The 70,462-nt window shown below is 44.5% G+C and overlaps 4 protein-coding genes and 2 non-coding genes across 7 annotated transcripts; 2 read left to right on the forward strand and 4 right to left on the reverse strand.

Moving 5' to 3' along the window:
* Positions 1-5,932: 5,932 nt before the first annotated feature.
* Positions 5,933-10,537, reverse strand: RPSA (ribosomal protein SA). The gene is made up of 7 exons (XM_050333662.1): positions 10,488-10,537; positions 10,076-10,243; positions 8,982-9,100; positions 7,585-7,830; positions 6,568-6,696; positions 6,168-6,336; positions 5,933-6,074 (listed from the first exon to the last, which is right to left on the reverse strand). Exons 2-7 carry the CDS (start codon positions 10,206-10,208, stop codon positions 5,980-5,982), a joined length of 891 nt encoding a protein of 296 aa, XP_050189619.1. The 5' UTR covers positions 10,209-10,243; positions 10,488-10,537; the 3' UTR covers positions 5,933-5,979.
* Positions 7,250-7,408, reverse strand: LOC126649611 (small nucleolar RNA SNORA62/SNORA6 family). The gene has a single exon (XR_007631088.1). It is a non-coding gene; the product is annotated as a small nucleolar RNA SNORA62/SNORA6 family (small nucleolar RNA).
* LOC126649608 (small nucleolar RNA SNORA62/SNORA6 family) lies at positions 8,236-8,393 on the reverse strand. The gene has a single exon (XR_007631087.1). It is a non-coding gene; the product is annotated as a small nucleolar RNA SNORA62/SNORA6 family (small nucleolar RNA).
* A 10,932-nt stretch (positions 10,538-21,469) lies between the features above and the next one.
* Positions 21,470-31,138, reverse strand: SLC25A38 (solute carrier family 25 member 38). Of its 2 annotated transcripts, none has more exons than XM_050333670.1 (7): positions 31,002-31,138; positions 28,831-28,952; positions 28,091-28,175; positions 27,393-27,572; positions 26,772-26,940; positions 26,025-26,191; positions 21,470-25,163 (listed from the first exon to the last, which is right to left on the reverse strand). In XM_050333670.1, exons 1-7 carry the CDS (start codon positions 31,074-31,076, stop codon positions 25,041-25,043), a joined length of 921 nt encoding a protein of 306 aa, XP_050189627.1. In that variant the 5' UTR covers positions 31,077-31,138; the 3' UTR covers positions 21,470-25,040. The 2 variants fall into 2 exon arrangements, with proteins under 2 accessions (XP_050189627.1, XP_050189637.1); XM_050333680.1 differs by lacking the exon at positions 31,002-31,138 and adding an exon at positions 29,988-30,062.
* A 4,656-nt stretch (positions 31,139-35,794) lies between these two features.
* LOC126640945 (C-C chemokine receptor type 8-like) lies at positions 35,795-37,940 on the forward strand. The gene is made up of 2 exons (XM_050317186.1): positions 35,795-35,848; positions 36,864-37,940. The coding sequence occupies exons 1-2, from the start codon at positions 35,795-35,797 to the stop codon at positions 37,938-37,940; spliced, it is 1,131 nt and encodes a 376-aa protein (XP_050173143.1).
* A 9,987-nt stretch (positions 37,941-47,927) lies between these two features.
* On the forward strand, positions 47,928-58,859 carry CX3CR1 (C-X3-C motif chemokine receptor 1). The gene is made up of 3 exons (XM_050316088.1): positions 47,928-48,061; positions 49,313-49,394; positions 57,265-58,859. The coding sequence occupies exon 3, from the start codon at positions 57,279-57,281 to the stop codon at positions 58,338-58,340; it is 1,062 nt and encodes a 353-aa protein (XP_050172045.1). The 5' UTR covers positions 47,928-48,061; positions 49,313-49,394; positions 57,265-57,278; the 3' UTR covers positions 58,341-58,859.
* Positions 58,860-70,462: the final 11,603 nt, after the last annotated feature.

Below are 70,462 nucleotides of genomic sequence, written 5' to 3' on the forward strand. Positions count from 1 at the left end.
ACTATTCTCATAATGGTAGAAGATTTAAAATAAAAATTAAATAAATGCAGAGGCTTGACACTTACCTGAACAGAGCAACCTCCATCTCTCAGATCCCAGGGGAGTAGAGCCAGCACAGACCACAACAGAATGGCTCCAAAGAGAGCTTGTCCCACCTGGGCACCACACAGCATTAATAACTTGCAGTATTTTAAATCACAAGTCTCAGATTTGACATCTTCATGAAGTTCCTCTTTCAAGGTACGATTCAAGAAATCCCAGTTCTCATTTTGAAACAATAAACACAAACACATAGCTTTCACAGAATGAAAATAAAATTTAAAACAGGGAGCAGGAGCAGCATACAAATCAAAGAGAAATCCAAGACATGCTTAGGCAAACAAAATTAAAACTTAGTTTATCTCAAAAGTTTTCAAAGGATTGAACCCTTGAAATCAGAAAAACTAGTTGTTAGACTTCTCAGCCCTCCTGAAAGAGCTGATGGAGAACCACTGGCTGCTTACAGCACTCGGACAAAATCGGTTTGCTTCACAAAACCAAGAGAAAAGCCAACAGCACACTCACTCCTACTCCACACCAGTTCTTGTGAGCAAAGGGTAGGAGACACTTCAGCCCCTGGCAACTGGGGCTGGTAAAACCTTACCCAGCTGGGAGCAGGAATGTGGCTTAAAGGAGCCTCTAACAGCAAAATAAAAAACCCCACACCCTGATTCACTCTCTACATGTGCTACTTAATTTTTTTATATATAAGCAAATCCAACAGGTGTACTAAAATGTGTATACCTGTGAACTTTGGGAGTACCAGGGAGATGAGTCACGCTAGAAAATGCTGGAAGCAATAAGCCAAAAAGGACAGATGAGCTAGAAAGCTTCCAACATATCTTTGACTAGGAGCACTTGCAGTCAGCAGCATCCCACACTTGCTCCCTTAGGGAAATTAAAAGCAGTATCAAGGTTTGCAGCTGAGCACAGAGGCAACAAGTTTAACATTGAAACACATATAGAAAAACAACAGGGTATTAAAAAAATGTATTATGGTGTCTTATGGTCCCTGTGAGAGGGCATCATTCTGCTGTAGGGAAGTCAAAAAGCCAGGCCAGTACCTTCCCTTCCCCGGTGCCCGCTCTGTCCAGCTCTCCTCCGTCCGTGCCAGCAGCAGCCGAAACGCGGACAAACCAGGAATAACAGCCCCACCTACTGGAGACTGGGAAACGATCCACACCCTCCTACTTCGCAGCTGGGCAACCCACCACCATCATCCTCCTGACACCTTGACAGGTGGAAGCAATGACACCTTGCCAGGTGGAAGCAATGACACCTTGCCAGGTGGAAGCAATGCTTGCGCGATTGCCTGCTACCTGAAAGCCACTTCCCTTAACGTGCCCGTGCATGAGAGTGGCAAAAGGCTGGTACTGTCATCCCGATCTAGCTCTGACCCAAAGAGCAAATATCCAGACCATCTCCTTCACTCTCAGCATCCCGATGGCTCTCCAGAGGTGAGGGGGCAAACAGCCTCTGGAACCAGTTTCTTGGGCAATGCCAACTAACTCAGCATTCCAGGTGAGAACTAAGGCTTCACAGCAGCTTTCCAGGCTGTACGGCTGCACCCTGACATTTCCAGCCACAGCACAGGAACAAGCAGGGCTGAGATGCCATGTTACGGCAAAACCTTGTCCATCTTTGGCACAACTTGTCCTCATGGCAGATCAGCTCGGAGTTCTGCCACACTTCTCACACTGAGCTCCTTGATTTGCATAACCCTAAACCCAACCCAAACCCACATATACAGTGGGTAGGCGTGTAGCCCCTTTCGAGCACCTGAAATGTTGTTTCAGTCCGCAACACCCAACTCTGGCCCATACACCATGCCCTGCTCTCCTCTTCTGAGCTGCCTGCTGTAAAAACTCAAGCCTCACACTAAGAGCACTGGGCACACTGGAAGGTGGTCTGTGCCAGAGGCACACGTGCACTGTGTGCACTCTTTTCCTGCACAAGAGTGACCATCGAGACTCTGTACTAAAACAGAGTTAGATGTGTGAGTCAACCCAAGGAACGCTTCTGGGTGTAGCACAATGCCACTTAAGCATAAAGACAAAGATTTTCCACAAAAGCAGGTTTCTCTGGCCTTCAGAGCAGGGTCAGGGAGCCAATCATTTTGAATGATGCATCCCATGGCCTTTAAGGATTTATTTTATTCATGCTTGAACAATACTAGTAAAAACAATCTTGTACCCAGTGAAACAAACACTGACAGAAATATTTAGGACTCTGTCACATGAGAAGACACACGCTACTTAAACTCAGGCTTTTTTAACACTTTATAAACTGACGTTTTAAGCAGCATCCTAGAACAGAGATGTTATTCCAGCTATTGAGATAAGAATCAAAAAGGTATCTTCATTGTGTAGTTCTGTTCATCAGTGACTACTGAATGCGTAAGTAAAAATTACGTGCTTTCCAAGTTGGACAGTAGAAAATGGCAGTGAGCATTCCTAAAAACACAAGCATTAAAAGGGCAAATAAAAACAGGTTCAGAAATCAGCATCCCACAAAGCAAGGAATTCAGAAAATCAGTGTTGTGACATAGTGAGACTGTGCCCATGCCCAAGGTTATCACTGTCTGCCTCTTTGCAGGGCTGATAATCAACAGTATTCTTCATTCCCAGTGCTACATAGAGCTGTAACACACTGTTCTACCTTTATCAGACTTGGTGGAGATGAGGTTTTCACAAACTCAGAGGTTTTGTGGTTTTCACAAGCTCTAGGCTGCAAGGGCTGGGCCCTGATAGTGCCAAGCACTGGCTAGAGGAAAGAAACTTGGCCTGAAATGCTGACTGATATCTCTTTGTAAGCTGCAAGGCAGTGGGGAAATGCTCCAGAAACACCTTGGTCCTACAGCAATGAGGTAAATCTGAAATATTTTTCCTTTTTTCTTTCTCTGCCAGGACACGCACGTGTTCATGACAGGCTTCATCTGTCCTGAGAAGGTTCAAGATACACAGGTTCAGAGAGCGCTGCATTCATGGCAGCTCGGACTTACTATGTGCTTTACTCCATGCAGAGTCTATTTGCATCATCAAATTAAGCCAAGGAAGAAAAAAAATCTAAATTACAAGATCCACCCCAACTGCATGCTCATAGTCCTGGGAGCAGAGGAAGCCTCTAAGAGAAGCAGTGAGGTGAATTCATCAATCACACACACCTCAGTTTTCTTTGCATACTTACTTATATGCTGCACTGACTTTAGTAAACAGGCGTATAATATCAGTATACCATACTCCTAAAATTCAGCATCAAACATCCTGTAGCCATTTTCACAGTTTCATAAAGCAAGACAGACTACAGATGGAAAGAGTGGAACATTCTTGCAGACCGGATTTAAGTAAATAGAGATGAGTCTCTTCAACTGTGCATAAAACCCTTTGCCTCCTGCAAAAGAAAAGCCTTGGTGTAATCCTACATTACTTGGATACTAAAAATATCATGATTATTTGGGCAAAGAAATGACTGGAGAGGAAAAGGAACATCTGTGAATGGTGGCATATAAATTAAGGAGGGAATTAGAAAGCAGATGTGTATGACAGATTCCTGGATCCCATAGTAGCATTATTGGCAGGGACTCTTCAACAGTTCACTTCTCCAGGGAGGTTCTGTAATGCTCAGCAATACCAGTTGGCTCCTGCTGAGACCAAATGTGAAAGAAGGGTATCCTAAGAAGTATATCTAGCCCAACTCAGCCCACTTCAAACAACCCAAATCAAATACAGAGAGATGGTGACAGAGAAGGGAAACACTACCATGACCCTCAAGGGAAAAAAAATTGTTTTCACTACATGGAGACCTCTGCCTAAACCATTTTGAGTCAAATCGGATCAGTCCAGGACAACAGAGTTTTAAGTTCTCTGCTGTCCTTTTTCAACATCAACACCACAAACTGCTGGAAAAAAACTGCACTAACGAACAAAACAATGTCTCTAGGATTGCTCCTACTTCCTCTTCCTGTTCCTCTACACTGCCTCAATAGATCACATCTGCCAGGTGTTTGCCACAGGGGAAGCTCTGGCAGATGTACTCTTTTGCTACACCTCTGCTGCTGCCTATAACTCCTGTGCCAAGCCTTCTCCTTCCCTGTGCCTCCAGCATGCTGAGGAACACAGCCTTCCCGCAATGTGCCCTCTGCTGCTTCAACCAAGGCTGCCTTTTTTAATAGAAGGCTGCTATTCATCCCCTCTGCAGAGCTCCAGGCAAATGAGCTCTTCCACTGCAGAGGTCTCCTGACCCTCTTTTCCCTTGATGTGTAGATCCACCTCACTGTGACAGTCCTTGGTATTAAGAAGAATCAGAGAGTCATAAAAGCCAAGGGGATATAACAGACAATCTTTAAATGAAAACAACCACATTCCAGTAACAAACCAGAAATATTTCAGCAACAAGTACTCAGATGCAGCTCTCACTTATTTAAAACAGCACCTTCACCCACACAGGAGCTGTCTGATGATTGCTACATATTCATTAACTTGAACATTTACTCTTATGAAGGAGGTTACAACACAGATAAAGAAAATGGACAACAGTGAAACAGTAATAGCAATGATTCACTGTACAGAGGGGTAAGACTATGCTCTGAGTTTCAAAATGTTAATGTGGAAGAGCGAAGAGTCAAGAGCAAAAAGTTACTTGGGGCAATCTGAGATCTGGGGAAAAAATCAGCAGGTGCTGTACAGGCTGTCCCTGATCCAGGTACAACACCCACCCAGAGTCCCAAAGCGACCAGGTCTCAACCCACCCCAACACAACACTGACAGATCTCAGGTGACAGGAAGGAGCCTCTCACTGCTGGGTGCTGGAAAGGGAAGTACCTGAGGATGTGGAACAAACACACATCTCAAGAACATAGTGCACAAACAGGCCCCTTTCAGGGCCCAGTGGTGAAGTGCTCATATGCCTCTCAGATATAATATTAAATATTAACTTAATGTTTAGTCATCTTGCATGTAATAGGTAAAGAAATCAGGAAAAAAACCAGCCTCCTCTGGACACCCACTGTGCAATAATATAACTTGCTTTAGGGTTTTTTACTGCTAATATGCACTGTTTCAGTAAAATCAAATGAGCACACGTGCTAAGAGAAAATATTCTTTACAAGTTAATTGGCAGTGCTGAAGGTGCAAAAAAAAAGAGAATCTGAGACCACAGCAAAATGGAAAAAAGGATCCAATTTAAACTCTCTCCAACAAACCCCCTCATTTCTCTTGGGGAAAGGTCTAACTTCCACTATTGCTAATAATCACAGCAATATAATCCTCAAAAGAGTTAAAGCCGACAAAATAACGTGTTTTTCCTGAAGATTACTGCAGTATTTTTGAGAAAGGAACTGGCAATACTCACGCTAGAAGCTGTGGTTTCAGCAAGGGAGCAGCTCCCAGTTAAGGGCTCTCCTCTCCACACTGGGCAGTCGGGCCACCTCCCACACCCAGTCACCAGAACCTTCTTTGCCCTGCGAACTTGTGAAACCCCAGGCAGAACAATGAAAACATCCCGCTTGGATGGACCTCAGCTTCACCCACCCAGGGGTTAGGGAGTGGTGGAAGAACCAGCTCCACCCCTCATCACCTCCCCTCCGGTCCCACATGCAAAGACACATAGTTGGACTCCCTCTTGCCAACAGGGAGCTGCCACATCACTGGGGGCGTGGATCCAGGCAAGGCGGGAAATGTGAAACCTGCCCCTGAGCCCTGGTGCTGTGTTTTGTCAGGCAAGCAGAGAGGAGGGACAGCCCAGCCCACTGCTGCAGGCGGGGACAGAACCCACAACCCCCAGCTCCACTGAACAGGGCACAACAGACACCACACCCTTGGCTGAGAACTGTGCCCCACAATACCCACACACATCACCAGACAACAAGTTTACAAAAGCAGTACCAGGCACAGTGTATAGTAAACCAGGCTTTATTTCTCTCACGGTACAGTGGGACTGAAGTTAAGACCACTCTGTGGCAGTGCCAACCCACTCAGTAGCCTGAGCTGTGGGAGCTGCTGACCAGTCCTCAGTGGCAGGCTGGGCGCTCCAGTCCTCTGCAACCACAAAGACAACAACACTTTAATGCAACCCAGCTCTTCCCACCCACAAACCATGCCCCCCTTCCCACAGACACCCCTCAAACTGACCTGTGGGGAACTGCTGGATGGGCACAGATGGGACCTGCACTCCCTCAGACCAGTCTGCAACCTCAGGCTGAGGAGGAGCAGTGAATTCAGGTGCTGGGGCTGTCCATTCGGTCTGGAACTCCTCCTTCGTGACTGCTTTCTCGGCAGCAGCCTGCTCCTCCTTTTCAATCTGCAATGGAAGAGCCCAGCCTGAGCTTCCCAGGAACATATCACCGGACTTGTTATCACGCACCAGACAGCAGGCACTAACAGGCAATACAATTAACCAACCATCACATTTAAGTGAGAAGTGCAATTATTATTTTGGCAAAAGCCATCCTCACAGCAGGCACACAGGACAATGGGGTCAGAGCACAAGCAAAACATCTCAGAGACACACTTCCTGCCATGGGGCTCTTACCTCCTCAGGATCTCTGTAGAAGTACAAATCAGGCATGACTTCCCACGGGTGCTCACGGGAGATGGTGCCACGCATGCGCAGGACCTCCCGAGCCAGCATCCACCACATCAGACCCACTGAGTGGGCTCCCTGCAACAGAAGTAAGTAGGTTTGAGTTTCTGCAAAGCTAAGCCTTAGAAGAAAGAGCAAAAGACTTATTTGTACCCAATCCAAGATTCTTGTGTGGGGAGAGAAAGACATTACTTGCCAATACCTAAGACTTGTATACTTAGATACAAAAAAAGGGCAACTTTTCACATTCCCAGTGACACTTTCAGGTCTCAGCAGGAACTGCAGTGCACATCAGTCACCAACATCTGAGTTTTTTGTATGCAACATAGCCCAAGGTAAATCTCTTGCTGTGGAGTTTCATACTGGTCACTACCCCATGAGAATCTCCTACAAAAGACATGGATTATGCTCACCACATATGCTAGAATGAAGAAACTGAAAACGTGACGAAGTAAGCAAAGCATACCCACATGCTCAGATGTGGCTTACATTAGTTTTGGTGATGACATCTAGACAGAGTTTAAAGAAGCTTCTCATTTTTCTAGACTTTACCTTTCAAGTGATTTCTGGCAAGGTAAGGTTTCAGAGCAGTTCCTTCATCAGTTCACTTTATCTTTCATTCATATTCATAATCTGTGGCAAGAATAACTATCAAACTCCACTCATTGGGCCACAAAGACCCTCATGGCGTCAGCGAAATATCTTGCCAGGTTACTATAGCACACGTCCTACACTTGAGAGTTCCTTGGCCAGAAACCAGCCTCAGCTCCAAGCTCCAACTGTGTGCAGTTTATCTCCTCTTCCTCCTCCCCACCCACCTGCCAGTTTGCAAGAGGCAATTATTAGCTTGTTCCCCTGGGAGACACACAAGGTACAAGCCAAGTGTCCCTTGCAGAAAGCCTCCATCTTGCAAACACAGGGCATGCTCTGAAGAAGCTGCCTGGAATGCTACAACAAAGCCATTACCTTGTTATTGCAGGGAATAGCAATATCCACATAGCGCAGCGGGGAGTCGGTGTTGCACAGCGCGATGGTGGGGATGTTGACGTAAGATGCCTCCGTCAGGGGCTGATGGTCAGCACGGGGGTCCGTGACAACCAGGAGTCGTGGCTCACGGAAAGCTGCCTGGATCTGATTGGTGAAGGTACCGGGGGTGAAACGTCCGGCAATAGGAGTAGCCCCAGTGGCAGCAGCAAATTTCAGAACAGCACGCTGCAAAATGGACCATAAAAATGGTGAAGCTGAAAACTGCATTTCAACCAACTCACCCAGGCACTGCCAGTGAACATGCACAGGATTTAACTGAACTGCTTGTTTCGATTCCTGTGAAATCAGAGCTCACATCTCAGGAGACAAAAATGTTTGTGAGAATAGCTACACCATGAGTTTAAAACATCATATCCACCAGCAAAGCAAGAAGTCAGGATACAGAAAACACCTTTCTCTTCCCCTAAAGTTGTTTGCAAGCCCTATTCCAAATTCTCATGATGAAATCATGAAAGGGGGATAAAACAAACAGCTTATTACAAAAGCAAGCCAATTTTCTTCTGCTACTTCTACATCCTCTCATTATCTAGTAGCGAACTTCAGTTCTTACAACAGTTTTAAACTTCTCAGGCATGTGGCAGGGCCTACTATCAAACTCCAATCCTAGAGGGAGACCCTCTCCTGGCGTTAGCGAAAACCCTGCCACCCATTGCTGTCGCACACCTCCGACACTTGAGAGCTCATCGGCCAGAAACTGACCTCAGCATCAAGCTTTAACAGTGTGCATGTCAACCCCCAGGAACCCAGGCTTCTCCTTCATTACTCCACTCTGTGCCACTCACAATCTCCTGAGTGTTTGAGGCCCCAACTCCATTAGTCCAAAGAAACTAATCTCACAAACTCCAGTGATTAGTAAGTTTTATTTAAAGGCTGTTATTATCTTCTGCAAGAAAATCTTTTTGCTGTAACTCTGGAGACAAAAATTACCAATATACTAGTTATTATATCTTGCTCAGTAACAGAGAAAATTATTTCTTTGAAAACTCTTCTATCACATCCTTACTATCCCCAAAAAACCAGAGACAATGACTCACAGTGGGAAGGGGACACCAGGGGACTGGCAACTAATACACCAGAAAATCCAAAAGGAAGACACAGAAGACAAACAAGTCATCAAACACTCTGAAACTACAGAAATGGGGAGTGGTTTTCAACCGATCTGTTTTAAGCTACAAATGCAACACAAGAAACATGTTTTAAAGTGTTCCTAAAGTTAAAGGTGGTGTTACTGCCTTTTATTACCAAGTTGCAACTGGCAGGCAATGACAGTCCTGGCTCCTGAGACTGCAGGCCTCATGATTAAGAAATGCCCGTACCTGTCCAGTATTCCTAGAAGAAATGACGCTCACATCAGCTGGGTTCTCAATGGCAACAATGGCACGAGCTGCCAGGAGGAGCTTTTCCCAGGTTCTCTTCAGATTGATGATGTAAATACCTATTGGTGCGAGAACGCTTTAGAGCAACTAGCAAACACAAGATCCTAAACCAGGACAGCACTCTTCTGCCAATAAACCTGTCACATGCCTACGGTTATTCCAAAATTCATGGAAATATAGAATCATCAAGGCTGGAAGATACCTTTAGGATCATCCAGTCCAACCATCAACTCAGCACCAGATCCAGACACCTTTAACCCCTCCAGGATGGTGATACCGCCACCTATTCCAATGCCTGACCACCCTAATTTTCACCCTAGTGAAATATAAATCTCCCCCATCTCCGTTTAAAGTAAATTTCCCCAGTCCTCTCACTGCTGGCACGATAGAAGAGATTGGCTCCTACCTGCCTACAACCTCCTTTCAGGTAGTTATAGAGTGCAATGAGGTTACCCCTGAGCCTCCTCTTTTTGAGACCAGCTCCCTCAGCCATTTCTCTTCAAACATGCTCTCTAGTCCTTTCACGAAGTTGCCCTTTACTGGACATGCTCCAGCACCTTAATGTTCTCTTTAAAGTGAAAGCATTCTAGTCTAATTCTAATTAAAGCTATTCCAAGGAATAGCTCTCCTATGGGTTTAGTGTAGCACACTTCCAGCACCTAGCACCTATCAGCAAGAACCCAAGCCTAGTATGAGCTTCAGCCTTTTCACAGAGGGCAGCTCTCATTGAAGAACAATGCAAACAAGTAGAAATCACTACTGAGACACTAAAACCATTTTGTTAATATAGTCAAGAACTAGCAGAACTGCTCCAACCCAGCTGCGATTGATTTACCAAGTTCCAATATGAAGGTAAGCAAAAACTAGTAGCTCAAAAATCCGTATTTCATTCTACTTCTCTGAGTTAGTATGGTTTCATCAGCAAAGACGTCTGTTCCTTTCAGATCACGAAGAAACCACGCTAGAGCGCTCAAACACTAGCACTTTCCTGTGTCATGCCCACAAGATACCAGCTGCCCATCCCGTGGGTTTACCATCGCTCTTCCTTTTGTAGATGTATTGCTCCATCTGGAAGTCGAGGTTGGTGCCTCCCAGGTGAGTCCCGGCAGCGAGGAATTTGAGGACATCCTCCTCCTTCATCTGCAGGACATCGAGGCCTCCGGACATTGTGGGGTTTCCCTTTGGAAGCAACGACAGGGAACCTGCGGGCAGAGGGACCGGGCTCAGCGCGGCGGGGACGCGCCACGAGGACCGGCCGCCCGCGCCGCCATCTTGGGCCGCCTTCCCCCCGCCCTGCACCCAGCAGGCCTCGGCCTTCCGCGCGGCTCCAGGCCAGGCCCGGCCCGGCCCGGCCGCCGGCACCGCGGAGGGGCGCGAAGAGACCCCCGGTGTTACCACCCCGCGGGGAGGATGCGCCCCGCGCCCCGCGCGGCGGCCCCGACTCACGCTGACAACGCCGTGTGGAGGCCCGGGTGGCGCGGAGCCGAAAGGAAGGGGCGGTCGTCCCCGACGTCTATATATAGCCTCGCCAGCCAATGGGGAGCGTGATGGGCGGGGCTCCGCGGGGAGGGGGCGTGTCCAGCGAGGCACGGGCTCCATGGGCCCTGTACGGGGAAGCGGATGGAGTCACTGCCCCTGGAGGTGTCTGAGGAAAGACTGGATGTGGCACTTCATGCGTGGTTTAAGTTGACGTGGTGCTCAGTCAAAGGTTGGACTCGATGGGAGGTCTTCTGCCACCCAATTGATTCCGTGATCCCTTGATTCTGGACAGGGACATCCTGTTCTGCAGTGGACATTCATGCGGTACTTACCCTCATGGGGTTTTTTGTTGTGTTTTGGGATTTTGTTTGTTTGCTTTTAAGAAGCAACAGAAAGGGATGAGATTTAAAGATCTTCATCATCTTTCTCGTCTTCTTTGTCTTATTCTGGAAGCAGGCTAAGGCCTGAGAGTGGAAAAAAGTAGTGATATTTGCTGTTATGCTTCCTATTGTCCAGATCTGGATACATTTCTGGACAAATTTCTGGACCGTGCAAACACTATTGCCAGTGCCTTCTGCTAGTAATAACTCACCTTCACATCTCTTTAGTAACAGTTTTCTCTCCCCTGTTTTAACCTAGTTTAAGCACAGCAGTGTGACTGGACATGGATGCTTTTGAGAGCCCATTTGTAACGCCTCCACACTGAGTTGCTCTGGAGAAAAATTTTTAAGTAGCAGGTTACAATGCCATCTGGCGTATGTTCTTCACCTCCTGCAAAATGGGACCTTCTCGTCTCTTGGTGAGGGGCCACTGCCAGACACTTTCCAACATTTCCACGAAACTTCACCTTGCAGGGCAGGAGTTGGTTCTCTGTTCTTCTTTTCTGCACGCTTGTTAGATGATGTTAATTAGCAAGATTACCAGATCAGGTTTAGGATATTTTTTAAAAGAGTAATTCAGGCATTTGTCACATGGTGGTGAGAAAGTAGGTAAAATGAAACTCAGCAACTCGCTAGTGAGCTCTCATCAGGAGCATGAACTATTATTGACAGTTTATAGACATCTGTGGCACTTTGACAAGTGCAGTGAGGACAGTGACAGCTGACCTGATAGGGCTGTGTACAACGTGTGTCTCTCCTAACAAGAGCACGGTGTGAATATTAATTAGCTCAGGGGGGAAGAGGAGACGTGGTGGTGATGTTACCATGGTTTGTGCAGTGAATTTAGTCTGGAGAGTTCTTCTGCACAATCGAAATCCAACTGTATTAAAAGTGTATTTCAACATAATGATTAGAAGTTAAGTAATAAATATTGCAGTAAATACAGTGTTATCAAAAGAGTGCCACTGGTAAGCATTCTAGACTCCTCTGGCATCTCTAATACTTAATTTATTTCTTCCTGTTACACTTTGGGGACTGTCTGGTAGACCATGAGCCCCACAGCCCATGAGACAGCTTGGAAGAGTCATGATAAAGCTTGACAGTAAAGTATTTCTAATTATTTCCTTAAGTAACCTGAAAACTTGCTTTATTTTTCCACTGTATGCTGAGACTTCTTAAAATAAATCTCTGTTACAAACGGACATACCCCTCAGGTAGAAGTGTATCTATCTTACCGTGTGTTTTAGATCTGGTATCTCTGGTCTAAAGTTCACATTGAAATCTATTACACAATTACACACAGTTTGGCAGACATTGCTTTTTATAAACTGAGTTAGATTCAAGATACTCCTTATCTGAGAGAAACTCCTTACAGTTTAATCACCTTATCTGATCACAAAGATATTGAAACTGATATTAAATATGAGCACCTTGAATGTGAAGGACAGATATCTTTCTGCTTCTTTTGTGCAATCTGTGGCCATGGCCATGGCTGGGGCTGTTCCTGTTTGGCTGGTTTTGGCTCTACAGTTGACCCCAACGTGGTGGAACTCCGTTCCTCTTGATATCTACAGATACAGGAGATAAAATCCTCCCTCTGCCTCTCCAAGATTTCGACAGCCTGTCTCATAGGGTACAAAGTGTGGTCAGGCCATGTGATACAGCTTTCATTCCCCAGGCCGAGCCCTGCTGGGTGCAGGGCGGGGGGAGGTGGCCCAAGATGGTGGTGCTGGGAAGCTGGAAGCAGAATGGAAATCCTAAACTGGAAATCCTAAACTGAATGACCTCCTAAGCAATTCAATATGCAGCTTACAGCATGCTAATTTCAAAATTAGGTCAGGTTGCACAGGCCCTGCTGAGTCAGATAATGAAAATTCCTAAGGGTGACAATACCACAGATTTTCTAGGCAGTCTGTTGCAGTGCATAGCCATTCTCATTCTTCATATCTAATCAGAAATCCTCTTATTGGGTTGTGTTCTTTCACTGCGTACCTCAGACGAAGAATCTGGCTCCATCTTCCCTGTGACTGCTGTTTAGGGAGCAGAAGACTTTGGGCTCCCCACCATTCTGCCTTTCCTTGTCCAAGCTAGACATATGGAGTTCCTTTAGCATCTCCTCATTTGTCAGGTGCTCCATTTCCCTAAATGTGTCTCAGTGGTCCTACAATGATCTCCCCATTTTATCAGTGTCTCAACTTCCTTCACCTACAGTCTCAAAGCACAGCCCTGTTACCAGGATGGCTTGAACAGCATTCAGAGGACAAAATGAGACAGGATGTCTGGGCATTTACAGAGACGTGTATTTTGACTTCATAATCAAAAGCACTGAATGGGTGATCTTCTGTTACCTGGAAAGACCATGACTGCTTTGAAACATACTGTGAACTTCATATTTAATATGTACAGTAAATAGTTGGAAATAGAATACCACATTAATTATTTCCCAGTTCCATACTCTGATCTAGTGCTGTCAAATACAATGAACTTTCTAATAACCAGTGACCACTCATTTTTTCCATTTAAGAGCTACCAATGCTGTATTTTGCCTTCAAACATTTCTGCTTTCACAAACACAATAATAAAAATGAAGTTAGGGGGTTTTGTTTTATCCTCTTCATTACTTAAATAGGAAGAAAATAAATATTCCTTAAAAAAAATTTTGGGTTGGAGTGAATGATACACAAATGTATAATTATTTGTAATTTATCATGAAATTAAATTATAATTTCTAATAATTAACTCATCTTTTAAACATCTCTCTAATTATTGTTCTAATGATTAATTATATTAATCGTCTTCCAGTGCTAAAAAGGAAACAATTGCTATTCTACTCTGGAATGTTTAATTCCAGCTTTTACTCCCTATGAATATGTTACAGTTCTTCTGTTGGCAGTTGCAAAACTCTCAATAAAGGCAGCATTTACTTCAGTTTCTCTTAGAGCCAAGGAATACAAATGGAGCTTGACATTTTTGAGTTTTCAAGCATTGATCTACAGTAGTTATTAGAACTATTGCTCTTACTATTTTACACTGTCTTAAAAGCACAGCCTATGGCAATTTTTATGTGTTCACAATAAAGGAAAAAAAATGGCATTGCATAAAAATGAATGTTGAAATGGACAGGAATTCTACACACAGTCACTGTGGGTCTCTAGGATCACTACTTTTTTGGTTACTGGGAAAACAACACTAAGAGAAATAAAACCAATCTCTTAAAACCACTGGAGAGCCTTCTCAACTGACTTATGTACCAACTGCAGATAAAGGAAACCTTATATTTTAAAAAGAGGCAATTCTATTCATTCCTGAGGAATCAGTGTCCATTTTCTCTTTCATCACCTGTGCCTTTGAATAGTAACAGCTAGACAATTAAAAATCCTATTTTTGCACTCTGATTTCCTGCTGTAAAGGAGGGTCAACTTTCTAATTGAAACACTTTTTGAATCATAGTTAAGACAAAAACGAAACTTAAGTTCTCACTGAAGTTCTCACAATCTGCCTTAACATTCATCTTTTACAGGAGTCAGGATCAAGTCTTCCTGGCACCCATCCCCTCCCCAGGCATTTCTAACAAGATGAAAAGGTAAGAAAAACACAACTGTGGAAGAAAACTAACAAAGAACAGTATCTAGAGAAGCTCTGTGCAGTTAGTTACTTTCTGCTCCATATGACTAAAGCATTTCTAGAAACAGTATTTACAAAGTATTTATGGTTTTCACTGCATGCAGGTGACCTCACGCATCAGGTATGTCATCAACCAGTTCCAGTCTGCTCAAAAATATTTGTGGTCCTCTGTTCAACTAATCACAAAGGTTTTTAGATGACAAGCCAAGAAAGTAAAAACCAGTATTCTTTTCCTCCATGTTGCTATTACCATAGGAATGAAGAAAAGACTCTAGAAAATTTTCAAGAATATTTTTAATTTCCACATCACCCATGGTAATATTTTTCCCAATGTTTTTCAAGAAATGCACAAGATGACCCATGGCTAATGTCAGATGATGATGGTAATGAGCGGATTGGTCTTCAGGAACTGCTTCAGGCTCTGTTTGTGATCAATCAATCTCCTTAGAACACCCAATGGCTGTTGTTTTACTATTTTGGCACCCATTCTGACACATGCCAACGTGCTCTTCATGTGATTCTGCACCACCACTATTACTTTCTTTCTGGAGTCAGAGAAGGCACCGGTCTGAATACAGACCCGACTGAAAATCTAATAGCCAGAAATCATTCATGTCAGAGAAATAAAGTGTTCTTCACTTGTATCAATCAGCTGACTGCCATGAGGATCAGAAACTGTATATACCTCATATGACTTTTCTTGCGGAGCTCTCCATCTGGAGGTAATGGAATAAAAAACATTCAGTGCAACCAAGTTGGAGGAAAAAGAAAAATGTACTGAGGCTTAATTTTTTCACATTAGCTACAGATTAAAATGAGAAAAACCCCTAACCAAAACAGGAACAGGCAAACAATTATCTTTTTAAAAAATGGCTAAAAATTATCCTACAAGTTAGTAGTAATTCAAACTGTTAAACTGTTGATTTGTAATTTTGAATTTTGAAAGGCCAGAGACTGTAAACCTGTGTTTCTAGCCAAACCTGCTTATATTATAAACCTTCACATCTGCTTATATTATCTAGGGCATTGACAACATTTAGATGCTGTATTAGTGTTGTGGTTTTACTCTGGGTTAATTTGCTTTCACACTTCCTAGACAATTACTATTAGTTGAGAGAAGGTTTATGCAGATAAAAGAGACTGGATTTGGGGAAAATAATATGAGTATTTATTATTAGTGAAATCAAAATAAAAGCTACTAAAGAACTACATCTACAATAATTTTACTTAAGTAAAAGTGCTATGTATTTACAGAAATACTCTTCCCTCTTTTATATATCAGTCCAAGGAGGAGAAGTAGTCCTTTTCTCTATTTTCGGAGTTCCAGCTCTCTTTCTTCAGTAACTCTGCAGCACTCTCATCGCAGCTGGAACTTTTTCTCTTTCTCTGTGTCGGTCTCCAGGGCTGGGTCTACCCTCCTCCTGGGCTAAGACCAGAGGCTAGGGGGTTACCCAGGTCCTGAAGGTTTTTTCTTCCATAGGCTTGCAAGGGGACACTTGCTTACTATGGATTTTTTTCCACAGGGTTACAGGGGATAATGGTTTTTGAGTTTACTCTTGTTTCCCTATGGACGTCCTTCTCCATGGGAGAACAGTTCTTGATAGACTTCTTCAACATGGTCTAGCACGGATTCCACATTTTACCCGGGCCGTCCTTGCTCCGGTGTAAGTTTCTTTCTCAAGGTTACAAATCTTTAGTAGCAGCATGGATCTTTCACTCGGATTCCAAGCTTACCCAAGTCGTCTGCTCCGGCGTAAGCCTCATCCCTTCAGGGTTATAAATTTTCAAGAGTAGTATGGATTTTATACACAGATTCCAGTATCTCACCTGAGTCGTCATCACTTTAGCGTGGGTTTCCCTAAGGGTCACAGAGTCTTCAGCAGGACTTTGCTTTATCTCAGTTTTTTTCATGAAGTCTCAATTTTCTGGTACATTCACAAGTTCTTCTGTGAGCCGCAGGGGGCTCTTCTTATTCCAACAATCTTTTACAGATGGCAGGGATTGCTTTTCAGTCTTTTCCCTGCTGAAGAAAGAGAGCGAAAGGGGGAAGAAGTGGCTCTCCACCCTTTGAACTTTTCTTCTCTTTTTTCTGGCTGCTAGCCAGACCTTGGAAGTCCTTTATCTTTTCGCTGGAATTTCTCTGCAGCGGCTTCTGTTCAAGCAGTTCGTTTTCTAAATTTTTTTTTTCTTCACTTTTTTACAGAAGAGAAGGGGGGCTTCAGTGTTATACCTACCTCTCCTGGCCCAGGGCTGGGGGAGGAGGAGGCCTTTGACCACTTCAGGGCCTACCACTGCCTTTCCTACATGACTGCTTAATTTCAACTGCGCAACAAGTCTTCTCTTCCGTTTTCTTAAAGATGTAATTAGCAAAGGCGTTACTGAGAGTTTTGATTGGTTTTTTGTCTGGAAACCCACTTGGACAAAACCATCTACAGCCCCAGGGATGGGCTGCTGGGCAAAACCATGACAATTAGCAACAAATCTAATCATATAATCCACATAATCAGTGTCACATTTCTTGTGCCTGGCTGACAGTCTTCTCTCTACCACTCTGCTACACATACATATTAGAAGGTACCTATCCATTAGCAGGAAGACAACTCCTTTACCATATTATGTTGACCAAATACAGACATTCAAAATTTAAATTTAAAATTAAAAAACATGAAGTGGTGTGGTCATTGTATTGATGATAGGAAAACACCCTACTGGTGTCAGATAATATTTTGTTCTTACAAGATGGATCAGGGAGTCTTACATGGTCCACACAGGAGTCTTCCATTCTAATATGAATTTTTTTGAAGAAAAATAAGAGTTGGATAGTCTTGTTATAAAGTGGTACTTCTGAAGCTGTGACACCTGACAACACACAGTATCTGAGCAGTTTAGATGTTGGAAGAGGTTGTATCATCAGTTTAGCCCTGTGATATTTTGTAATTTTTGCATGCTATTTATACATGTAATTTACCAGTAGAATGTTATGGTCTGACAGCCCTCTGATTCTGGCTTCAGTGGACTATGACAGAATTTGAGTTTCCTAGCTAGAACTTTATGACTATCATGTGTGGTCTTGAGGCTTCAACTTTTGGCTTCACAGTCCGTGAAAGGGCCACAATGAGAGTCATCAGACATATCTTCACTGAACAGCGAATAAAGGAAACAGAAGAGGTAGCAACAATGTGGAGTCTCATTAGAGAAAATGCTGTAGATAATGAGTCCTTTGTCCTTCTTCAGACAAACACAACTAAAAATCAAGACTGATACTCGAAACAGTGTCATTTTGTATGAACATTTTCATTAATCAATTTATTTCTATATAAAAATAAGCATGTAAAAATAACACCAGTTGTTGCTATTTTGAAGAATGTCTGATCTGTATTTCTTACCTTATTATCTGGCTCACTTCACATGTACTGTTGAAAGCAGTTTACACATGTTTAACTTATGTGAATTCAATGAGTGTTAGAGAATGAATCAATGTTTAATGCAGTTATTAGCCTGACTCTTGGACATTATCTTACATTCTTAGGCAAGTGAATATTTTCAGTCAACTCTGAGAATTAAGCAAACAAGATTAATGCCTTTCTGTAACTGAAAGTTGAATTGGCTAGCTAAGTTGTGAATTCCAGTCAGTCTGCCCTGCATGAATGATAAAATAGGAATTAAAATAGCTGAAGTAGAAAACCACACTGTACAGATATTTTTTCTTCCTAACAGAGAAAGACCTGATTTTCTAATGCTGAGAGAATATGGAAATATTATTCCCTGGGATATTTTATCTCTTAGTAATTTCCACAGTACTCTATTACAGTTTGTCAGTCTGGTTTTCATGACTTTCATAGTCATGAATTAGGTGTTAAATTAAAATCCTTTAGAATTATGTGGATATGTCTGTAAGTAAGAGGAAAACTAGGCCCATCATTTCTTAACTCAAGAACCCATTTATTTATAGGTTTTGGGAAGTTTGTAATAATCTTCTAAATGGGATATTTACTGATAAAGAAATTACTATCAAAGTGTCATGTGTGTGAAATTTTACTGACACCTGATAGCTAGCTCTGCAACAGTGGCCTCTAACAGCCAAGAAGAATGTCATTGACACAGAAAAGGTGATTTATTTTTCCCTCAGGGGTCTCTAGGCCTTTGTAGTGGCTGGGAAAAACTTCTATGTGTAAAAGCTTTGTGTGAGTTACTTTATTTTACTGACTTTAGAATGTATTTCTAAGGAACGAACTCAATTATGTATTTCGATAAAATATTTCCTCTTTAATTAATTCATCTCATCTTCATTTGCTTCTTTTCTATGTAACATGATTTTCATCCAGTGAAATGGCAAAGTCTGAGAACTTCAACTGAACCATATGCTTACTTCAAATATGAAATAACATATAATGCAGACGTTTGTCATTCCCTATGATGGATGGTGTTTTCTTTTGACATAAATGGTATTCATTAGAGGACATTGTTTTGTAAGCACAGGAATGCACATTACCTGTACCAATCAACAAATGATTTCAGACTTTTCCATGAAATGTAATTTGGTTTAGGAGGAATGGAAATATCCTTTAAAATGTCAGATTGTAGCTTTAGTTTACTTTGGCAGTAATATGGGTGTGGAATTCTGCTGCTAGGACACCTAATATTTTTTTTTTTGCCGTGTTCCTGGTCAGTAATACTGTGCAAATAATGTTTTCTTTTCTTTTTTTTTTTTTTTTTATGTTTTGGGCATGTCTGGTCTTTACTGGAAAATTCAAGCAAGAAAAGAATGTATGCTAAATGAACTGTGTTCAAAAAATCAGCAAGGCTGAGATCTATGTTAATTTAGAAAGATTTTGGATTTTGCATTTAATAAAGCAGAGTGATTCCAAATGCAGAATAAGGAATCTGTTCACAATGCAGGTGGTACACGTTCCTGCCGAGTCTTTTTCTTCCTTTGTGTGTATTGTTTGCCTGTACAATCCATCACACCATCACAGTCGGAACAGACTTCAGGAATAACTGAAAGAAAAAGCACAATAGGACCACGTGATATAAATTGCTATTAGTCTTGCAAGGCACACATTCAGCAGACTATTAAATAATCCCAGAATACTGCTTTGTATTTGGTGGGGTATAGAAGTTGTATTAGCATTTAATTGCCACGTGCCATATTCCCCATTGTGATTTTAACACACTTCTCACAGCCCCTCTGGCACGAGGAGAGCATGCCAAGTCATTTAAACGGGGGCTACACATCCTTTGTTGTCAGTCTTACACAGACTGCGGCACACGCTCGGGGAGCTTTGTTGCCGTATTGCCAAGCTTTAGATCGAGCTTTGGGAGCCCTGCAATGTAGTGAGACGCGCGCAGGAGACGGAAAATCAGAACTGTCAGAATCAGCCTTGTAGCTGGATTCGCGGGGCAGCAGAACTCGGGCACTGCCTGTTCATAGCTCCGTACGGCAGCCACAGGCAGCGAGAAGAGCCCCGCGGGTGCGGTTCTTTTGTGGGCAGCGGGACCCCCCGCCCCTCTGTCCGCCGGGCGCGGAGGGGCATGCAGGGGGCGTGGAGGAGGTTGTGCCCTGTCCCCCGGGTCATTATTTGCACAATATTACTGACCAGGAACAAGGCAAAAAAAAAAAAAAAAAAAAAAATTAGGTGTCCTAGCAGCAGAATTCCACACCCATATTACTGCCAAAGTAAACTAAAGCTACAATCTGACATTTTAAAGGATTTACATAATAAAAATATTTACATGTGTATGTGTGTGTCTGTGTGAGATGAGGAATGCCTTCTGCTTAGTTCTGGTGTCAGTGGTTATGCAGGGGACATAATACATTAAAAATTTAAAAAGCAAGCAAAGTGTTCACCTGTTTTATATGTGAAAGGGAGATCCATAACTCAATGTTTTGCTGCAATGACAGTGCCTTTAAACATGCAGTCTTTCCCACCCTCTACCGTCCCAAGAGGGCTAGGGAGCTTGTCTGATATCTCTTCTCACAGCTGGGGCAGCTGTCAGCAGCACAAACAGGTGGTTCTCCAAGACAGCGGGAGAGCTCTGGGGAGCCCTGTGTTTAAAGCAGGCACTGTCCCAGCCCATACCTCAATTGCTATCAGGTACCTGCACAAGTAGTTCAGATCCAGCTGACACAAGGCTGCACGTCAGGACTGTCTCACAAGTCTGTTACACACAGATAACTCTCCACAAAAGTTGTTCCACGTGAGAATGTATCACCTAACCAACACCTGAAAAGAGGTTTGGGATCTTCACGTGCAGAAGATGTACATCTCAGTATCAACAACATCAATGTTTTGCTGAGCACAACATGCCTGCTACTGAATCCCAGGACCATAATGTGACAGCAAAAGGAGGTCCCAGCAGTCCATCATCGCCATGCATTATGCCTTGCAGGAGACAATTTCTGGTCCCCTGTTGAGATCAGACTGTCTCAGTAGCAAAGACCTGGTTAGTTGGAGGTTGAAAACAGTCTCTCCCCAGAAGGATTAAAACCCCACCATCCTAAAGGCAGGTATTTCACCAGCTAGTATGGAGATTCAACTCCCATCCATCTTTACACACAGCAGGCAGGCAAAGGAAGCTGTGCAAAAGACAAGATTCCCCATTGCTGTGTGTTTTTTCCATTTAAAAAGCAATTTAGGTTGTACTAGCACAGCCTGTGCATATTATATATCACAGAAGAAGAGAATATTCATTGCCTTCTATGGGCTCTGAAGACATGCAACAGATCTGTTCTCTTGGGAAGCTCCTTTTGCCGTCTTAAGCCTCTCTTCCATTCCATTCCTTGTGCGATTGATTGGTTTGGGGCTTGGTTTTTTTGTTGTTGTTGTTTTGTTGGTTTTCCCATGTTTGTTTGTTTGTTTGTTTTGGGTTTTTTGGGTTTTTTTTTTGTTTTGGTTTGGTTTGGTTTGGTTTTTTTTTAAAAGAAACACTGAAGAGAAGACATCATTCATTTTGGCAACCAGTTTTTAATAAAACATATAATACGCCTTCTCATATAAATATTTTATATTGACACATAAGCACTCACAATACTTAAAGCCATGCCATGTTCCAAGGTTCCAGTTCTGTTTAAAACAGTGCAAGGGGAAAAAAAAAATCATCACACAGGAAGAATGGAAACATGACGTTTTTAAAGCATAATCAGACTATTTCTCGTGTCCTTACAACTCACTTAAATACAGCCTGCCTCAACTTGTTAGCCAGTTATGCTCTTATGCCACAGCTGCAGTGGCAAGCAGAGACAATCACATTCATTAAAGAGTGTATTGTCAGCATCAGAGGTGATCCAAGAGGGATTCAACTGGGATCCTGCCATACATAGAAGGGATCACACCACTGTCTCTGGAATCCAACCTAAGATGGCTTTGGAAGTGATTATCTGATAGGATTGTTAGTGCTGAATTGCTGGCACCATGCATATAGGTGATTAAACACCTGTGCCCAGATCTTTTATTTAATTTACTTTGCATTTAGCTTGTACAGTGACTATTTGCTGTTAAGTAGAAGCACTGAACTCCAAGGGCAATATATCTAAACTTCGAGTCTGCACTCTTTTTTTGCCTTGACTTGCTATAGCTATCAAAAAGTAACTTCAATAAATCACTTTAGAAACAGAAAGTGAAGAGGGGAAAAGGGTGAAGGATAGTAAGGATCAGAGCTGAGAAATAGTCTTGTGCTTGCCTATGTGATAAAGCTTTCAAAAAAGAGTGAAGCAGAACTTCAGGCTCTCCCTTTCCCCATAAGAGACCTGACAAAAAAATAATAAAGAAAAACAAACAACAAACTTGCATTGCAGAATTCATTCTCCCCAGCTCACAGGTAGGTAAGGTTTTGGATTTGCAGCACCAATGGTAGACGAAACACAGTGCAGTTTAGATTCACTGTTTCTTATACTCAAAGGAGCTCAGGCTAATTCACAAGTCTAAAGCACATAGTTTTTCACTCTACTCCAACATCAAAGCATCACCTCATTTCTCTACAAAGGGGAATGGAAGAACTTTCCCAAAGAAAAAGCAAACACTGCTTTAGGCCTGAATCCAGGTCTAAGACAAACAGTAGACTTTAAAACACTGCGTGTGGGAGTAAATTCTCTAGTTCTTTGTTATTTGACCAGGCAGGAGTACGGTGCATAAAAGCCAAAAAAATGTTCCAATTTCAGGTTTCTAATGAGGATGTTACTTAATTCCAGATTTATCATCTGGCATTCCGTGGATCACTTGACTCATTTTTAAGAGCTTAAGTTTCTGTCTGCACAAGCTGCATACTGCTTTGCCATGGCTAAATCAGGAACTGAAATACGTGCAAAGCACCTTGAAGGCAACCCCCTCTCCCGCCCTTGACTACCACTGCCCAGGAGATCAACAGATCCAACTCACACACCAGATTTAGAAAGCCCCAGCTACATTCAGGCTTCCAGCACAATGTTGTTTTGATCCCATGCATAGGGGAATAAAAGACAAATGAGTAATCTCGTGTAATTGCCACCTTATTCCGCCAGGTCAGCAATCCTAGCCTTGGCTCTCCAGCACTTTGTGCCAGTAGTGCCCAGGATAACAAACAAGCAGGATGAGCAGTTACCATGGTTTCACGCAGTCTCACAAGTTCAGGTCACTAAGAGTAGGAGGGACAGCAAAAGAAAGGATTTGATAAATAATGTGCCACATGAGGGAATCTGACAGCTTGTCAATCACAACGTGGAATGACTTGACGCAGTGCTCTATTATCAACACATAGACATATGCACACAGGACCTGCCACCACCCTTCTTGGAGACTCCTGCACTGTGTAGTGTCCCCTCCCAAATGGGCTCAGAATGAAAACAGGCAACACCTTGCAAGCCTCCAGCCTGTCCCCTTACACTTTACTCAACTTTCACACCAGTTATCAAACCTTTTTGGAGTTGAAATCTGGTAAACAACACCTCTAACAATCTGCATCCCCTCTACTCTTGTGCTGGTTGCCAGGGCAGGCAGTGATTGTCCAAATGACACTCTAAAATTTATGAACAACAGGTAGCTAGCACTGATTGTTCATACAGCTACGGTGCCATGTCTTTGTATTTAGAGACAAATGCTGTGGTTTTTAAGTGAATTGTAATATCCCTAAACATTTAAGAAAAACCAAAGCTAAATTTTCTACAAGGTACACTACAGAACAGGATGCACACTTCCATGCCAGCTTCATGGCTATGCTACCAAAGGTACAAGAGATCCAACCCACCACAGAGGCACAAGTGAAGCAGGTTGTACCCAACTTTGGACAGCACACACTGTTGAGGTCTGTGTAACACAGCAGGAAAGAGTAAGAAGGCACAGTGGACGGAAAATGTGTATTTATCTCTAAGCCTGAACTCAGGGATACTCAAATATGGACTACCCAAAAAGAGAAAATGATCAGCAGGGAAAATGTGAGGGGTGTCTGTGGAGCCCAAGGAGAAGCAAAGTTCTCTACCAAGCACTCACAGGGCTCAAACTTTGGAGAAATCTTACAGAAAGAGCAGCCTTTTCTTTGCAAACCCAAACATACTCCACATGCAATCAGCAGCTGCTTTTAAGGGAACTTTGAAGTGCCAGTATCTATATCTGCTTCCATCATACCTTTATGCATTATGAGCCATGACCCTCAAAGCTACATCAGAGGACCAGTTCGCACTGAGGGTGCTGATCAGGGATTAACAAATGAGTAGTGGGAAGCAAGTAAGTCTCTATGACAACTGGATAAAAAAGAAATGCACAACAAAACCCACTTGAGCATTCCTGCTATTGTTAAACCAGCTGGAATTTTTTTTTTTCAGAGAACAAGTAGAACTTTGGTAGCAATCAATTCTAAAGTGCCTTATGCTTCTTAATTCCAGTGCAAACACTGCTGTAGAGGCAGAAACACATTTCAAGAGTGTGAAGATGCTCAATCACATAATAACACAAAACACAGCAAGGAGGTTCCAGTTACTCTCTCTGCTATCACGCACAGTACAGAAGTGATGTCAGAGACCATGTTTCTAGCTTTCCTTCAGCACTTCATTTCTCTTCCACCCACTCTTGCAATATAAGCATTAAGAGACACATCCAGTCCCCCACTGGGGCCTGCAATGTTCCCCTGTGAGATCAAAGCATATGAGGAAGGAGGTTCTATATCAGAAGTGGCTCACTGTGGCCTTACAGGCCACACTAGCAAGGAACAGACTGGCAGGTTTTCTCCTCAAACACTTCCATTCTAGGAATGTCTCACTGCATAAAGGTGGCGAGCACAGAGCTATTTTTAAAAATAGCTGAAACCCTGCCATTTCCCATGGCACTCTGCATGTGCAGTCCTTCTGGAACACATTGATCAAACAATGCAAAGGTTCAATCTTTCCTTTCCTCTTCTTGCCAAAAGGCCTAATCCCCTGTCTCAGCAGGGCTTTCTTCCTCCTGGCTGAGCAAGGCTTATTCCTCTGTGGAACTGGGAACTTCCTAGTGCCAGTTGATCACAGCAAGCGGGAGAAGGAGTGAAGCTGGTCATTTCTCGTGCAACTCAGTCAAGACTTCAAGCCCATTTTTTCCATCATCTGTTCATACACCGTCCATGCCATTGCTGCCATCAGAGTGCGCCTGAGGGCACGGGGCACACCACCTCGGAAAAAGCCAACCAACCCAAAGTCCTGCAACAGGAGATACACAAAAAGCAAGTCATCACAGTCTGCCTCTAGTGCTTCAGTTTCTCATCATTTATTATATGGAAGAGCACAGGATGTATTTCAGCTCAGACCCAGATCAGTTTCTGCAAGACCCAGGCTTAACTAGCATTTAATGTTTAGAATGAACCTGTAGCACTGCACAATTGCTCTTTCCTGCAAGAAAGCAGGAAGAGCAGTGAGAGGAGAATGGAAAGACAGGATGGAGATAATAGCTGGGGAAAGTCCAACATAGAGAAGGCATGGTAATGGTTTCAAGACACTTCAGGAAAATTGTCTTTGTTTTAGAGCTTCATATTCACAAAAATCATTTAGCTGTTCTGTAAAAACTGAGATTTATAAGTACTGAAGTAGAAAAACCTTCTGATATGAGAAAAGAGTTACATAAAAATACATACACAAATAAATAGATTCCTGTTTAGGAATAGAGTTCAATATGGAAACAAAGCAAACCTGTCAAGATCTGCCCTTCTGAGGGCAGGAAGGTAAAGGTGGGCTTTGAGTACATCTCCATCCTATTCTTGGGATACAGATCTGGGCATTTATTTCTCTTCTAGCATCTAAAGGGCAAAGAATTATTTTGTATCTGGTTTGTATCCGAAACCATAATTTCAGACTACATACTATAGTCTTGGTTTCCCACAGCATGACCCCCTCTTCAGGATCTGAAAATGCTGACACTGATTAGCCTGACTGCAAGAGCATATCAAGCAGTGACACTTGTTCACAGCCTTTAAAAGGCACAAACGTCCCCAGAATACCTGTGCTTTGAGCAAGGGGATCAGAAATGAGGCTACGATTGCATGTATTAGAAGGGATTCACCTCACCTTGTAGATGAAGGCAATGGCCTGGCTTGTCCTGTGGTACTTTTGAGGGGTCAGCTGCATGTGTGTTTTGATGACATCAGCAGGCTGCGTTGCCAGCGAGGCCAAGATTCCCGCAAAGATCCCACAGCCAAAATTCAGCAAGGGCATGAGCACTGGATCCAACTGGTCTGCAACAAGAACAAAGGGAATGCACTCAGACAGAAAACAGGCCAGGAACATTCATGCTGTGTGACGAAGAGAAAGCTACTGAATGATTAAATCAACATAGTAAAATCCTTTCAGGGGGAAAAGCAGCTACTAGTCAAAAGTTTGCACTATGAAAAAGCCTCATTTGCTGGGGAACTGAATTTGACAGAAACTTAGAAAAGACAAGACTGTACAGATGTTGCCCCAGTCAGTTCTAACATCAGAGAAGCCCCAGTTTAGTGGAAACAGAGCAGTATGCAAGACAAGCAGAAGCAGCAAGCAATGCTGAAGATGCACTCTCTTTCAACTGTTCACTAACCCACCTTATTGCATCAGCCCTCATTAAGACATCAGTCAATTTAGGGCCACTTCTGCACTGACCTCAGCTATAGGTCTACAGTTCTCCACAGGAAAATGTGGATGTCTCACCTAAAGCCCTGCAAGAGACTAATTTAACTCCTGAGGCGGAGGGAAATAAGCAGAGCATGCAGGCTGTCAGCTGCAGGGCAAGATCCGAGAGGAGAAATATTTTCCATCCCAGCCTCCAACATTCATCCTTACCCTGCAGTGTGAGTTTTTTGGTCTGTGTGTAGAACATCAGGTAGATGCCAGAGAAGGGGGCATCCCGCAGCAGCGTTGCGGTGAGCCCACTGAACATGCCACGAGCCCCTTCCGTCTGATAGATATTCTTCAGAGCTCCATATACACTCCCATAGCCAAATCTTCCACTCTGCAAGGGTGCACGAAGGTCAGTAACCCATGTGCCAGGCACAGCTCAAGGAGCCCTATACACACCCTGAGGCTATCCAAAGAAATGGTAGTATGCATTCAAGCGTGATGCCCAAGGTGACAGCACAGAGGACAACTCAAGGCAAAAACTGGGTTTCACCTGCCTCAGCCTTTAAAACAATCTTTCAGGAAGGTAAAACATGAAAGATGCTACACATACAACCTATACAACTGAAACTTAAAAATCTCAGGGTGAATTTTGTGTCATTTACCCTTCTTGCCTAAGTATTAGTGCATCGCATCTCCTGCACAATGTGTGAACCAGGATGAAAACAGGTCTACATCCCTGCCTGTACCCCAGTGGCAGTAACCTTCTCCAGACAGAAGAACTTATTTTTCATCCCAAGGAAGATGTGTGACCCCATTAACAGGGAACTAACTGGAAAGTCATACCTCATATCGGGTCTTCACTACAGTCACCGGCAACATGCAAATCCCAGAAACTGCACGTGCAGTGGCACCCAGAAAGACAGACTCCAGGGCTGTGGGTGAACGGTCCACTAGGAACTTTTGCTTCATCATGTACAAAGTGCTGAAGTAAATCCCAACCCCGGGAATACATCTTGCAAAGGACTTCAGAAGAAACAGAAGCAGGTGAAGAAAGAAAAAGCTTACGTAAGACAAAATGTACTACATAACATTTTTGAGACTGTTAAACTTGACAGAAGGCTTTGCAGAAAACAAAAAAATCAGTAAAGCTAACATGCCAAGGAAAAAAGATAAGGTAAAAATTATTTATGGCACTGAGAGACAAATGATTCAGATGATGCCAGGATTTAATGCATTCCTCAATGGTAGCTTCTAGGAACAAGATATTCCAAACCAAAAGGAAGTTTGTGCAGTTGCCATCCCACATTTGCAAAAGTAGTCAAGTGTTCAGCTGCTCAGGACTGCAAAACCACAGGGACTGTCCTAACCAAATCAGTGGAATTCACAACATTAACTCCTTAAAATTGGATATAATCTAAATCATGTGGTTTCATTCATAACTGTACAAGAACTGGCTATTTAAATCCAGGCAGACATAGTAATAAACAGTAAATTTATTCATCCATTTATTTTTAGAAGTCAGGGTTAAAACAGCCACTTACTGGAGAGACACCTTTCCAGAGCCCCAGAATACTCTCAGTACGAACAACCCTAAAGAGCAGCCTTACCATCCCAGCACGACCAGACCTGAAAGAAAGACAGGACAGGAAATGCAGAGATGACCTGCTCCTGCTACCTCGCAGATATATATCACGGCCATCCCCTTTCATGCCTATCTCTGTGCATTATTCTGAGATGCTCTTTCTCAGCTCAGCCTGCTTTTCTTGGTCTCTCTTTCCAGGGCTTCTCAGTTACCTTCTGTTTCTCACCATTTGTAACACACACTAGAGCCCACTCTCATTAGCATCCCTTTGTTAGCCGCACCAGATATAGGCATACACGAAGCAAATGGGAGCAGCTGCATGTATGGAAAAGTTATCCTAGGATAACTGCACTGGATTTTTGAGGCAGAGGACACCCCATGAAACTGCACAGCAGCCACTCCAGCAAACCAGTCTCCCAGATGAGAAGAAACAAATGCTGAGGTTACACATTATTACAGTATATGTAATATTAATTATTAAATATATTAAAGTAGTGTTCACAACTGCAGACACCTTCTCTCTTCTGAAGCAAAATATCAATCCTTCTCCATGGTATAAAAACATACCTCCTCTTTCAAGAACACTCTGAGCTCCCGAATTACAAACCTGAACTCCAAACTCCAGCCAGCAAATAAGGTAGAAGCCTAGGGAAGAGCACCCCCATGCCCCCCATCCATACACACTCCCCACCCTCTCACCCATTCACAGCAGGCTGCAGTGTTTGGAGGCGGGTTTTCAGCAGGTCAAGGGGTTGGAAGAGCAGAGTGGAACAAGTGCCACTGATGGAGCCACACACAAAGGCCTTTAGGACTGGATGCATCTGGAAGAGGAAGAACAGAAATTTAAAAGGCCCTTTAATTAAGACTGGCACAAAAAGAAATATTGCAGCTGCTATATTGCATGTTATAGGAAAGCAAGACAAGCTGACCCCAGATGCTAAGGATGGCTGTTTAGGGCACAGAAAACTTTGCCAGGCCTTTTCTGATGCTGTTTACATTTTATTTGTGGGTTTTTTTGGGGGAGACTGTTCCAGAATCTCCTTGCAGTTCGGTAGTTGGAAAGAGTTTTCTGAACACCGAACGTACTAGCAGCTATTTGGTTACCACTTGCCACGACAAAGGAAACGGGTGCCCCCCTCCCACCTCCAACCCGTACCTTTGCCCCAGCCCCATCCACCTCTGCTGGCAGCACCTCCTACCCTTCCTCCCCACTGTGCACACCAACGTCCCGCACTGCCACGGGCACTAGTGGGGCTCTCTCTTAAGACTGGCCTCGACCCAAACCTGGCTCAAACGCGCCCGAAGCACAGCACGGCCTGCTCGGCTGAGCTGTGTCTCCCGCCTTTCCTTACCCACGCCGGCTGCCGCCTGCCGGCACTTCTCGGGTAACGATAAGGCAGGAGATACAAACCACACGGCAGCGTGAAGATTTTGTGTTTTTTGTTTGTTTGTTTGTTTGTGTTTATATGAACATATAACTGTTTTGTTTAATGGACAACGAGTTTCTGCGGCCCTGGGCACAGCAGACAGATCAGAAGCTGCAGCACGGCGGTGTCCGGACGGACACGCTCAAAGCCAGCAATGGTCCCCCCCCGTGGTCCGAACACCCCTCACCGCCCAGACCCTCCGATACGGGGCTGGGCCCGCGCGTCCCTCCCCTCCCCTGCCGTGCCTCCCGCTGCCCCGCGGCAGCGGAACGAGAGCCGGGCGGCCGCGGAACGTGATGGAGGAGGGCGGGGCTGGAGGCAACGAGTCTCCCGCCGCCTCCCGCCCGGGCGCTGCCTCGGGGCTCTCCTGGGCAGAGCTGGCGAGGAGGGCCCGGCGCAGCGGCCCGGCCCGGCCCGGCCCGGCCGTACCTCAGCGTCCCGGCCCGGCATTCCCGCGCCGCCCGCAGCCAGTGAGCGCGAAGGGCGGCAGTGACGCCCCTCCAGCGCCGCCAGCCCCGCTCCGGCCCCGCTCCCGCCCGGCGCATGCGGGGCTCGTAACCCTTCGCTCGCCGCGGCCTCGGCCCGCTGGGGCACCCCGGCACGGTCCCGGCGGCGAGCGGCGGCCACCCGGCCCTGGCCGGCTCCCCGCAGCCTGGGGTCGCGGTTTTGTCGCTTCTCTCGGCCGTTCAGTTTAGAATCGTAGAACCACAGAATCACAGAATGTTAAGGGGTTGGAATGGACCTTAAAAAGATCATCCAGGCCCAACCTCCCACTAGCCCAGGTTGCTCAAGGCCATGTGGCTTTGAACACTGGAAGGGCTGAGCCATCCACAGCCTCCCGGGCAACCTATTCCAGTGTCTCGCCACTCTCACAGTAATGGATTTCTTCCAAATATTTAACAAAAATTTCCCCTCTTTCAATTTGTACCCGTTACTCCTTGTCCTATCGCTACAGTTCCTGATGAAGAGTCCCTCTCTGGCTTCCCTGTAGGCCCCCTTCAGATACTGGAAAGTTGCTATGAGGCCTCCACAGAACCTTCACCAGGCTGAACAGCCCAGCTTTCTCACCCTGTCTCTGTAGGGGAGGTACGCCTGTCCTCTTATCAACTTTGTGGCCCTCCTCTGGACTTGCTGCAACCATTCCATGTCTGTCTTATGTTGGGGACACCAGGACTGTACTAGGTTCCAGCAGCTGTACACTGCGTTCCAGCAGCTGTACACTCTATTCCAGAACTGTACAATGTATTCCAGAACTGTAGACTGTATCCCACAGCTGAACCCCACAACACGCTGCCAGACACGGGCAGTGGGAAGCAGTGGTTCATAACCAGCAGCTTCCCATGTCTTCCTTCCATGTCACACCCCCCACTCCCCCACAAAACCAGCTTCTGGTGGAGATTGTTTCGTTCAGAAGCCTGAGCTGCTTCCCTGATGCTTCCTTACCGTTACTGTTAGTGTTTCCACCTGGTCTTCCACATCCTGGGCCTGGAGCAGAGGAGGACTGGGTTTCCAGAGCATTGGAGAAGTGAGGCACAGAAAAGAAGCGTTTCAATATTAGACCTGTGCCAGTCCTGAGACTGTGCAGCTTCACTGTGCCTGCAGAAGCAGACACTGCTTATCAACGAAGCTGGAGGAGGCTGGGAGGAGCAAGCGATGGCTTTGACAAACTGCTTTTCTGAGAATCTGGCCTACTTGCCGTGGCCTGAGCAAGTAAGGAACAGCATATCCAGAACGTTACGCTTCAACTAGTTGGGCTGTTCCTAGAAAGAATTCCCTGGGCACAGCAGTAGCCACATGCACAAACCACTTCCTGTTGTGTGCTCACTTTGCCACACGGCAGCCCCTGAAGAAAGAGGGAATATATTTCTCTAAGAAAATGTAACACGCAGGCTGGTAAAAGCCCTTCACTAGAGGCTCTCTTCCCTTTTGCAAACTCCCCTCTTGTTATGCAGTACTCTTCTCAGGGGAGCAACTGCCTTATATTTCATTAACTGATTTTCCTGCTAGCTCACGAAAAAGAGGATCAGATCAGCTCACCCCCATCCTTCCTGGTGCTTCTTTCCCTACCTAACATCCTGTTCCACTGTGGACTTCCACAGGGACAACATGTGTCATCATGGTCTTCTCCACGGGCTGCAGGGGAATCTCTGCTCCAGAACCTGGAGCACCTCCTTGCTCTCCAATCTTCACTGGCTATGCATTCCACAAGGCTGTTTCTCTCACATATTCTCACTCACTCACAGCTGCTGTTGCGCAGTGTTTCTGAATCATAGAGGCATTGCCAGTATCACTAATGGGCTCAGCTTTGGCCGGCAGAAGAGCCATCTTGGAGTTGGCTGGAACTGGGTACTACCGATATGGGAGCAGATCCTGGCAGCTTCTTAAATAAGGGACTCCTGCAGCCCTCTTACTACCAAAACCTTGCAATGTAAACCCAATACATCACCACTGATTATATAATTGATTATATAAGGAAGCTGGCTGGGAGATATGTGTCATTTTGGAAAAGCTGCTTTGGCTGTTTCTTTTGGCATGTTTCTGTCTGTGCTGGGGTGGGACTGGGTAAGTAGATTGTTTAGAGGAGTAAGCTTAACAACTCTAATAATGCTGCCAAACTCACGTGAGGCATTTGAAATGTTTCTGTATAGAGCTGAGAATGTGTGGTTGGATCCTATCCGTCCATGTCTTTGGGTGAAGCGACAGTGGACATTTTTGTGGTCTTCTAAGCAAAACGGGCTGCACCAACAGTGGCCAAATGGCACACATCCATAGAAAGAACTCATCCAGCATGATACCCTGGCAGTCTCCGGGTTCTTGTCTTGCTGTGGACCTGGAAGAGTTTTCTCCCTTAAAATACGCCTCCTGATGAATAAGGAGGTGAAGCAGCACCGCTGATCACACACATCTCTGCAGGGATGTGCCTCACTTCTGCAGGAAAGCCCAGCAGAGGGAGCCACACCCCTTCAGGTTGCTGTCCTGGAGAGATGCAAGGAGACAAATCAGCTGTGGTGGCTTTCCAGCCACCAGTGGTGTGCACATTTATTCTTCAGTAAAGAGATGGGGAGGCAAAACTAAGCTGGGTCCAGACTGGTCCCTGCTCAGGGGTGGGTGCATCTGGGGAGCCCAGCCACTGTTTGATTTAGGTATAGGATGACTCTGAATCCCTGGTCTCTTCTGCTCACTTGCCTCACACTGTGGTCTCATCATGGTTCCAAATATCCCCGTTCCTGAGAAACAGGAACTGAAAGCCAAAGTGTTACTGACTCTACTGAGGGAAACAAACTTCTCTGCAGAGCCAAACACTACTTTGAGGCACTTCCAGTGAAGGAGAGATGCTTCTCTCCCAAACCCCAAAACATTTACAGTGGCAGCACTCATCAGTAAGCCCATTGCCATGTTAGAGCCAACAGGGCTGGGGCCATGGAGTGACTGAAGACCTCTCAGCTGGTCCAAATGGCAGTCTGACAAATATCACCTCTGAGGTGACACTGATGCAATCCACCTGGCTGTGACCATCAAGGTGGAACACATTCCCTGCATACACTGTGCTGTGAGGACATCTTCCATAGGAGGATCCCACAGGGCTTTATGGGGATCTGCAGGTCACCGTGGTCACCAGCACCACCCTTCTCTCTGCACTGCTGCAGCCAAGCACCCCTCAGGTGCTTAAGGTGCCAAATTTGGGGTTATGGGTTACAAAAGACATTTTCAAGCTTTTGATCCAAGCCAAAAGGGTTCCCAGGTGAACCTATATTGCCATGCTGCAACTGGAATAGTTTGGCTCTACAGTGCCTGTGGGATGTTTTCTGCTGAGGGTATGTTCAGGAGGAACAGGTTAAGTTTCTCTCATGACACCATTTATTTTCCGTGTGCTATAACACTGAAACTGCCCCTGTGAAGCCAAGGAGTGGGCAGAGTGAAAGCCAGGTGAAAGCAGAGCATCCCATCCAAGGCTGACACATGATGCCAATGGGAGCAGCACCAGCACTCAGGCACATCCTGTTCACAGGGTGGCTACCCGAGGACAACTGCAACTGCACCCCTCTCTGCTTCTCCTGGGCACCTTCCTCCTCGTCCTCCTCCTGCTCATGCTCTTTCTCCTTTCCCGCTGGCACCGCTCTTTGAAAGGACTGGGGCACTGATGGCCTTCCTGATGGGGTTGGTGGCAAATTTTCCTTGTTCTTGGGCTTCCTGCAGACAGGGCTTCCCACTACCATGCAGGACACAGCCAAGGTCTCCTAGAGAAGGGCATTGGGCCTTGTCTTTCCCCTGTGAATGAAGTGCCAGTGGCCTGCGCCCCTGCCGTCACTGATGCATGTTGACATCCTGTCTCCTCTGGTCAGTGCTTTCCCCATAGGAAGAGCCCGGCATGGAGCTTGGCAAGCTGCAAGCAGAGGTGCACTTTGGTTTCTCTGGCTGGGGGTGTTTTGTGCTACTGCGACTGTGCTGACCAGCGCAGGCACCAGAGGATGTCCTGTCACAGGCTCTGTGCAAATGTTACAGGCAGCTTGCTCCTCTCCCACTCAGGCTCAGTGAAACTCGTCCCCCAAGCATAACATGTGTGGTGTGAATGTCTGAGGTGTCACCCTCAGTCCCAGCTACTGCGCTGGGTGGCTTGTGAGCCTCTATTCCTGCTTCACTGGGAGATGCCTGGACATTTCACAGCTCCCTGGCAGTCTCAGGGCTGCTGGGGCTGCTTGTTCGTCATGCTCGAGCAACCTGTCATGTCTGTTTAGGAGATGAGAGGCACAGAACTGCCAAATTCCCATTTGGTGGACACATCTTTTTCCACACTGAATGATTCCTGGGTATATTCTCTGCCACCAACACTAACACATTTGTGAGTGCTCTATTAAACTTGCATATGGGTAGTGGAGATTCAGCTTCAACACTGTCAGTAACTCCTGTGACAAAGTAATTTTGATTTCTAGTTTTAGGTATTTTAAGAGTTAATACCCATGTTAAGAGTCTTACAATACCCATAGTAAGAGTTAATACCATGGCTTGACTCATGCATAAAACTTTGACCAATATCCCTCTGCTGACTGCGGACAAAGAAAGCCAGTCACCACCACATGTGCAATAGTTGTATATTTTCTTGTTTCACAGATATTTATCCCTCTGCCTTTGGAGCAATGGTGAATGCAGGTGGACATTCGAAGAATTTGGGAGAGACAAGAGCCTGTTCCAAATGGGGATCTTTAGCAGCACATCTATGGACTGATGCCCAGTGAGGTACTGTTTGTTCAAAACAAACAAAAAAATGATGAGATTTGCCTGAATTTCAGTAATGGCACCAGGCTATAGTGAGGAGCAGCAGTATTTAAGGAGATAACACACACTTCAGATGTTACTTACTGGTCAGCAGCACTTGTCTTTCCCATGTATCTTGTGTTGTGGGGAAAATCAGAGACAGCTATGGGATAGAAACCGTGTTAGGTCAGGATGTGGTGGCAGTGGGTACTTGGTAGAGTTGGTGGAAATACAGTGCTGTTCAGGGCTTTATTTGTCAGTGAGACTGTCCTGCAGTGTGCATATTTTCAGAAGAAAGGGTGATATGGACTTGGCAGCATTCAGATTACAGTTGGACTCGATGATCTTAAACATCTTTTCCAACCTAAATGACTATGATTCTGTGATCATTTCCCTTTGGTATTTCTGCCTGTGCTTGGGTGATTGTGGTGGGAAAATGCCTTCCAAGGAGAAATGTTAAAGCAAACATGGTGCCCTTTACCACTGTGGGCTACTGGCAGCATTGGACCATTCCCCTCAGACATCTTCACCAAAAGTTCTTGGAGCAGAGGACAGGCAGTGCTACTTTCTCTCTCCCAGCCAGAGCAACTGCAGAACAGGGGCAGCAGGTGGGACGGGGGCACCCAGGTGAGAGACGGGGACACTTCAAAGACGTGTGGGGGAAATTGCAAATCTCTTCCACTGACGTTCATATAAACGCCCAAAGTGAAAAAGCCTACTGATAATTCAGAAGATAAACCTGAAATGTTTCCGTTTTTCTAAGTGTCAAGTACACATGTCACACAGAGAAACACATGTCACACAGAGGAAAAGATATTTTAGGACTGTGCACTGCAGTGGTGAGGACCTTGCCTGTGACTTGGCATTGCAGCATAAACTAAGGTAAATACTTCCAGCCTATATAAGTGAAGGTATGCCTGCTTCTTAAAAATATGTCATATAAAGACAATTTTTTTGCTCTCTTTTAGACACAGTGTTGGATTATGGAGAGGAACTTGACATACCAACTGGGCAGAGGTGGCTCTGAGGACATGTTGGTGAGTCAGTCTCCATCAGGTTGCTCCCCTGCAAGCTGAGGCCAGTATAGCCCATCTTAGAGGTCCAGTTTTGTCTATGGGGACATATAGCATTGAAAGAGATGACAAGGATTTAGAAGAAATAAGTGTGATTGTTGTTAAAAAGATTGAGTGAAAATATCTTTGGCTGATGAGCTTGTGGAAGAAGGCTGTCCTTGAGGGCAGAGGTAGTGCTAGGAGTGTCCTATGGAGGATATCCTGACTGGAGTATGTGCTGCCATCCATCTTCTTTAGCTCTTTGCTGTCATAGGGATATGGTGGTTGCAGAGAAGTCAAAGCTGCGAAGGAGGGAAGAAGAGGCAGAAAGCCCCATCTGCTCTTTGGGAAGTCACCCCGTGGGCCAGAGCTGCCACTGTTGATCTCGCCTGGGGTGGCTAAAGAGTGTGTAATATGCAGCACTCACTGGTGACCTGTAAGTGGTGGTGCCTTTACAGCTGAAAAACTGCTTAAATTGTGTAGGAATCCTCTGCAAAAGTAACTTGTCCCGTGAAGGGCTATTTTTGGCACTCAGCTAACAGAAAATGAAGCTGTTAGGAGATGAACATTTACATGTCAGTTTCTCCCTGAGCCCTGCTCCCTTTCACCTTTCAGAATGAAAGATGAAATAGGACCCCAAAACCCATACCAGGGACTCTCAGCCCCCTGGCCATGCTTATTTCACTGCTGGTTTGGGGATGCTCCCTGTCTCTGGTCCCAGTGCCCCACCTCGACTCAGGGATGGGGCATGCCTCCACAAGGAGTCAGGAGAGTCAGCTGCATTCTGATCTCCTTGCCCCTCAGGTGCAAGAACCTCATCCCAGATCTTGCAAGGGAGGACCAGTCACTCATGTTCATCCCTTGTTTGCATCCTGTACCACAGCTGCAGCACAGCTGTTTTGCCTTCATGTGGCTTAGCATGAGCTGACTTGTGCCTAGTATATTTACTAAGAGGGTAATATAGGATTTGGGTCTTATAAACTTTTTTGCCCTTGAACAGGTGGGTTACACATTACCAACATCTAACTCTCCTGCAGCCTATGAATCCAGCTTCTACTACCCAGACCTGGGCGTCATCTGTGATCCTGAAAATATTCCAGCACTTTCATCTACCTTTTTTCCAGTGCTGTACTCCCTACTGTTTGTGGCAGGCCTTGTGGGAAATGCTTTGGTGATTTGGGTTCTAACAGTTTTCAAGAAAATCAAGACTATGACTGACGTGTATCTGCTGAACCTTGCCATCTCTGACCTTCTCTTTGTTTTCTCCCTCCCCTTCTTGGTTCAATACTCCATCATGAGTCAATGGACTTTTGGAAATGCTATGTGTAAGATCATCAGCTCAGCTTATTTCATTGGTTTCTACAGTAGCGTCTTCTTTATAACCATCATGAGCATCGACAGGTACTTGGCCATAGTCCAGTCTGTCTATGCTCTAAAGATTCGGACAGCTGCCCATGGGGTTATCACCAGCCTGGTCCTTTGGGTAATTGCCATTTTGGCATCAATGCCAGACTTAATTTTTTACCAGGAAGTAAATGACAATAACCAGATTAAGTGCATCCCTCACTATCCTGGTGGCAATGGCTGGAAGACTTTCAGTAATTTTGAAGTCAACATCCTGGGGTGGTTGATCCCTGTTGGTGTCCTCATTTTCTGCTACCACAGCATCTTGAAAAACCTGAAGAAGTGCCATACCCAGAACAAGTACAAAGCAATAAAACTGGTTTTTGTTGTTGTAATTGTGTTTTTCCTCTTCTGGACTCCCATAAACGTTGTGCTCTTTTTGGACTCTCTGAGGAACATGTACATCATTGATGACTGCCAGACAAGCCAAAGGCTAGATCTAACTGTGGAGCTGGCTGAGGCGCTCTCCTTCATCCACTGCTGCCTCAACCCGGTCATCTATGTCTTTGTGGGTGAGAAGTTCAAGAAGCATCTCTGTGAAGCTTTCAGAAAATCTGCATGTTTTCTATTGATCTGCAAAGACTACAGAGCTTTCAGTGGATGCAGCCTGGACAAGCACTCCTCTCTGCACACAAGGTCCTCACAGTCGTCCTTTGTTGGTACAGTCCTGTAGAACTACAGGTCAAAAACGATCATCCTGGACAGGTGAGAAATCCTCCCAGAAGGGCATCTACAGAGATGGACTGTTTGTGCAACATTTTATGACAGAAAAAGTGGAAACAACTACTTGATTTTGCTTTTAGTGTTCTTGCTTTTTAGGGTCTTTTTTAGCATCCTCCTCCCTTTCCCTTAGCACATCCTGCCCTGCCTGCTTCATGATAGGGTGGTGGAATTTACCAGCAAACTCCCACGTTGCCTGAAGCAGCACAGAGAGGTGCCTTAGAAACATATTTTCCACCTCTCATATTCAGTACTGAAAGGAACTGTTTATGTTTCTGAACTCCAGACACTTGACTGCTCCTTCCCTCATCTCAGCAGAGTGAATTGGCTTTGTGAGCAGGGACAGGGCTCACTGCACTAGTAGGAACCTGCTCTGTGGAGGGAAATGGTATCCAAGTTTAAGATGTCACACCAGGGACTGGCTCCCAGTTGACATGTCTGAATGAGTCTTTCAGCCCAAAAAGAGCCAATTGAATAATTGGATAAGCAATAAAGAAATAAATGCTGTCCTCATGTTTTTGTGAAATCAATGTGAATTAATATCTAGGTATGATCTTGACACCCCATCTGTTACCAGGGCCTGCAGCTTCTTGCCTAGAAGGGTTTGGAAGCTGTAGCCCTATAAATGACGCTCTGGGTGTCAAGAAATAACACTTACAGGAATGAATGAGACCTGTAGGAACGGGTGGAGGAATAGTTACCAGGAAAAAAGCTGAAGAGTGGAAAAACTAGTGAGTGTGAGCTGAGAGAGTGGTAAGTGTCCTATGTCAAAGCTTTCTGTGGACCTGCTGCCTGTTAAACCACAGGCCAGGGTGGTGTCTGCTCTCAGCAGAGCCCTGACCTGTGGGCTGAGGAGCTGGCTGTTCTGCAGGAACAGGATGGAGAGAGACACAAACAGGGGTAATTTCTCAAGCATCCTGTAACTCAGGCGATATCTAAAGCAAACAGCACTGGCTAGTTTTGCATGACCAGAGGCTGCTAAAAAACCCAGATGGCACTCACAACGTCCCCCTGAGGGAAGTTTTTGAATACTTTAGGCAACTGATGTGCCGGTGTGGTTACTGCTCTTGAGCATATGGCAGGGGTTGACCTCCCAGTTACTGTACCAGCTTGGTAACTGGTTTATATGTGAACGGTTACTGATTCATATATCTATGTACATATACATGTGTATATGGACTTGCACATACACACAAATAAACACAAATAAACACACATCTATACATGTGTATATATAGAGAAATATCTTTTTTATATATAGAAATATTGATAGATAAATGCAATTGTTTTCTTAAACTTCTATCTCTGATCTGTTTTTCCGTACAAGATATCACCATATTTTAAGTTTTCAAATATATTACTGCATGCAGTATAATTGCACAATTCTTACACCCAAGGAACCCATTTCTTCATTATTTCTTTCAACCTGTGCATTTATTATGGCCTGGACAGTTCTACAAAACTGACAATCCCTTCTGCTCCCTCTTCTCTCCCTCTTCTCTTTCCCTGCCTCTTCCTCCTTACCTGGGAAGAAGCAGAAAGCAGATTATCTTTTATTTTAGAAATTTAATATCTGTAAGCATCTGCCTCTGTAGTGTTACCACACTTGTACCTTGGGCTTATTCCCTAGAATAAGGCAGAACAAAACAAAAATAAAATTATTTTAAACCACTAATCTTCTTCGGATGGGATTTACAAGTTTAATTGTGCTCCCTGCAATCTGCAAGGTGAAATCTTTCGCACAAATAGGCCAGTAATGAAAGGTGTGTGAGAAATACATCTTCCTCATGCAGGCCATGACACATTTCCCAAATTGTAAAGCAAAGACGGTGGCCAGAGGAAAAGGTTCAGCTGCTGCCTAGGTTCCAGCAGCAGGATTGCAGACAAGCGCAACAGTACAGTCACTGCCTCTCAGTGCCCTACCACCCTCGGGCAGCCAGGCTTTTTTTTTGGGTATGCAAACACTCAGGTGCTCTAGAAGGGGAGTCACAAAAATTCAGGACAAAGCCAAAGGGTGGTAGGCAAGAGGACAGCCCCAGCTCTCTCCCCTGCAGATTCACAGTATGAGCCCTCTAAATCAAAACTCCATCAGCTGAAGCGCAAGAGATGGGAATGATTTTTGCATCCCCACAGCTTTGTCCTGCATCTCCTGTATGAGTGCTTTGGGACAGGCGCTGGAACCCATTTGCCCAAGCTCGCAAGACAGTGGCCTTTCCCTGGTGTTGCTGAGCATCTCTGCTAGGGGATATCTCCTTCCTTTTAGAGGTTTCATTGATTGCTGTTGTGTAGCTTTCATTGATTGCTGTTGGAGTGTGGCTGTGATGACCCAAGGCTTCCCCACAAGGGCTGTAACCTGGTGGTGTTAGGGTAGCATAAACGTGCAGAGCCTTCTTTGCAAAGTCTTTCACTTCTCTAGCTCTCACTGGTGGGCATCCTCCCCTGCTGCTGCCTCAACACCTCTTGCAAACCCTTCTAACACAGAGGTGGGAGAAACTTTCTGCAGTTCAGTGAATTTTCTGCCAGAGGCAGCTGCCTTCCTCTATTGCAGCAGCAACATCAAGAGCTCTGAGTTGGACCTGACCTCAACTTCTCCTCCCGGCCCAGCTGCTTTAAGCTGCTATTGCTGCCTTCCTGTGCAAAGGGAGAAGGTGAGACCCACATCCGGAGGGTACATGGCTGGCAAGACCTGCCCTATGTAGCTGTGAGCGACCAGGGACATTCCTGCATGTTACAGAGCATCTCTTCTTTCTGAAGGGACAACCCTGAGAGCAGTCTTCTGCCCTACCAGTGCCTGTGAGGGCATACAGAGCAGAAGATATTTTCCTGCATTTGTGCAAGCTGATGGGCAGCTTGAGGGTAATGGAAATTTTAGGGTCTTCCCAAGAGCTGGGAACACAAGAAGTTGAGGATAGACCAGACCATAGCCCTAGTGCCTGTTTACCTACTGTGTAAAAAGCACCCAGTACAGTTGTTATATCAGTCCTGCTCATATCTGCTACTTACTTTCACATCTGGATCTTGCTTTTTCTTTTTGCTGAGATGATGCAGGTTAAAGAGGATTCAGGATGATGTTGGCACATCAAATAGTCAGATATAGTGACTCTTGTTCTTAAAACAGAGACCAGCATAACTGTTACCCATATTCAAGCTTAAACCTAAAATACACACCAGTTTTCTTTTGATTTATTGGTTTTTACTAGCACAGAGGGTCCCTTCTACAGATGGTCTCTGTTTTGAAGGATGGAGTCTTTGTCTGATGCCACCCATGATGTCCTACTTGTCTGCATGGAAAGGCCTTTACAGGCTGGAGCGTTGCAGTGGCATCAGGGGGCTCATCTTGCGTGATGGTCATTTAACACGCTGTGCAAACCTGTGATGTAGTTGTAGAGAACAAAAGGGTGTGTTTAGGGACCATGCTGTTGAACTATACCAGCAAAAAGTGGGATGCATGAGGACATGTTAGCTTACGGTGTTGCTAGATCCCTCGGAAAACAGTGTGAAGTGGAACCTAGCAGATTGTTCCTCATCTCAGCTCTGAGCTGCAGGACTGCCACTTTTAGCACAGGGAATGATAGTCTTTGCATCTTGTTCCAAAACAGCATCCTAGAGTAAGAAACTAGTCTATATCTGGCCTTTTCTGGCATTATACTGAAGCCTCCTTCCCAAGGCAACATGGAAACGACACTAACTAAATCCTTGGCAGAATTTCTGGCTTTCAAGTCACATGTTCAGGCCACTGCATGCAGTCTACAGATGAGGATGGGAGCTTCTGACTTGATCCTTTCTGGAGGAGTCCTCCCAACCAGCAGCACAACTCTGCCTCTTTCTGCTGTGGTACCATCCAGCTACACCTGGAGGACAGAAGCATCAAAACTTTAACAAGGAAAAAAAGAAAGGTTAATGAAGGGTATCTGTGTCCCATGCTTCTCTTAGCTGAAAGATACTCCTATGCCTGGATGGGCTTGCATTAAGCATGCATAAAACTCCCCAAAGCCCTCTTAGTTGTATCACGTCCAAGATAATCCTGTTTTATTTTCTGCCTCCTGGAAACACTGATTATATATACATCAGTATATATATATATATATGCATATTATATATGTATTCCAGTTATGAAACACCATGGAAAATAATAACTGCTCCACAAGAGGATCCAGAAAGGAGGACCATGACAGAAAAAAAAATAAAGATGACTTTAGGTATTCTCTACAGATGTAAAAATAGTTTGGGAAATTGAAAGGTAATTATAACCTTAGTCTGAATATGTCATATTTAACTGTGATGTGTGGGCTGATATGCATTTTTGGTTAATACACCTTAAAGGTTAATGTCCCTTAAAGGCAGCAAATAATGCTGGGCAAAGCAAAGCTGCTGCTGTCCTACGTCAGTTTTGACATACAGGCTCTGAGCAGCGTGCTCCTGTGTCTGTGCGCTTCTAGATAAATCCGTGTTTCTGCTGCCTCGGCTGACAGGTCAAAATGTACAGAGACTTGTCACAGAAATCCCCAACTCAGAAGAGCAGTAGCGTGATTTGGGTTTCCTCAGCCACTGCTGACGAGTGCGTCTGCCGGGAGCTCGTCTGACCCAACGCCGCTCTCGTCTCGTGGCTGCTGTGCTTTCCAGAAGCCAGTGCAGCCAGTGCAATGCTGGGTCAGCAGCTGGGGCACAGTTACCATGTAGAATGAACTATATGCAAGAGAAGCCCACCACCAAGCAAACAGCAATGTCTGCTGTGTTACTCCAGTAAACACGGTTCTTCCTTACCATACTCCAGTATCCAGGCAGGCTTCCCGGTAACGTTAATGAGTGTGCAACATGTGCATGTACCTCTGCATCAGCAAGACAATTATCCTTTTATTCACTTGGCACCCTTGGAGAATGTTGAGTCTCTGTAATCCTCCGCATGCTTGAGTTTAGAGAAGTTGTGAATGCATGTGCAGCATGTGAAGATGAGTACAGTGATGGACAGAAAGTAAGGACACAGCCATGACTGAACACAGACCACCAGGACATCGCAAAAGTATTGACTGTCTCTTGTGTTCAACTCAGCACCAACCTTGACTGCAGCACTCAGCAAGATAAAGAGACCTATGTGTCGAGAAATGTTTGGAAACCAGCTGTCAGAAGGCCATGCCTTTCCTACACAACAAGGAGTGAAGGAAATGGGTTTTGTTCGCTAATGCTCAGGTATTCAACTGGGCTGAGAGCAAAGAGCAATGCTGGATCGTTTCCTTCAGTCTTTTGTCCATGCTCACCAAAAGGCAGGCAACATTTCCACTCCCATCACTCACCATGTCTGCTTCTGTGTCTCTGTACCTCCACACCTCTTGCACCATCCCCACTCATCTTGGTGTCCCCAACACCACCCTGCCCCAATGTGTGCACAGAGAGAGGGGTGGTGCTGGTGCAAATGTACCCAAGAGCTTCAGCTCTCATAAGCAGCACAGGGGAGGGGAGAGAGGACGGAAAGCAGGGAAGGAGGGAGAAAAGGCATTTCTTCATTCATCATTTTGAACAGCAGACATTCCTCTTGCCTGAATGAGCCCAGGAGGAAACGGATGTGATTGCCCCATCAATGGTTTCTTCCCTTCTTTCTTGGATCTTACTGTTTTTTTTGGAGCCAACCTCAAAAGCAGCACAGCCTCAGTGATGTGCTCTGAGTGATGGGTGTAACTGAGGTACACACTGAAACATGCGGATCAAAGCAGCTGGTGTGCACATCACCCATCCCAAGGGAGGAGGACACCTCCCCAGGAGACATGGATAGGCCTCTGCCACCTCTCCAGGGCAGGAGAGCACCACCTCTCTGTGATAGCTGGAGTCAAACAAACAGCTCAGGAATACAGATGTGGTCACCAAGGCATGAGTGAGCCTAAGTACTAAACTGTTCCAGTGCCCTTATCCCTTCCGTGTCATTTCTAATGGGGGAATAAATTTTCCTTTTAACTTTTAATGTCTTTCTGGGACACACCCCTACTGTTTGTAGAAGGTGTGCAAACCTTCAGCTTTCTATGGCTCTTCTCTTCAGCAACCCTTGGGCTGAAACATTTTCATCTCTAGACATATCCTCTCTTTTCCTCTCTCTGGGTAATTTTTTTGTCCCCGTGCTTTTAGTGAAGAATAAATGCGTATCCTGCTGGTGTCTGGAAAGGTAACAGAGCTCCGTTATCTCCTTGCATCTCTCCAGAACAGTGAAGTGAAGAGATGAGGCTCCCTCTGCTGTGTTTTCTCTCAGAAGTGAGGCACGGAAATGCTTTCCATGAAGGGTTGTATGTGTGTGAGCAGCTGGTGCCCACAGCTACTCCAAAAGCTGCCATCTGTGCTCTGCTACAGGACAGCATGGGAGGAACAGGACTCTGCTGTGGCAGGGATGCACCTCCACAAGAGTTTTGGAGAAATTAAGAGGAAAAAATGTCCAGCAGGGTTCAGTGTAGTCACAGCTATGGTACATGTTGAGTTGCTGAGCCATGCAGAGCAGGGCAGCTCTGCATCACAGAGTCTGGTGGGACTCGGGGCTCCATCCTGGAAAGACAGAGCAGTTACTCCCAGGACATTACTAATGCCCATCAGCCCTGCAGAGAGGACTCCAATGAAACTCCTGAGAGCCAAGAGAGCCCCTTTTTTTAGAAAACCACCACCATCAGGCTTTTCCACATGGCAGTGAAAGCAGAGTGAGCTAGGGAGAACAGCATTTTGATCCTTCAGGCCAGACATTTCTTTACCAAGTGCTTCAGTCCACAGAGCTTGAACTTGCCAGTGCTGCTGTGCAAAACCCTGTCTCCCCAAGCTGACCTGGCAACCTGGCCATTGAGCAGGAGGAGATACCACTCATGTGGAAGTACCACTGGTCTCCACAGGTTTTGAGAGAAATGAGTTTTCAAATTCAGAAGGCAACTCGGAGGGAGATGGCATAAAAATGGGGGTTGCCCTTCTTTACCCACTGTGTCCCTGCAGAGCATATCCTTTGATTTCTTTACATCCACTCTTGATTTCTTTCTCTAAAATTATTGTGTACTTCACAGTTGGGAAGACAGAACACTCTACCTAGCCCTTACTAGGAAAAGTCTCTCTGGTTACAAGGGAGGAGATACCTCTTTTGTTTCAGCTTGAAGAAACAAAAGATGCTTTTCTCCATCCATGTATGGACCAGAATGAAAGTCTTTTCATCAGCTTCCTCAGACTTTCTTATTCCTGAGCTGTGAGGGTGAACAGAGGTTGAAGATGGAGAGCAGAAATATTTGTTGATGTGGCAGTTGTCATTCAGGTGGTGTTGATTTCATACCTGTCTTTGTTGCACTACAAGTGCACACCACAAGAAAAAGCAGCACTCTTATCTAGGATTATCACTCACAACATAATACAACAGAAAGCCTTTTCTGTCTCCTGGGAAGACCTGTTGAGGATGTCTTGAGTCAGCCTGACTTGGTTTCTCTTTCGTTGAAGTCCTCCAGATAAAGACTGTTTGGGTGTTCCTTTCGTGAAACCTCATTTCTTCTCGAGGGTAACAGCAAGCTCTGTGTTCAGTTCCAGTTAAACTGGGCAGCACAGGAGGAAAGGGGTTGATGACTGCCTTCAGGGATACCCTGTTGTTAGGTGCTTGTTAGCAGTGGCTGGGGACAGCCTCTCCTGCTGTTACATATGGGAAGTCCTGACCCTTATTCACAAGGTTTTTGCCTGCAAAGAGCAACACCAGGGGTACTGTGCTGAGTTGGCAAACCAGGTGCGGGTGCCCAGCAGGATGAGTGTCTGTCTGGGTTCTGGCAACTCACATTTTACAGGTCAGCAGCAAACCAGCTTGGCATGTGCAGGTCCCCAGTGGGGAAGCTCCTACTGGAAAATCTGTACAATTTTTATAGGGCTAAGGTAAGTGCGGGCTGGGGGAGACACACCCTTTCGCCATCCCCACGAGGACATGAGAGACAGGTTTAGATTTTGGTGTCCTCTAAAGCACAGCACATCTGCAGGGCCCCCTGAAAGCAGGGCAGTGATCATATCAGACTATCACTGGCATCGGGGAAGCCTTCGTTCATCTTTCTGAATCTTACGGTTCTCACACAATGAGAACATTTCCTTAGTACCATCTCTCAGAAATTGTCTTTCTGAAAGTTGAAAGTTTGTAATTTTGGCAGTCATAGATCCTACTTTCAGTGTTTGGGGAGTAACCAGCCACTAGCTTTTTGGTGTTGTCCTGAAAACAGTGCAGAGTTCTTTACTTTTATTTTTAAAGAATGGGTAGGATGGAGCTGCTGGCACTTGTCAGAGGAAAAGGTGAGTTTTGCAAATCTGCTGCTCTGGCCCTTTAGAATTCCCTAACCTTTAAACTTTATTTTCAACAGTGTATCTTTGCTTTTCCTGGCCAATACCTATCCAGGAATCTGCTCCCTGATTATTTCTATGGGTGCTTGTCCTGGTGAACCTGGCTTACATCACTTGCATAATTTGACAGATGTAGGCTCACCCTTTGGTCATTGCTATGTAGCTGTTGGGGATGTAACCTTTGCAAGATAAAGCATAACATAATGAAAAAAGCCATGTAATTGGCAAAAATATCAGAACTAAACTCATACAAGAGTATTTGCCTGGCAACTTGCTACACCAATTAAAGAGCAATGGCTCGGACAACCTGGAAGATGCTTTCCACCCCAAAAACCCAACCCAGCTCATCCTGCCTGAAGGCAACACAACTCTGCCTTTGGGGAGAAGGTATTATAACCTCCCTTGACGTTTGAGGCAGGGGCAGGACCTGGGGTTGTTTCCAGGACTGCATTCCTGTGTGTGCTTGAGGACTTTGCTATTGGTACAGCCCCCAACCAGACACTGTGTCTCTATTTCTCATAATGCACCCCAGTGCACAGCCTCCTGCCTGTTTTCACCCCAGATGAACAGCTTTTTGTGCCCCAGTGGTGCCTGCCAATGTGCTATGCAGCATCCTAATTGTGGTGCACTCATAATGCAACCCTGAGCACGATGCTCCGGAAGACTCCTTAATTAATGGACATCCCAATGATTTAGACCCTCAGACTCTGCTGGTCCTGGGCCACAGAGTAATTTTATGCTTAAAATCTTGTCTGCAGGTAAAGAGGAGTCAAAATATATGTATATGTAAAACTAAGAATTTTTTGTTAGTTTAATGGCAATCTCAAGGCTCCAATTGTTACTAGTTTAGATCTGCTGGTTGCAGAGAAACAAGTACACTATCACAGTTTAAACTTTTTTTGCACACACATAGTTTCTATCCACTTTCCCTTCCCCTGCTCCTTTGGGTCCTAAGGCTTGGTGGTTTCACTGGCAGTGCTAGAGCGAGCTGTCAGCATTTCCAGTCCTTCCCCGGGATGAATGCAATGTTCATCCTAATTTTTCTTCTGCTTCTTTCTAGATCTGGTTTGGATTGTTTTCATGTTTTCTAACATTTTTCTATACCTTCCTCTGTCTTCACTGGTCTATACATGAGCAATGTGGTGTCCATTATGTATGTTAGATACTATTTTTGTTCTGCCTGTTACCACTAAACCCAGTTTTGCCAGCTCCAGGTCTGCATTTTTTTAACTGACCATCAGTGAGTGCTGTATAGCTGTGGGGCTCCCCTGTGCCAGCCCGTGCCCCATCTTTCACTGTCGCATACCTGCACTCCTCTGTGCTGCATCCTGTGTCCCCACCACTCAAGGCCCCTGCTGTTGTCCCAGACTTGTGTTTCTATAAACTGTACAATTGTGTCTGACTCAAAAACCTCTTTCTGCATAGGACGGGGGGAAACAAGGGGGTGACGGCTTTGACACGCTGAGTATGAAGCACCTTGGGCATTTCTGTCTTCTGTGCAAGTCCTGTCCTCTGTAAGCACTTCTGTCCCTCTGAGTGACCACATCCTACTTTGCAATTTCACAGGGAGCCAGCAGGACCAGAGCAGAGCACATTAATACTTTCTCAGCTCAACCTCAGCACAGCCCAGGAAGCTGCCCTGCCAAAGTTCACGTTTCATAGGGTAGGCACCAGCATTAGAGAAGAGGAAATATACATTTAAACCCAAACAGCTCAGCTTGAAGGAAACATCAATTTTCAATGCAGCTGTGAATGAAGGTAAGAGACAATTATATTTTACCTATAATTTGACAAGGTGGAATTGAGACGAACTGATGTCATGTGAACTTAAAGGAAAGTCTTCACTGCTTAGTGTTTGGAATCTAAATGATATTTAACTTGGGTAAAGATCATGTGGGTAATGTTTACAAATTGTGAAAGTAGAGAGGGGGAACACTTTTATTAACCAAAGTGAACCAGGGCAGAGAAATTTTACTTGGTCAACTAATTATTTGTGGCGTCTTATGTAAGAGAAATATTTACCCTGGATAGAAATCATCAAGGTCAACAAAATGCTGATAGATGACTAGTGTGCAACATTAGTCCAGAAGAACAGACCGAAGAAGACACAGCCCTTCTAGTTCATTAGATGTTTTTTGTTAGATGTCTGCAGGGATTTCACAACTCCGCTGCAATGCTTGTTTCTAGTTTTGGTCAGTGAACCAACATCCCAAACAACACTTAACTGAAAGACGGCCCAAAGCAGAAAATCTGGGAGAGTCAATAGAAAGTGTCTGATGCAGACACACCAGCAAGAAGCCAACAGAAATTCAAAAAATTTAAAAACCCACCTTTCTGAATGACACATTACTTATTTTCTCTGTGACTCAGCTTTCCACAGGAAGGATGTTGCACAAAGATGTCTGCTGGTTTGGGTGAGACATTTGGGTAATACAGTGGTGGCAACCTGTTAGCTGCTTGTGTGATGTAAACATAGATCCAAAACAGTGGTTCCCAAAATCTGTTCTGTTGGGGCAAAACCCTGTGTGGAGGCAGCAAGCCAGAGGCAGTGATTAGAGTGACAGGATGAAAGACAGCAACTGCAATGAGTTACAAGGGTTTGGGAAGCACAGAAAAAGTGCAAAAGGGAGAAGGCTAAAGTCTGACAAAGAGCAACACATAATAAATTGAGAGTAAATCCCATAGTAAATGTGATCTTCCCAAGAAGGGGCTGGCAGCTCCAGACCTTAAATCTCATCCATACACAGTCAAGAAGGGATAATGTGCGCTGCTCTCTAAAACAACGGAGAAGAGGATTTAAGAGATCTCCCATTTCTAGAGAGCCTTCTTAGATTTCTCAAGGATGCTAAAGTAATGTGATATTATTAATCACAAAAAGTGGGGTGGGGGGTAGGAAGTAAATAGACACCACAATAAAGACAGCAAGAGGATGGAGCAGACGGTAACCAAAACCAAGTACAAACAGTGCTCATAGCTAGAAGAAAAAATAATCTGGTTTTGTTTTTACAGATTTTTACAGAAAATACAAAAGAAATTTGAATGCTGCTTAAGAAGGGAAGGCCTGGGATAAAGAAATACTGAGGAAGAGGAGGTAAGAGAAAACAGTGGCAAAGTTATCAACTATACATATAGAAAAAAGATACAGAATGTCATGAGCAACTGTGCGAGTAGAAAGGGCAATTAGGGAATTAATAGGCTAGATGAAATACCTGTAAAATAAATTTTCTTTGACAGTCCTGATCCTGGTAGTCACCATCCAGTCAGATGACAATCCTAAACACCCAGTTCCCCATGGGCAGCTCTTGGGAGGGCAGCTAGTCCCTCCTCAACTCTGCCACTACATTCCCAGCAGCTCAGTTAAAGTGCTCCCCAGGACAAAAATAAATACTGCTCTGCAACAATTCTCACACCATTTACCTAATTTCCCATTCTCCAGCCAGTTCCTGGGAACAGGACGCTGCCTGGAAACCATCTCAGGCTGCACAGGCTTTGAAGAGGACCCTTGGTTCTGGTCATAAAATCAAGACCACAAAATCATGACCCTGAGAGTCATATGGGAAAATTTCAGAACCATTTCAGTGATTTTTGAACCTCAGTTTTAAGATCCAGGGGAGATGCAGGAGTCTAAATCATACTGCCAGGTCTTCTTTCCTAAACACATAAGTAATTTCTGAAACAAGTATTTAAGGCTCTGACTTCCTTAGGGCCAGATTTCTAAAGGTGCTTTGACCAATGCCTTATGGGATTTTTCAGAAGCTCCCCAGTGCTTAGTTCCCATTCAGAAGAATGATTTGAATCAATGATGGCACCCCAGGAAAATGGCTTGATGTGACTCTGTGCAGCTTCACTTGCTCAAGGGACTTGATCATACCCCAAAACTTGAACCTATATTCCCTATTCCATTAAGTGTGCTGGCACCAAGGCTCCTGCACATCCACCCTGTCAGTCTCAGAGTGGCTTCATCCTCCACAGAGCCAAGGGGAGGAGCTGAAACCACTGACAGCTTCAACTTTTGCTATAAATACACCAGTAACCACCGGGGTTGAGCTGCCAGGGGTTTGCAGGGTTTGGCATGGCCCCACCACTGCTGTGGAGTAGCTGTTCCTCCTGGATGGCTCACAGCAAGTCTTCCCGGCAGAATGACAAAACCAACAAGTTGAGGGATGTTGCTGGGGCCAGGATGCACCCAGGGCACCTGGGTTCAATCCCCTGTGCCTGCTTTGCTCCGATGGAAGCACAGCCAGCCTGAATGAGGCCACTGGCCCAGCCAGCTGGGCCATGAACTGATGGAGCAAGAGCAAGATCTCATTGAAACTAGTATCTCTGTGGTTGCTCTGAAAGATAGCTGGTGAAGACCTTGCCACCAGAAAAGATGGCATTTTTTAAATCTCTTTGACCCAAATGCATTTTTAAAGGACCAATATTCAGCCTTATATTTAACTTAATCAGCAGTGGCCTAATCAGCTTCCATTTCTGGGTCATTTACTTAAGACACCTTAAATGCCCTAATTTTTTGAAAGCCTCTGCATCATGTTTCTGTCCCTTCAACTTCACCTTAAATTGGAAAATCCAGTAACAAAGCAGCCCAGATCGCTACTTGCTACTAAATAACTCATCCTTGAAGTCTTAAATTAAATCATCTAAATTGATAAGCAATTATTAGGTTTGTAGAACTCTGATGGGCCATAGAAATTGTCCAGCTGATACACCAAAGAAAGGAAATTCCTCACCTTAAAGTCATCAGGGAAAAACTGGGAGGAGCAGGGAGCAAGGAAACATCTGGAATTATACCACACTCACTCAAAAGTTTGTGAGGAATGATAAAAGAACTGGTTAGGAGGGAAAACACTCAGGATTTAACAGCTGCAGTACACACTGGCTGTTTGATAACAACATCCCTAAACTGTGCTGCTTTTTTTCCACAGCCATCATATAGCCTCACTGCTAACCCACCCCCAACAGCTGCTCCATGCTCTTCACAGGAGCCCACTTCCTTCCAGGGGATCCCATGCCAGGATCTGGGCTAGCTAATGCAGTTGAAGTGTCTGGGGAGAGGACAGTTTGGCCTTTTCAGTCATTTATTACCAAAAGAGAGTCACGATTGTTAAGAGAAGTGTGCCCAAATATGGTCTGCCTCCCTGCCTATTAGGGACTGTAGGGTTTTACCCAGCACCCTCCTGCTGATCTCCACTATGTCTGGCCTAAACCTGGTTCCCAGACCAATATCTTCTCTTGACATGGAGACCCTCAGATATGCACGTCCTTTTCCTACCTGAAGACTCTTCAGTCATTAGCCTTTCAGTGTTAAAAATGTGTATCTTATTCTTATCTTCCATGTTTCTGGTTTGAATATCCATGCATCACTTTAAGGTATGGCTAATCCCACTAGAATAATTAACAAGATTATTAACACAAGCAAAGATGAAATCAAGTGTTAACAAATTATGCCTCCACCCCCAGTTTCTTCCCATTTGGCGGTTCTTTAAACACCTGAGGGTTGCATCAGCTTTTCCTGCAGTCAAGTTTCCTTGAGAACTGCCCCCACTTTTGAGACATGGCCCACGTTGTTTAACTCCCAAGCATGTCACTTTGGCTAGATTAAAGTGAATCGTCTGAGGAGCCCTAGATTACTCAGACTGTCAGAATCACTGTCCAATTCTCTAACTCTTTTATCACCCCCCCCCCCGCTAGCTCTGATTCCTGATCTACTGTCTAACCAATGATGAAAATACTCAACAGTTTTTGACTTTCAACTTGCTATTTCCACAAACATTTTACAAAACAATTTTCCTATTTCAGTGAGGCTTCCTCCATGGATGTCTGTCTTTGGCTAACCAATCCAAATCCCATTGCAATGCTTTCTTGGACTTGTGTTGCTTTGAGCTGGAGACATATGTCAACTGCATAAGCATGCAGTGCAATCCAGAGCTCAAACTCTCCCAGACAGTCACCTTTACCAACCTTGCAGTGTCATCAGATATCCAAAGGTTCTTCTTCTATAAAGCCACACAGAGTGGCCTTAGCTGCACCCTCCCTCTTAACTCTTTAAATTTCATTTTGCCAGGTTAAAGACTACACTAGCCATTCCACCTTGCTTTCTGCTTTTGGAGGTCAGCATTGTGTCAGCTGCTTCAAGCACCTGTAGAGGTGCAACAGGGAGAATATCTCCCCACTTCAGGACTGAATAAACGACTGAAATTTAAGAGTTAAAGTAACTGCAAATGCTGGACTGGGCTTGTTTTTAACCCTGGCTGTCTAACATGATCCCAAGCAACTCCAGAAACCATCTCCTATGAACGGAGTGACCTTTCTCTGAATGATAAACTAAGTGAATTATAGGAACCAGTTGGGTGTAGAAAAAGAAACTGGGCCCCATCACTGGCTAATGTTTTGCCCATAAGTCTAAGTTTTGGTTTGTGTATCATCTAAACCATGCTTAGAGGTGTCCATGGCAGTCTGGCAATTGCGTGGCAGTTGCTTGGCATCAGACTAGTTAAGAGTTTCACCCGGATTGTTATTAAGTCTTGCATCTCTCCCAGTAGTTTCCACCTAGTTCTGGGTATTTCCCTTAAATTTCTTTCTTTTATGTGTTAGAAGTGCCACCATAGCTACAAGATTTCATTTGGAGGTACCTAAGGTCATCCCTATGGTCTTGCTGAGAATCACCAGCTGACAAGAAGCAGATGAGTGTTGTTGCAAATGCAAAAAAGCAATGGCATTTATATTTGGGTAGGGGAATGGCAGCTCATATCTAAGGGTGAGAAAGGGATATGCACCCATAGGGTTTCACAGGGGTTCCCACAAAGCCTACAGTCTCCCAGGGCCAGCTGAATCATCAACCCGTTCAGCATGCACTGAAAACATGCTTTCCCTGCATAAGAAAAGCATGTAAGTGAGCCTCACTCAGAAATTCTGACTGCTGACTAAGGTGTGAAAATCTTTCTGAGTTTTCAATACTTTTATTTGCCTATTGTGCAAATCTGAAGCTTGACTCTCTGGCAGAGGTCTGGATTTGGTTATTTTTTTAACTTCTTTTAATTCGATGACTGGAGAGGCATCATGGAGAGGCAAGTGCTTGTAGAGCCCCTCTTCTTGGCACTTGGCTAGAGTGCCAGGGGTGACAACTGGAAAGACCAGATGTATAAACAGGATTTGGATCTTGTGCCCCCAGCCTGATGCCAGTGTTGTTTGAAGGTTGAAGGGCAACTTCTGTTCCTTAGAGGAGTTTGTGGATCTCTCACAATTTCACTTCCCTATGTATTACTTAGAGCACATATGGTTGTTGGGAATAGCTGGGTTGAGAAACAGGGGTATTGGTCTTGCAGACTGTGGTCTTTGAGATAGCTATAAACGTGATTAAGAGCAGAAGTGTTTGTGGAGAGTAGGGTGTAAAACCTCTGGGGAAATCTGGAGACAGAGCAAAGTGGTTGAGCAGTTCCATGAGAAGCAGAAGTGAATCTACTATTTCTTGTACTCAGCAAGGGAAAAAGTCTGGTGGAGGAACCTCACAGCCCTGTGGTCCTCCTGTGCCCTCTATGCTTTTCAATTCATTTTGTCGCTGAGGTGAACATTTATTGTAAGCGTAAGAGAGAAAACTGGCCAGGATTTTATCCTGCACCTCTTGTAAATGTTCTCCAGGGAAGAAGGTGGCCATTCCAGTGCCCAGCTTTCTCTCCAGGCAATGCCAGTCAGCTCAGCCTGTGCAGAAGTCTGCTAGACCTGGGGGCTAACCTGTGGAGCTGCATTTCCTTACGTGTGTGAAATCCTCTTTGTCCAGTAGAGCACAGCAACTTGTTTGGATTCATATAGAAACTCCCCAGAGCACCAAACTGCTTTTCTAGATATGAATTAAGAGAGCAACCATGTGAAAAACCAGCACAGTTAGAGGTTCTCAGAGAGGAGAATAGACCAGTGTGCACTGCCTCTCTCCCAGATCAGAGATTTCACACAGCACACTCTAGGCAAGCACCACTGATCAACCTTCTCTGGATGCTGGCACAGTTAGCAGAGATGCTAATGGGATACGAGCATGTATCAATCAGATTTTAACTCTGTGCACAATGAGACTTTTCACTGTGGCACTGGGAAAGATATGTCTGAAACAGAAGCTTACACAGCAGAGAAGAAGCTGGGAAACTTTGCAGAAACATCATGACCTCTGTCTGGCTTTGTTGCAGAATCATGAGGTTAGGACAGGACTTCTGGAGGTCTCTTGTCCAAACCCATGCTCAGATCAGAGCCAGCTGAGTTTCAAGTATCCCCAGCAATCAGATCCCACAACCTCCCTGCAGCCCTGGAGTTCTGGTGTTTGACCACCGTCAGAGCAAAAAACTTATTTCTTATATTGAGTAACAATTTCCCATGGTTACTGCTTCTTATTGCCCTGAGGAAGATTGTCTGCTTCACCTTTACACCTTCTCGCTAGATCCCACTTGAGATGTCTCTTCCTGAGGCTGGTCAAACCCAGCTCTCAGTGTCTTCTCACAGAACAAGTGCTCCAGCCCCAACAACCAACTGTGGAGCTCACAGAGTAAGACAGAGGCTCTGGTGCTTGTGCAGATGGGTGCAAAGGAGCTGGGTGGGTACACAGTGACTCATATTTGGCATGAGAGACTTGGTGTACCCTGGAACTTATTTGTATCTTAAAGGCACCTGCTGCAAATATTTAGCCTCAGAAGAAAGAAATTAGAATGGGAAGGCAGAAAATGATGGGTTATTGAGATCACATATGAAGTCTCCTGCTCATATCCGTATCCCTCAACAGGACAGATAAAGAGATGACAGCATCTCTATAGGCAACTCTAGTTAGTTATCTCAGCAGCAGAAAATAAGTCTCTTCTTTGCAATTGCTGTCTGCTTCTACCCCAGCACCTAAACATTTCTTATTTGTATCCCTTTAATTCTGGTGTTGTCAGATACCTCATCTCCAAAAGCTGAAGAACTGAACTAGGTTGTAAGCATGGGCTGGATAGACTCAACTTTCAGTTCAAGGGGAAAGACACTGTAGGACCTGCACAGCCCATGGGTGTGCCTGCCTGCTGCAAACAGCTTTCCCCATGCTGTGCCCGTGCCCCAAAGCTCCCAGTGCTGAGACAGCCCTTCTTCTAACCCACTTTTCCTGTGCAAAACCACAAAGATTGTTTTTTAGTGACTATGGGCACTTCTCATTTAAATGTTTCAGAGACGATTAGGCTTTGAACTTTCAGAATAAGAAGATACTTTAAAACAGAGAGCCTGCATTTTCAACTAGCACAATAAAACTCCTCTTTGAGATATTACTACAAAATAAGAGGCCAAAACTTCATGGCAAACACCACAAATGACACTCTGGCAATGAGGCAGTGGGAGAAGATGTTGATATGGTCACGGTAGCCACTCACGGGGAAGATTGTTGCAGTTACAAGGAAACTTCTTGGGCAAAGGACTATCTCACATCCCAGGACATCTTTATTTCATACTTAGTCTTGCAAGGCTTATTTTAAACAGAGGGTATAAAAGTTATTGCTATCAGTGAAACGTGGACATGTAGGCTGGGATTCCAACCAGCTAATTATTAATTAGCTCCAAGTGTCAGGAGTGGGAGCAGTTATACACCATCAGTGTCTACTGCTGAGTGATACGTCTGTGAGCAGTTATACACCATCAGTGTCTACTGCTGAGTAATATGTCTGTGCTCTCTTGGGAAAAGAACTTTCACCAGTGCGATCAGCAGAGTCTGGAAAGCAACCTGGCTTGTCCTAAAGCAGATTTGTCCTGAGCTGCATTAGATCAGATACACTGCTCTTTGTTGACTGTATTGACTACATGTCCCACTAACAGGAGATGTAAACACCTATAATAAAGACAGGTTATGGTCACTGAACCGAGTCCCTTCTTTACAGTCACTGGGGGTTCCTGTAAGAAGCTGGCAACACGGTGACCAAGGAGTAGTTATTAGTTGCAGTTTGGTTATCATTGGCCTTTCCTTTCTGTCTCAGCTTTAATAGGCTGGTTTGACCATGTTGTCATCTCCCAGGGCTTCTGCACAGCATATAACACCCCTTCATTTCCTTCGTCTCCTACACTGAGAGCAAGGAATGGATACTTGCAAGCTCTTTACACCAACGAGGGAGCAGACTGAATACAGTAACCTCTGCACCCCTCTAGGATTTTTGGTTTCCTGCAAACAGAAATCTTTGAGGAGACTTGAACACCACATCCCAAGGGACTGCAGAGGAATTGACTGGTGCTCTGAGGTTTTGGGTGTGCAGATCAGTGAGCCCAGAGGGTGCGCACCTGCACCTCATACTCTCTTTGGGTTCGGCCAAGCTAAAAAGCCGTGGCTCCAACCTCGCAGTCAAAGCAGGAGCAATCATGAGACGCTTTGTTACTTGAGGAAAAGGGTCTATGTAGTCTCTTCTTTTAATCATACAATGATTTTCAAAAGAGCTTCATCAAAGATATGATTGCTCCCAAGCGATGTCCCATTGCGGATTTTTCTCCTCCCACATCAGAAAGCATCAGTTCAGGCCTGGCTAAACTGGGTGTATTACCACACTCGCACCCCAGGGTTAACATGTGGGGTGAGACTGGGCTGCTGGTGGTGTTGACAGGCACTGCCTGCTGATCAGCAGCTATTTATGAGGTACCATTTCCTGCCGAGCACTGCCCAACAGACTGGCAGAGCCTGCATTTCTCACAGTGCTGCAATGCACCACCTCACTTAGTCAGATCTTGGTTTGCTGCTGGCTTATGCGACAGTCCTTGAAATTCTCATTTAGTTTTTCTTACCCTAAAGAGTTAATTTTCAGTGCAGTACATGTAACAGCAGCACCTCCACAGTAATACAACTATCACTAAGCCAAATAGTGACAAAATCCCCAAGTGTGCTTGTTGGTACAGTCTCTCAGTATTTTACCACAGCAGACACTGGATAACTCCCTCTAACATTATTTTCTTTACTCTTCCCATTTTACCTCTAGCCAGCAAATTCAGTATGACGGACGCATATGCAGAAACGACAGCTGAATACACTTACGATGAACACGCTTTGTCCTGTAATAAGACTGACATCCAAGAATTTGGGAAAATATTTCTACCGATTTTTTACGTTGCGGTGTTTGCTCTTGGCCTCACAGGGAATCTAATGGTGTTTTTTGCCATTGTGAAAGGCAGTAAAAAAAGCATCACTGACATCTATCTCCTGAACTTGGCTATTTCGGACCTTCTCTTTGTGATCTCCCTCCCATTCTGGGCTTCCAACACAGTGCGTGGATGGACTCTTGGGACTATTTCATGTACAGCTGTTTCCTCACTGTATTACATCGGTTTCTTTGGAGGCATGTTCTTTATCACTGTTATCAGTGTTGACAGGTACTTGGCCATTGTTCGAGCAACATATTCTCTGAAATCCAGAACAGTAAGACAGGGCTTTCTTGTAACCTGTGGAGTGTGGGCAATAGCGGTTTTAGTGTCAGTGCCACATTTTGTGTTCTCCCAGCTGGTAGAAAATGACTGCATTGCTGTCTTCCCACAGAAGCTGGAGAACATCTGGCCAGTGTTCTGCAATATGGAGCTGAACACCATCGGCTTTTTCATCCCAGTCTGTATTATATGCTATTGCTATTGTGGGATCATCAAAACCCTGATGTCCTGCAAAAATCAGAAAAAAGCACGAGCCATAAAACTGATCTTGGTTGTGGTGGTCGTGTTTCTACTGTTTTGGTCTCCCTACAATGTACTGATTTTTCTAGAGACTTTAAAGCAGTATGAGTTGTTCACAAGTTGCAACCAAATTAAATCACTGGACTACGCAATGCACCTGACCGAAACCATTGCATTCAGTCATTGTTGTCTCAATCCTCTTATCTATGCCTTTGCTGGGGAAAAATTCAGGAAATACCTTTATCAAGTCTGCTTGAAGTACTGTCCATTCCTGTGTTTCTGTGGCCCCTGCAGTAACTACCAGGTCACCCATTCAGTTAGTTATGCAGAAAGTGTTGTGAACAGCAACATAACCCTGAACACCAGCGACCAGGATGGCTCTGTCTTTGTCTAAAAGGCTCTGGGAAGGAGAAACGTCTGTATATGTGTCTTCTGCAGGGCTATCAAGTGCTGAAGGATTGCCATTACCCATATGAACAGACTTGACTGCTGCACTGAATTACTGACATGCCTCTTGTTAAGCATTAAATATTCTAAAACAGTAAAGATTCTAAAAACAAAAGCAGTACAATATGTCTGTGATAAACGTGGAATGGAATCAAGAGAAAGGAAGTGGGAAGTAGAAACAAAAAGAGTGCTCTGTGCTTACAAAAGGAGATGGAGAAGAATTTAAGGGTAAGGAACCATTTGAACAGTTTCATCATGGAAATATGCATGTGTCAATATATGTACGTGTGATACTAATGTACACAGACCTAAACTCATTTTTTTAAGGGAAGAGAGATCCCTTTAACTAACTGACCGTTAGGAGAAAATTCTTTATAGTAAAGGGGTATATTTTTCTGATCTATATATATCTATATGGAAGTGATCTGTGGTCTTTTGAATGTAACAAATGTTTTTACCTGTACTTTCATCCCTAATAAAATCCAACTGTTTAAAAAAAAAAAAAAAAGGAGTTATTTATTAACATGCTTTTGGAGCCAACAGTGCACTTTGTGTTTATAGCATGCAAGAATAGAGAAAGGACCATCCTTAAGGATCAGAGATATGCCAGTAGGCATGTCTCCCAGGTACCATGGACTTGGCCTGAGCCGAAGGCCAGAGCTCAGTGGAGCACATCCCCAGACCCTCTGCTGAGCCAGGAGTTGCCAGCTTGACCAGCACCTGCTGGGACAAGGAGAACTAGAGGTATGCGTTTGGGTATCACTGTGATTGGTCCAAATATAGCACGATCAAGCTGAGCATGGGAAGTACATGCTGCACACCCGTGCTCTGCTCGCTCCATGTTGTAAACGCCAATTGTGTCTGGAGTGCCATAGACAAGGGTTCCTGGGACAAAATAACCACTTGCCCATGCTCCTCACTACAACCTTCCTCAACCTTTGAGGTCTTCCCCCCGCCCCCAGCTGATTTCCCCAGGGAAAACTGCAGATATACCCAGACTTAACGCATCCCAGAGGACACATTTCCCATGCACACTCTGCAGCTGACAAATATTCTTTTTACTCTTGCAATAACAATGCATCAAGGGTGGAAAATTTCAATCAAACACCTTAGAAGGAAAAATCAATCTCTACAAAACGAGTCCCTGACAGTGGGGTCCTATTTCTATACACTGAGGAACTGAAGAAGCACTCTTACTTTTCATCTAACACAAATGAGTTGTTTTAGAGTATCAGTGTGAGGAGTAGGTCCTTTCTTTGAGGACCTTAGTACTACCTTGTTTCTAAGAAAACTTGGAGAAGAATGTCTCCATTGAGCAATTTTCCATATACAGTAATTCCACAAATCTTAAATATTCCATTTTTTGCTACCGAATATTCATCCCCCTCTGCTGAAAAAAAAAAAAATCCTTTTCATAAAATTCTTTGCATTAGGTGCAAATATGTAACAGATGCTCAATTTTGTAATTTTCAGCTATAAGTGGACTTCCAGACTCCAGACTTACTGCCTAAGATTGCGTAGCATGAGTGTCACTTGAAATCAAATTACTTTTCAAAATTCAGTCTGCCTAATCAAGTGGTAGAAAACAAGTCTGTCTGTTGCTACCCTCAAGAAAGTGTTATTTTTAAGACATGGTATTTTTACAATGTTTTTTTAAAGAAATGCTAAGATGTGCAGAAAGAAAGAGGAAGGTACTCTGAGACTAAACAAGAAGTCATCTGCATGAAATCAGCCTGAAGAGGGTGGACTGCCAAGCCAAGCAATGCAATCTTGCTTGGTTTATTTAATTTACTTTGAGTTTTCAGACAACGGTGAGTTGTTGAGTGGGAAGAGTAAAAGGCACCTTTAAATATGATCCACATGCAATCTCTAAAATGAAAGGTGGGAACCCAGGGCTTTCTGCCAGCTTCCTAGGAAAGGAGAACCTTCTCCTGCTTTGCCCCAGTGGTTTCTTTCCCAGCAATCCTACCCATCACCAGCACAATGCATCCTACTCCTGCCGTATGGATCATTCTCTTGGCAGGGCAGACTTGCTGCTGAGAGTCAAACTGCCTTGTCAGACCTGGGTCCTCTGCAAGCTGCAATGTGTGAAGCTGCATCTGCAAAAATCCTTCACTTCCAAGTCAAGGGCCCCTCCTGACAACCTGCCCTCCTGCTGTCTTTGCCACACCATGCAATGGAAGACCTCCAAGTATTGTCAGCGTAACACTGTCAAGTTTTATGCCATGTATTTGCAAGTGATTATATGGAATTTGCCCTTTTACATGCATGGTCTTATTGATCAATATCTGAGCATTTTTATGAGATTAAAAGCCTCGAGGGTTTCTAGGCATTGGACTCTGCAACAAACATCTGGTTATGCAGATTCCTCCTCACAGCAGAAGTGGTAAATCCTTGAAAACCCAAGTGAAAACCAAAATCAACCTTTTCATTTTGTTTGTATTACCTGGAAGAGTATTCTTATAATTGTTCCTTTAAAAATTTCAGACTCCATGAAACATACCACTACTCTGAGAGCCACAAGTGGCAAATTTTACCAGGACTGGGTTCGGCATTGCTGCCCTTTGCTGCACTGTACCATGGCAGCAGGCATGGGGAGCCAGAGCCTCACAGCTCCTGCCCACACTATGCCTCTTTCATGATTTGTGACAGCTAATATTGTGTAGTTTCCTGGGTTTCTGCTAAATTTACATATTACACTCCTTGAGGTATTCTTCACACCATTCGAGTCTGACTGAAGGCCCACCGATGTCTCTTTAAGAACTGGACTTTCAGTTAAATGTAGCCTTTATTTAAAAATACAACTTCTCTTTCAAAACCTCTGCAGCAGGAAACGTGTTTTTCTCACTGCCTGGCTAGTTTACAACATGTAAAGCTGTTCTATGTTGAGCACTAATAATGCGTGTATCGTTAGGCAGGATTGACACATCCCTGAGGACCAGCAACCATCCAGTCCCTACCCACTGTTCATGAGAAAGTAAACCAGTTTTTCAGTATGGGATAAAACCTTTCCATCTGCTGTAAATTAAGGACAGAGATTTGCTTACTTAGCAATTCACAATTTACACATGGAAATGCGCGCGCACACACAAACACTTGTTGTATCTATCCATTGAATAGTTTTTGGTTGTGCAAAAAATGAGGTCAGGAAATCTCTGGGTTTGGGGAGGGGAGGCGAGAGTGTTGGGCTTTGAGGTTTTGAGGGGTGGTGAGCGACCTTTGCATCCTCTTTGTTCATCATGATCAACTCTTTTCCTCTTTGAGAATCACACTGACACTTAACATAAATCTTTTTCCAGATGGGTTGCAGTTTGAGGAACTAATAAAACCTGAATCCAAATTTCCTCAGCAGGTTCAAGACTATATTTCACATTCTATTTAAAAATAGAATGAACAAGACACATATTCATCCAAACTGCTTGCAATGAAATACATGAGCCTCAGTATTATTTGTAAGTGCCACTGTGAATCCCTCTTATTCACATAGTACATCACAGTTCCAAAATAATAGAATTTATGTTTCTTCATTTTTAAGCTGAGCATGGGCACTCTGAATTCTTGGGAGTTTTAACTTGTAAAAAAAAACTTAGAAATGCTACCAGGTCATCACATCGGCTTAGGAAGTTGCTCAGCAGGGAGAGCTGTCATTTTCAACACTGGCATCAGAAAGAGCCAGTCACTACCCATATATTTCCTTTGGATTCCGCATTTGCTGGGAGTGGATCTGAAGCCCTGGCCCAGAGTGGTCTGAAGTTTTAATGATGCATTTCACAGAGAAACTAGTTATAAGTTAATGAGTTATGGGTTAAGTTCTGTCATTTCCATTTTTTCTCTATAACCTTTGTGAAGTCCCTCACTCAGATTTTGTGGGTGATACAAAACCCTTCTCCTAGCAGGACACGGGTCAACTTTGTTGTCAATGCGGGGACAGTCCGATCCATGCAAGTCCCAAGCCTTGCTATCACTAAAAAATGAGAATTTTTCCAAGAAAATCTCAGTTACCAGCTTTATTCTTTTCAAATGTGAATTCCAGAAGTTGTGCTATATCTGCCCACTGTTGCTTTTGCAGCTTCTAACTGGTAACATCTTTCCTCTGTAGTTATTTCTCAAGCATGATGTACTGCTTCATCAAAGGCCATTGACACACCACCTCTAAAAGAGCCATTGAATGAAATATTTTCTGTATTAAAGCCTTACCTAGTCCTGTTCAAAGATTTGCTGTTTGCATTTCAGTTTCTTAGCCCTGTAAGACACTTGGAACTCTGATGAAAACCTGTGTTATCTAGAGTTATTATTTTGAAATTCAAGTTCAGTAATCAAAACAAAAATTGAGAACAATGGTCGGTTTCTGACACTTAACACATACATACAGCTTCTGTTGAAGTTGTTAATAATTCTGCTGCCACTGTTAATCAGAACTTCCTAATTTACATGGTAGCTACTGTAAGAGCTTGGTTTTCAACATATACACACCCAAACCTCAAGACCGGGGTTTTGCAGTGCCAGAGTAAACATAAAAAATTGTTTTCAACGTGGAAAAAAAAAAATCCACCAGCTGTTCCTGTATGATTTTGTTTGTTACACTAATATTCAAGACACAAATGTTAACATACTACATTTGTCATTTCTCTTCCTAAACAAACACTGTAAAATAGCTCCGACTGGACACAGGGAAACCAGTTTGCTTGCTTAGAATAATTTGCATTTACCAAATTTCCAACCATGATACTTCAATCAGCAGGAAGCAGCACATTAACTTTATATCACTGAAGGCAGAGGTTAGTGAATGGGATAGAGAACGCAAGCAAGGACTCTGGCACAGCTGTTTCACTATTCAGTGGTTATTATCCCCTTTCCAACAGCAGCTATCACTGGAACAGTCTGGTTTTTTCCATCCCACTCAGATTTTAAGTCTCTAATAAATAGTGTGCCTTTGTCCCCGCTCCATATTCAGCTGCAGCGCAACAGTCCCACTACGTACAGGTCCATATGCCAGGATAACGCAGGCAACTGAGAAGCTGCATTTCTCCCATGGGAACTCTGCATTTAGCCCATAAATGCTACATTTGCTACATTAAAATTAGAGCCAGCAGCACCGAGAGACAAAGAAATGGCAGCACAAATTGCAACTGCCAAGACTTGCAGGGCGCATTGGAGGACATCGAGGAAGCTGAGGAAGGGGAGCAGTCGATGGCTTCGTGTATCTGCTGAGGAGACAGTTCCCCCTAGTGACAGACGGGATCTGCTGTTTCTATATGTAATTTCCTCTGCGCTGTACCAGGACTGTTCCTTACATTTAAGAACCGCTGGAAACCCTGAGCTGCAGCTTCAATTATTTTTCCCGCCTCCAGCCAGGTAGGAGCAAAGCTAGAATGAAATGTTGTGTCTGAGAGGCACCTGGAGCAGGTTGTTGCACCCTCTTTTGCCCCTGGCAATTGCTGATAACACAGATCCGAACTTGACCCTAGCAGGAGCACATGGCAATGGGGAGGATTTCCCACTGGAAAGGCCTCAACCAATAGTGCTAATGGCCTATAACTACTCAGGGATGGGGAATGGGTAAGTAGGCACAGGAACTGCTTTTTCAGCACTTCCTAGGGACATCATGCCAGGCTGCCTGGTAGGGACGAAGGACCTTCACCGGCACATTTCTTTGCCCTGGAAGGAAGGTTTATGAAGAGGTTCAAAGCTGGGTTTACCTGTTTTGTGAATAGCAGTATTAGAGCTGACTAAAATTTCCTAGGTCATGACCTCCAAGTGGTTTCAGAGCCCCTCTCCATGGAGTCTTTGCTTTATCGTAGCCCGTCTCCCCCTTGGGATGGGTCCTATGTTAGGAAATAGGTGTCCTCATACTGTGATCAGTTTTGGTGCTTTGTTTTGTTGGTTTTGTTTGTTTGTTTGTTTGTTTGTTTGTTTTCCCAAGGGACCCCTCATTTGAATCATTAAGGCTCACCATCACCTGATCTCTTGTTCTTTTACTTTCTTTTGGTCCCATTGCTGATCCTTACTCTCCGGATCCTCCTGATAGCTCAGGTTCCAGGAGGCTACAGTGCAAGGAATGGACAAAATACATGTTGTCATAAAGGCAACACAGAATGCACAGGCCAGGGTTTACAGATCAAGTCACATTCCAAAAGGGCAACTGCAGACAGTGGCATACATCTTTTACACAAGTCTGACAGCACTTGGAGCCAAGTATTTCCAGAGTCACCACAACCATTCACTATCCCTGCATTACCCTTTGCTCATGCAGGACTCCCTGTCCTAAACTTACTCTACTGAGCCTTCTACCCATCTTTAGTGTCAATGCTTTCTTTGCATTTCCACCAGAGGGTGGCATTATTAAACTCTATTGGACTTAAAAGTCATTCATGGTAAAGGAGGACACCCCAGTCTAGCAAGTACCGAGTGCAAAAAATATATTTATAAAAAGTAAGAAAAAATTAGTCACTCCATTCTGCTGATGGAAGAAGTATCATTTTTTCCGAGGTTTTATTTATTTGCTTGCTATTGAACTAATGAAAGCCTGTGGATGTTAAATTAATTATAAGCGGTTTCACCAACAATTCACAACAGAATATCCTGTGAATCACAAAGATGAAAGAGATATTCCAATGAAAACCTATTATTGTTGCTGTCACAGCTTTATTTTGGTGCCCTAGCTGGTTTTCCTTGTTACTAAAAGTGAACTGAATATTAATGTAAGCTGGCTGTACAGCTTGTATTGAAGACTTGCAGTGAAACGGCCTTTCCATGTGATGGCAGAGTGCCTGGATCTTAGCAAACATAGAAAGACTAGTAAATCAGTAAGAGCAAGTATTAGATTTTTTTCTCAGTCTTGATCCTCTGCAAATACTTTAGTTTTTCTAACTAGATTCCTTTATGTTGCAACGGTCACCTGAGGAACACAGCAGAAGAGACCACAAAGATATTTGTTGTGTAGATGTTTAGGACAAGGTCAGTCATTTAATAAGCTTTTATTAAGACTACCAGAAACTGAAATGCTTGAGACTTGGGGGCACTAACACAAAGCCTTTACTTCAGAAAGTCATCATTCCCCTGTAACTAAAATCATCACAATAAACATCAAACAAACTGGTCCGAGAACATCTCTGCTATTCACAACTGCCTTTGTAATTTGGGAAGACCAGCCTTTAGTGGGGACTCATAGTGATGGTTAGGTGATGACTGGGACAATTTAAAAAAAAAAAAAAAGAAAAAAATATTAAATCTCAGATATCAACGGCTCCTCAGAGTCAAAACAACCAAAACAGTTTGGGAACATTTGACAGATCACTGAACAAGACAAAGAAAGCTCCTTGCTGTGCCATTTCACATTTAAGACGAATACAACTCATGGTTTTTGCATCAATGATTTTTATTTTAAGTAAAACTCAGCATACAAAATTACTATTTCTGTCATGTTTGAGGTGAGAAGTTTCAGTTCTTTTTTTTAATGAAGGGTTCTGAATCTAGTAGCTTTGCAAGCATAGCATGTGGAAAGAAAGCAAATCAGGCTGAGGAAAAGGATGCTGATACCATTCACAGAATCACCAGTGGATACAAACAGCAGAATGCACAGGACTGCACCACTGAAAGAAAAAAAAAGATTAGGAAAATTGCAGCTTAGTGTTGAGCAAGGAAAAGATGTTTGGGGCTTAAATCTTTTGCTTGTCAGCACAAACAGTTATCACAGCCAAAGGGGATTCATGCATTCAGAATGTTTATGAGTGAGTCACTGGCAACTAGTGTACACAGTGGTTGTCTTTAAGACTAGGAAATGTATTCGCTTCCCTTTTTTTAGTTCTCTGTCAAGAGTGCTGCAGTTTTACTCATGCACAGGAAATCTGGACTACACTGAAACTTGCAAGGAAGCAAACTCTACAAGGAACAGGTAGCACAAACTTTTTGCTAACAAGCAAGGATGGGAGATACAGATGTGCAAACTGCGATCCAAAATCACTTGAATTGCAAAAGAACTGCACAAGGCCTGACCACACAGGAAGGAGCTGGTTGCCTGATGGAGAGGATGGTTTGTTGAGAAAGGTAATCATTTGTCCGTCTGTGACTTTGGTAGCCTGGATCCTGCACTGATCCACACAATCAGTCAAAATACTGATTTTGCAATAGTCATCTCTCTTTATCTACTGTCATCTGCTTCTGAGCATCACTGGGCCAGCCCCTTCTGAATGAGGGCTTGTCAAATAAACACACTCTGAATCATCTACCCTGGCCAACACTGAGATCAGACGGAATGTGAAGTGCACTTTTATATTAGTGGTGAGTATCTCACAGCCTCGGTAGCAGGTTAGATAAATGTCTATCTCCAGTCCCTGTTTGGGAAAGAATCTTATGCACCCTGTTAAATGGTAAATTAATTATAAGACTTCCCATAAATGATGGGAATGGCTGAAATCATCTTTTGATGAGAAGCAAGATTTTCATGGTTTGGGTGTTTCTGCATTCTGCTTTTATTAGGTTCCTTCCTGTTGGATTTAATGGTGGCCCCCCTGCCCCACCTCACCCACCCATATGAAAGGTTCACCTCTAATCATGTTTGATCCACCTCTCTGCACTCTCGTGATTTATTTGGACAGTACCACATACCTGATGCCATCTAGTAAAGAGGAAAGACAACTTCTTACTTCTCCCTTTCCCCTGCAGACATGTTAGTTTTACAGCAGCATCACTGAGAACCCTTCCCCCTTTCCTCTTAATCTCACCATCTCCTGCCGTTCCCTTTTTGTTAGTCTTTGCCACGTTCTTCAAGAAGGACCTGGAAAAGACAGGCTGCCATGTTAGAAGGGGACCTCGGAGGTCCCTTGCTAGAGACGACAATTATATTCAGTTCCTTTCACTCTTCTTTCTCTCCAAGCCATTGCAGGACCTGCACTCACAATACTTTTCCTCTATTTTCTGCATTGTCTTGTTTGCTAATTTTTTTTTTTTTTTAAATCTTCTCTGTCGTTTTCCTTGTAGGCTCTCCCAGGGACTCTTCATTGGTAGGCCATCAGAAGGTGTTTCAGGGTTCATTCTTTTCCTCTTGATTTTCATGAACTAGATTTCTTTTTTAATCTTCAATTTCTGTAGTTGATCACAGATTTTCATCATCTGTAGCCACAACCATTTATCTCTTTTTGTGGCTGAGCATTTCTCTTTCTGCAGAAGTGCTCTTGCTCAGTCTCTTTACAAAGACAGGCTTTCCCATTTGCTGATGCAGCATGAAGTGCACTGGTGTCATGGCAGGTGTCTGCAACACAGCAGCTGCTTTGCAAGACACTGTGGTCCAGCCATTACCCTCCATCCATCCCACCACAGTCACACAAACACACCCTGACAAGGAGTCTTTGCTGCTCTGCTCCTCTGGTGGTATCAGCCCAACCTTGCACATCAGGTGGCGAGTGGATACAAAAAGTTGCTAAGGAAGTATTTGCTACTTGAAAGCCTTCCAAAGGACTGGTCAAAAGGCAACATGCCAGGAAGGTACTTTCTTCAGGTCAGTGCCATATGGATCAAACTAACCTGGCATTCATAAGGATGCAGACTTGTTCCCTGCTAACAGTGTGACTGGAAGATAAGGAGCACATCTGAAGTGTGATCTGAGTGCTAAGGACAGGTCAACAGATCTCAAAAGGTTGTTAATGATGGGAAATCATTCCTTAGCAAAGCAGGGTTCTTACATTCCCCCTGATATGGGCTGCCCAGGGAAGTGGTGGATTCTCTGTCCCTGGAGGTTTTTAAGATGAGACTGGATGTGGCACTTAGTGCCATAGTCTAGTAACGACAGTGGTAGGACTTGATGATCTGAGGTCCTTTCCAACCCATCTGATTCTATGATTCTGTGATTCTAAGGTTGAAGAGAGATCATATCTGGATTCAGTTCTATTCACTACTTCATCTGGAAATCAAGAAAAATTACCACCAGTGAAATTCAGAGAAAATATCTAGTTTGATAGAGTTGAAAATAATGAGTGGGACAAGATAAGCATGCAGATGCATGGTGGCATATTGAGGCAAAAACATTACAGCCAAAACTAGAAAAGAACAATGCCTACAGAGCAAGAGGTCTTTTTGTTCCTGAAAAGTAGGGGCTTAAAGAAAGATTTTATGTTGTTGTTATTGTGGGTGAAGAGCTGAACTTGTGGCCCTTTGCAGCAAGAGATTAATTAGGTCCTTACACAGACAAAAGAGCAGCAAGAGGAACAGTTTCTAGTTTCTGTGAGCAGAGCTGATGAAACTGGTACCACCATGTTGCCTGCTTATCTGATGTCCCCATATTTAAAGGACTGCTAGTAAACTGCAGAGGAAATGTACGCGATCCACAGAGCAATAACCTGCACTGGACAAACGTCTCTCAGAGACCAATTTAAAAATCTCCACATACATAAATTTTGAAAGATTTGAAGCTCCTTCTCGTACAATTGTTTTATTCTGGCAAAATGCGAAACCAATAGATCCCACATCAGACGCTGTTTTCACATCAAGCTTTTCTGGAAGAACCAGAAGGACCTGGACAGACTGGAGAGTTGGGCTGATTCCAACGGGATGAGGTTCAACAAGGCCAAGTGTCAGGTCCTGCACTTTGGTCACAACAACCTCCTGCAGGCTGGGCACAGAGGGGCTGGAGAGCAGCCAGGTAGAAAGGGACCTGGGGGTGCTGATCGACAGGAAGCTGAACATGAGCCAGCAGTGTGCCCAGGTGGCCAAGAAGCCCAATGGCATCCTGGCCTGGATCAAGAACAGTGTGGCCAGCAGGAGCAGGGAAGTGATCCTTCCCCTGTACTCTGCATTGGTGAGGCCACACCTTGAGTATTGTGTTCAGCTCTGGGCCCCTCAGTTCAGGAAGGACATTGAGGTGCTGGAGCAGGTCCAGAGAAGAGCAATGAGGCTGGTGAAGGTTCTTGAGCACAAGTCCTGTGAGGAGAGGCTGAGGGAACTGGGGTTGTTAGCCTGGAGAAGAGAAGGCTCAGGGGAGACCTCATCACTCTCTACAACTACCTGAGAGGAGGTTGTAGCCAGGTGGGGGTTGGTCTCTTTTCCCAGGCAACTATCAGTAAGACGAGAGGGCATGATCTCAAGCTCTGCCAGGGGAGGTTTAGGTTAGCTATTAGGAAGAAATTCTTTACAGAAAGGTAATCAGGCATTGGAATGGGCTGCCCAGGGAGGTGGTGGATTCTCCATCCCTGAAGGTATTTAAGAAGAGACTGGATGTGGTACTTAGTGCCATAGGTCTAGTAACTGTGGTGGTAGTTGGATCAAGGGTTGGACTTGATGATCTCAGAGGTCCTTTCCAACCCATCTGATTCTATGATTCTATGAAACTCTTCAGCCAAATGTAAGTTATTGGGCAGAGTAGCAGTGTCAGAGGCATATGAGGTAGCAGCCTAGACTGAGATAGCTCTCTGATTCTTCCTACCCTCCCAACTACCTCCTGTAGCTTTCTTGTTTCTACTTCTCATTGTGTGTCTTCAGTTTCTCCTGCTAACAAGAAAGCAGTTGAGAAATGGCTTGTACTTCTGCTTGGCTGGCCTTTTCTGGGAAGCAGAGGAGAGCAACACCTGCCAGCTACCAGCACAGCTGGTCTGCCAGCAGGACTCAAAACCATTCCGTTTGACTAACACTTGTTCTCTGTGGTCTCTTCTCCCTCTCCAGGATCCCCCAAAAGACAAATACAGGCCCACCACACTCTCAGGAGAAATTCATAGAAGCTGCAGAGCTTCCCGCTGCAACAAAGAACCGCAGTAAACCTCAGCACCCTCTGCCCTCAGACCAGACATGCGTGTGAGCACATCCTACTTCTTATCTGATATTCTGACTGCTGTTACAGTGTGTACAGGTCAGTGGTAGGAGTTAGATTTGCTGTATATAAAACCCACTACAGGGAACATCAAACAAAAAGGTAGCGTGAATTAACATGCCTTAATTTCTTTTCTTAGTAAGATAAGTAGAGGTTAGGAAGATCAAACAACAGTGATTAAAAGGAGCCTTCCCTACCCTGTATCTATATAGCTTTTTTCTTGTACAATTACATAGTGCAAGTTGCAAAATTAGTTATCTGTCAGAGAAGAA

The sequence above is a fragment of the Myiozetetes cayanensis genome, unplaced genomic scaffold (assembly GCF_022539395.1).
Source record: "Myiozetetes cayanensis isolate MyiCay16 unplaced genomic scaffold, myiCay2020 scf1, whole genome shotgun sequence".
In the NCBI taxonomy this organism is placed as follows: domain Eukaryota; kingdom Metazoa; phylum Chordata; class Aves; order Passeriformes; family Tyrannidae; genus Myiozetetes; species Myiozetetes cayanensis.

Excerpts from the sequence above, each read along its gene's own strand:
- RPSA (XM_050333662.1), bottom strand. The coding sequence starts at position 10,208 with ATGTCCGGAGGCCTCGATGTCCTGCAGATGAAGGAGGAGGATGTCCTC. Across the intron at positions 6,337-6,567 it reads TCTACAGAGATCCTGAGGAG|ATTGAAAAGGAGGAGCAGGC; the intron begins GTAAGAGCCCCA and ends CTTCCATTGCAG. Across the intron at positions 6,075-6,167 it reads CATCCAGCAGTTCCCCACAG|AGGACTGGAGCGCCCAGCCT; the intron begins GTCAGTTTGAGG and ends TTGTGGTTGCAG.
- SLC25A38 (XM_050333670.1), bottom strand. The coding sequence starts at position 31,076 with ATGCTCTGGAAACCCAGTCCTCCTCTGCTCCAGGCCCAGGATGTGGAA. Across the intron at positions 26,192-26,771 it reads CAAAAAACTCACACTGCAGG|ACCAGTTGGATCCAGTGCTC; the intron begins GTAAGGATGAAT and ends TTCTTGTTGCAG. Across the intron at positions 25,164-26,024 it reads CCATTGCCTTCATCTACAAG|GACTTTGGGTTGGTTGGCTT; the intron begins GTGAGGTGAATC and ends CTCCTGTTGCAG.
- LOC126640945 (XM_050317186.1), top strand. The coding sequence starts at position 35,795 with ATGGAGAGGAACTTGACATACCAACTGGGCAGAGGTGGCTCTGAGGAC. Across the intron at positions 35,849-36,863 it reads GTGGCTCTGAGGACATGTTG|GTGGGTTACACATTACCAAC; the intron begins GTGAGTCAGTCT and ends GCCCTTGAACAG.
- CX3CR1 (XM_050316088.1), top strand. The coding sequence starts at position 57,279 with ATGACGGACGCATATGCAGAAACGACAGCTGAATACACTTACGATGAA.